This window comes from Rhinolophus sinicus, chromosome 2 (assembly GCF_057876585.1).
Source record: "Rhinolophus sinicus isolate RSI-liver-muscle chromosome 2, RSI-T2T, whole genome shotgun sequence".
Classification (NCBI taxonomy): domain Eukaryota; kingdom Metazoa; phylum Chordata; class Mammalia; order Chiroptera; family Rhinolophidae; genus Rhinolophus; species Rhinolophus sinicus.
Genome location: NC_142502.1, coordinates 181427443 through 181499531, shown reverse-complemented (window position 1 = coordinate 181499531; position 72089 = coordinate 181427443). Strand labels below are relative to the sequence as shown.

The 72089-nt window shown below is 42.3% G+C and overlaps 1 protein-coding gene across 1 annotated transcript; it reads left to right on the top strand.

Annotated features, from left to right (window-relative positions):
• Positions 1 to 16413: 16413 nt before the first annotated feature.
• Positions 16414 to 48356, top strand: DDX1 (DEAD-box helicase 1). The gene is made up of 26 exons (XM_019752071.3): positions 16414 to 16549; positions 19219 to 19270; positions 19564 to 19627; positions 20619 to 20648; positions 21253 to 21349; positions 23173 to 23220; positions 25587 to 25670; positions 25907 to 25990; positions 26577 to 26653; positions 27156 to 27228; positions 29143 to 29219; positions 29345 to 29459; positions 30185 to 30323; positions 32724 to 32784; positions 35789 to 35887; positions 36723 to 36812; positions 37593 to 37781; positions 38426 to 38477; positions 39684 to 39830; positions 43005 to 43096; positions 45057 to 45129; positions 45284 to 45356; positions 45437 to 45479; positions 46337 to 46432; positions 47240 to 47360; positions 48023 to 48356. Exons 1-26 carry the CDS (start codon positions 16534 to 16536, stop codon positions 48151 to 48153), a joined length of 2223 nt encoding a protein of 740 aa, XP_019607630.1. The 5' UTR covers positions 16414 to 16533; the 3' UTR covers positions 48154 to 48356.
• The last annotated feature ends 23733 nt before the right edge of the window (positions 48357 to 72089 follow it).

The following is a 72089-nucleotide window of genomic DNA, read 5'->3' as shown; positions in this document are numbered from 1 at the left end:
GTTCTGTCCCGCTGCGCTCCTTGCTTCTGAACCTGCGTGAGCTCAGCCAATGCTGCACCGCTCGGCTTGTATAAAACGAGAATGGTCCAAAGCATCGCCCTGAGATGCCAGCATCCGTTCATGTATTCGTTGCCTAACACGTAGGAAGAGTGCAAACAGCGTGTTTTAAATAAACACCACAAAGTTATGCCACAAAACAGATTAAGCCAATGAAAGGTACCAGAGGAATTATGTTACAGGAGCTCAGAAAAAAGGCTGAAAGCCAAGGGGTCTAGGGGCTTCCCAGGACAGATGGAACTTGTCCTGGGTCTTTAACAATCAGAATTTGAATCAAACGGAGATTTGAGGAGGCCGTTTCAATGGGGTTAGCAAAGACAGAGGCAAAAATACATAGTTGAAAGAGCAGCAGCTAAACAGAACCCAAGTGGGAAAAGGGTGTGGGGACAGTAGTTGAAATGATAGACTGAGGACCTACACGGAGGGGGCTAAAATGCCAGCCTCATTTCTTCATTCATTTGTTCACTCACGCGTTCAACAAGGGCCTCCCTGTGGAAAGCAGAGCCTATTGTAAACCGAACGGATATACATTATACATAGAATTAGCACTGTGTCACATTCAAAAGAAACCAATACTGAAGATGTTTTGCAGGAATTATATTGCATAATATCATCCATCATGATGCGTTAGGCAGTGATGCAAGTAAAAGCCTACTTAGGGAGCCCAGGGCTCCCTTTTCTCTCAAAGTTAAATGACCTCTGAGCAAGCCTTACTGCCTGCCCCCCCTGACCCTCTCTCCTTATCTGGACCCTCGGGGGTGCCTGCGCCACAGCACCCCCGAGGGTCCAGGCAGAGGCCCCTGGCGTCCAATGCCCCACTACCTTCAGCCACCCTCACCTTGCTGTTTCTGAACACACCAGACACACATCCACTTCAGGGACTTTGCATGGATTGTTTTCCCTGATTGGAAGGCTTTCTACCAGATATATCTGCTTCTTCCCTTCATTTCCAAGTTTTTGCTCAAATGTTATCTTCTCTCTGAAGTCTACCCTGACTGCTTGTTTTTTAAATTTGCAACCACCTTCCCTGAACTCAAGCTTTCCAGATCCCCCTGACCTTTATAGCACCCAAAATGCTCTATAATTTATGTTTTACTGTATTTGCTTATTGTCCCCATTCACTAAAATGTGGGCTCTGCCAGAACACAGTGCTCTACTGTATACATACAGATGATACAATGGAAAAAGCTCAGCTTTCCACCCGTGTAGGGAAAAAGCACATTCTTCCCTACTGTGTGTGTCTTCCCTGTGAGTCTCCTTTACTACTCACACAAAACACTTCACTGCTGACACTAACAGTCACCAAATATGTGGAGGTTTCCCACACACACACCAACAAGCAAATCTCTGACAATAGAAGGAAGTCCAAGAATTCAACTCAATTCTGACAGAATCAGGAGATAACCGCAGATCCCATGGGTTAAGAGCTCAGTTCCACAAGATTGCCTCCTGCACCCCCACCCCATACACATTTTGATGCAAGCCCAGGTTATCACCTGTGCTTCTGACCAACCGGCTACAGACCGTTTCAAAGGCCACATACTTGGGTCCGATTAATTGGCTACAGCAGCTCACAAACTCAGGGAAACATTTACCAGTTTATTGAAGGATATGACAAAGGATACAGCTAGATGAACAGCTAGATGAAGAAATACACAGGGCCCCATGATAATATCCCCAAAGTTTATAACAGTGCCTGGCACAGAGCACAGGAAAAACTATATATTATTTGTTGCATAGAAATCTTCCCAAAAAACTATTATACACATTCTGTCCCCAAAGTACTTCTCTTGGCAGCAGCTGTGTCTTTTTATCAACTCCTCAGTTGCAAACACCAGACATCTCTCCCCATCCCACCAGGCTGACAAGTTGCACAGCTCCAGGGAGCACTTCCCACATTGCGTGCTACAGGATGTGAACAGGTAGGAATGTTATTCACTTGAGAAGTATGAGGGGTGGCCCCTGAAGTGCCATCGAGCCTCAGCACTGCCCACTCCCATCTCTGTACACAAAGTTTCCTTGGCTTTTTACTCTCCTATCTCATCCTTTCTCTCCACCTGATCAACACAACCGCAGCCAGGAGGTGGCCAGCCAAGCCTACAAAGAATGCTTTGTGACGGGGACAATTGTAACTGCATCGCCAAGAGTTTTTTCTTTACCATCATCACACTATGGTAATTGCTTGATTCATCCTCACCCTCACCCTATTTACTATAGTTCGTACAACAGCAAAGGAGCCACAAGGCTATACCTGGCTGACCTCTGGGAGCTTATATTCTGCAGGAACCAAAAGCACAGGCTGAAACTACACCCTTTGGGAAGTGACTGTACAAATTGGTTGCTGTCTGCCTCTGTTTTATGAGATTTGATTTTAATTGTGTAGCTCTTCTTGGGTCCTGCCTGATGTAGAGTGCTCAGTGATCCAACTCTCCTCTCTTCGCATGCCTGCCGGAGGCTTTGACCCCAGGCTCCCCATCCCACCCCACTCCTAGAGTCAGCCCTAAAATCAAAGCTTGGTCCCTAACGCAGCTGGTGACTTCACTGCTTTGCCTCTTCCATGGCTTCTCCTGCCTGTTTTCAGGACTCAGGGTTTCCTTTATTTTCTGGCGAACTCATCCATTTGTTTCACAAGTTGTGGTTTTGTTTTCACATTTTAGCAAGTCCTTTTGGTGTTTGTGGGAGTCTTTCAGGATGTCTTTCTTGTCTGACAAATCGCCTGAAATGAAACACTCTGAATGTCAGAGAGGGCAACACAAAGGGGGAGGGCATTCTCCGAGCTTTGTCACAAACAGCCTTGCAGCTCACAGGTGCACAAACCGCAGATCGCAGATCAAGAATGGCTCCAAAGGGAGATGCCTGGCAGCGTCCAAAAGGAGTGGACTTGTTTGCCAACATGTATAAGACGTCTCTGGGGCTCCCCAGAAATGTCTTGTAGGGGATTTTACAGATGACTGAGGGTCCCATGTGACGAACTGGCAGCAAGACCAGTGAAATCAGTGTTTCATGTTACAGTGGTGACTGCCCCTCTTTGTCTACAGACTGGGGACACCTAGGAAGTCTCAGATAACACCAATAATTCAAACATTCAAAGGGCAGCTACAGCATCAAAATACTGTGATCCTTTGCAGACAGGGACAATGGCTTTTTAATCTCTATAAACCCAACTTGAAGGTAAGGCCCTGAATGCATACATTTTTATTGACTGCATGAATTATTCATGGTTATGTTGATGGCTGCTATCGATTAACCAACCCTTTTTGCTTAAAAGGGAGACTGCACCTTTTTAAAATCATTTATTTTCTCCAGCAAAATAATATAAGCTCAAGAAAAATTTCTCTCAATAAGCAGACCATTCATGAGCTCTGGTAGTTTCTTCTACTGTTGTAATGAAATTCTAGTCAAGTCCTTCAGTGTATCCTTGAGCGTCCTCTAATAAAAAATGACAATGGAAATATTAACCAAAAGAACAAGGAGTCAATGGAGCTGATGAAGAATTAATAATGTGTTTTGATAGGGCAAAGCACTAATTGAAAATGTAGAAGCTATTAAAATATCAGGATCAGACACTCTGGAAAAGCTAAATTAAACACCAAGGATTAAGAACCATTTGAGGTGGAATTACTAAATGTCTCTCAATTTTAATGATGTTAGCTCCTCAGTGGAATTTCTTGCAATAAACTATTTCCTGTTCAAGTCCTTATCATTTTCCGTTTCTCTTTAGATAAAGATGTATCCCCAATATTATACTCTTAACGTTTTTAAAGTCTAAATTGCTATTTAAATACAATTTTAATCTGATACAGACATGAACTTTATGATTAAAAAAGAAGCTTTGCAACCTAATGAAGTCCTGAAGGAATTAACTAGAAGAAAAATTAAAGGGCAAATGAAATTGAAGGGGCAGACAAAAATCTTCACCAAACTTAAGTAACCAAGTAAGAAAGTAGTGTGTTCAAGTCACATGTACCCCTATGCTCGAAATTGCTCTAGAGTTTACAGTGAACCTCAGAGATAGAACTCAATAGTTTTGCAATGAGTACACATTTGTAGAATGTCATTTCTTTTGCTTTTTTTTTTTTTTTATAGAACGTCATTTCTTCTTCCCCTGAGAATCTTGTACAATCTTCCAGATCCTTCTCCTGCATCTGGCTTAGACTTGAGAGAGTCCTGAACAAAGACCTTTTTTTGAATTGTAGCTCTCTTACTGACTCCATCTATTGCCTTGCATAAATTATTTAATCTATCAGTGCCTCGGTTTCATCATGTAAATATGGAGTTTGGAGGACCTAAAGTAAGGCATAATTCTGACAAATTCTCTCCTTGACCAAATTCTAGCCAGGCTCCCCTGAGCCCTCTTCTGGACTAGGCCTCAATCTTGGCCTATTAGAAACTATAGGTTCTCAGCGCAAACGATTCTGTCCACTCCCTACCCCCTCCATGAAAAGAGTTAAACACGGACATAGTTTCCATTATAACAGCTCAAGGATGGCCGGAAGCCATCCCTCAAGTGCCTGCCTGAGAAAGCTCAAGGCTCCCAAAAGAGTTTACTGTTAGTTCTACCCAACACCTGACATAGGCCTGGAAATCCCTTTCTTAGAGCATTTACAAAAATATGTTTAAAATTGTGACTCCTTCCTCTGTCCCTTTGAGATGTGTATGTATCTCCTACACCTCAGTCTTTCTCAAGGACCTGAAAGCTGTTCCTTTGAAATGGAATCAGGAAGAACAGGGCCTCTGGCCCCCGTTTCTGTGGGGGGACAGAATCCTAACCTGGATAGCTGGCAGCTAACTGACCCAGTGGCCTGTACACTGACCAACCAACCAACCCCTTGTAACTTTTCACTTCCCTTACTGCTCAAGCCCCCTGCAGGTCTCCCTTCCTATTCCGCCATTTTCCTTTTAAAATGCCCGGTCACCTCTGTACAAATCAAAGTTTACTTCAGTTCACGCTGGACCCTCTCCCTTACTGCAGTAGTACCTTACTGATTAAAATCTTTCGTCACCACTAGTGTCCTCTGACAGTTCAGGAAGTGGGAAATCAAATTGACATCTAAGAATACAGCCATGAAATCAACATGACAAAATCGGTAAGTCCTAAAAGAATACTCTATTTAATCTTTCTTCAAGGTCTGAGAATTAAGTTGGTGAACTTGTTGCAACTATGTTGCTAACCTTTTTTGATATCAGAGAGATTATTCATTATGAATTTGTACCAACTGGGCAGTTTGCTATCTGAAAGTGCTGAAAAGGCTGCGTGGACAAGTTAGACGATGAACTTTTCGCCAACAATTCATGGCTCTTGCATCACAACAATGCACCAGCTCACACAGCACTGTCTGTGAGGGAGTTGTTAGCCAGTAAACAAATAACTGTATTGGAACACCCTTCCTACTCACCTGATCTGGCCCCCAATGACTTCTTTCTTTACCAGAAGATAAGGGAAATATAGAAAGGAAGACATTTTGATGACATTCAGGACATCAAGTGTCTACGACAGCTCTGATGGCCATTCCAGAAAAGAGTTCCAAAATTGTTTTGAAGGGTGGACTAGGCACTGGCATCGGTGCATAGCTTCCCAAGGGGAGTACTTCCCAAAGTGACCATAGTGATATTCAGCAGTGAGGTATGTAGCTCTTTTTCTGGGATGAGTTTGTGAACTTAATAGACCGACCTCATACATATGTGGTCCAGGGAAGGTCCCCTGCATCAGAATGTATTTAAATGCACAGTCCAGAGCTCCATTGCAGACGTGAGCAATCCAGATACCTGAGGGTTAGATCTAGGAATCTGCATTTGAAAGAGCTCCATTCTCTCCAAAGTAATTCTGATCGGCTTGACTTTCAAGATCAGTAGCCTAATCAATTAGGTAGCCGAGTAAATATGTAGCTGAAAATTTTCTTCCAAGCAAGTGGTTAGAGCATAGCACATATTCTGTGGGTTTTAGCACTTAACCCACAGGCAAGCCGTCTCATATAACAATTAGGGGTGGAGGGTAGGGCAGGAAGTACAGAACTCTGTCAGTTTTCAATCAAATCCAGAGAGGCCCCAGAGAGGAGACAGCCGTGGAGAGGGCACGGAGGCTCCACACATCCCCCTCCAACGGCAGCTTCAGCCTCCTGAAAGCCCTCCAAGAATGGAGGCCAGGAATCAGCATTCAATGTCATCTACCCCATCATTCTTTTCCTTCGGATGCTAACACCACTGTTGATGCCTCAGCATGAACGTGCTGTAACAGAGAGCACATGTGCTGTGCCCAGACCACCACTATTCTGGAGTAAACTTTCCATCACCATATTTATAATGTATTATTTAAACCAGGGATGCTCACACTTTACCGTAGATAAGAATTAAGTAAAGCCAGTCTGGAGGGTCTGATCGTCCTCCAACACTGACTGACCTGAGGGCCAACCTCTGCCCGTCTAGGACTGGATTTTGGATGTTAATGGAGGTGCGTATCTGAACCCCACTGTCGCTGTAGACTCCCAGATCTGGGAGGCTAATACCCATGGTGAAGGGAGGAGGTTTCTCTTTGTCCTGATCAGAACCATTCTCTTCACCCATTGCCACTCCTTCTTCGTCTCCAGAGCTGAGCTTAGTCTTCGGGCGTCCCCCACCCCCTTCTGTGTTCCTCTCTCTACTGGCTACTTCTCAGCTGTTACCACGCTCAGGTTTCTTTCGTGATTAAGAAGCACAGACATCCCTTCGCTCCACATCCCTGCATAATTTTCACCAACTTCACCTCATGCTCACAATAGCAGTCTGTGCTCACTACAAGTAATCACTTCCCATGTCCCTTTATCCTACTCCACCTTGGCTCCCAAGTCCACCCCTCCATGAAACTGTCCAAGCATTTAAAGGGCCCAGGGCATGCCACCCCAAAAAAATATGCCACTTTGGCATAAGGATGATTTTCAGCTAAAGGCAATTGAGAAGAAGCAGATACAAGACAAACTCTCTGCTCTCCCCTATTTGCCTAAAAGCAGGACATAAGTGTGTAAAGATGTCCCCCTTCTCTTGTCACCTTGGACCCCTCTAGAGCCTTTATCAGCCCAGAAATGGAAGCAGAGGTATCTACATAACAGATTTTACTAACTTACCCTTATCTTCATTAGTTCCCTCATATATTCACCTTCCCACAATTCCCCCTCTATAAAATTAAAGTCATTTTCCTTTGTCTTGTCAATATTCCAAAAATGTATCGTTGTTTTGTCCATATGCTCTATAAGCCCACGTTCTAACCATCCCTTTGAGTTTACTCATGTCTGAGTGCTCTGATGCATGTGTACACGTTCGTAACCTTGGGCTTGTTCGTCTGTCTTTTGTCAGTCTTATTTACAGGGCCCCAGCCAATGAACCTCACGTGGGTAGAGGGAACGGATTTTTTCCTCCCCCACACATTTAACACGAATAATCGTGTAAACTTCTGGAACGTCTGTTCTCTTGATTTCTGATACCACACTCTTAGAGTTGTCCTTATACTGCTCTGACTTCCCCTCGCTCCTTGAGGGCTTTATTCTCCCTATTCTCTACACTGCTGTGCCCCGTCGGATGCCGGGGTTCTCCCGTACCTTGTCGCTACAGAAGCGGTGCTCACTGGGAGCACTGGCATCACTGGGAGCTTGGTAGAGATGCAGAGGCTCAGGCCCAGACTTGCTGGGTGGGAATCTACATTGTAACAGAGTCCCCAGGTGATGCACGGGAGGGGCTGGGAAGCGCGGCTCTGGGACTCGGTCCTCACTCCCTGCTCTTTTCCATGACACCTCTCGGTGAGTTCCCCAATTCCCAGGTTCACTACCTCTCTGTTGATAATTCTCAAATCTGTGTCTCTCCCCCAAGTACCTCTTTCAGGCTTCAGACTCATACAGCCAACCACAGGCTGCCCATCTCCATCTGTAAGGTCTGAATTCGCACTCGATTCCGCATGTCCAGGACCTGCCAAGCTGTTGCCCCTCCTTTAATCTCGTTCTCAATTGATGTTAACACCATCCACCCAGCTAGTTATCCATAGTACACACGTCTTTCTTCCTCTCTCATTTACTCTACTTCCACTCTACCCACTCTCCTGCCCCAATCAAATCCAACGAGGCATCAAATCTGGCTAGTTTAATGCCATTTTTCTTCCTTGTACTTTCCTGTCTGACGTCTTTTCTTTATCCGAGTTTTCAAGTTTGTTACATTTTACATGCACAGCTGCACTAGTGTGTTAATGGCGCCTACACAGAGCCATTCTTCACAAAATCACCTGAGTTATACAAAATTGAAATTTGATCCTGTCACTGTCTCGCTTACAATCTGCTTCACTCACCACAGTGGTTCTCAAACTATAGTCCCCAGACCAGCAGCATCAGCATTGCCTGGGAACTTGTGAGAAATGCAAATTACAGGTTTCACCCCAGACCTACCTATTGAATCAGAAACTCTGGGGAGGAGGGCGCACACCCGCCTTTGAATAGGCCCCTGGGTGATTCTGGTGAACACTAACGGGTGAGAACCACTAATGTACCAGGTCAGAACTATCCTAATCTCACAGCCAGAGTCCTCCCTGACCTAGTCCCGGTCCAAACTCATTTGTTTTTTCCTTAAGATTTATTTTATTTATTTATTGGGGAAGGGGAACAGGACTTTACTGGGGAACAGTGTATAATTCCAGGGCTTTTTCCAAGTCAAGTTGCTGTCCTTTCAATCTTACTTGTGGAGGGCGCAGCTCAGCTTCAGGTCCAGTTGCTGTTGTTAGTTTCAGGGGGCAGAGCCCACCATCCCTTGCGGGACTCGAGGAGTCCAACCTGCAACCTTGTGGTTGAGAGCCCACTGGCCCATGTGGGAATCGAACCAGCAGCCTTCGGAGTTAGGAGCACAGAGTTCCAGTGGACTGAGCCACCGGGCCGGGCCCAAACTCTTTATTTCGGTCCATTTTATGATTTGAATTTATCATCTGAGAAATGGAGAAATCTTTGTTATTTCCAGCTGTGGTAGCACATCTCCAAAATGGTCCTCCAATGATTTTGTCTCCTTGTATCCATGTCGTTGTGTAGTTCCTCTACATGGAACAGGGCTCATCTGTGTAGGCAGCAGCATATGCATGAGGCACAAGGGCAGGGGAGTGTGGAATGGACAGTGGGAGAAGTAGTCATAAAGTCCAGCTGTGATCACATGACCAGTTTCAGAAATGTGGGCTATAATTGTCATGAGTATTTCTTCCTTATTTTGTTATGAATATGAGATATACATATATATGTAGCAGACATCGTTATTTCTTTTCCCCTCTCTTCTCCCTTTACCATGCAACATAAGGTGCATTCATTTAATGTCATAGTATTTAAATATTAAATTTACATCATTGTATTCAAGTTACAAGATATGAAGCAGAGGAGTAAATGTCACGCAAGGACTCCGCATCCTTGTTTAGGGAAAGATTAGTGAGTTTTCAGTTGTACACAGGTTAGTTGTATCACGCACGTTAGGTGGAAGAATGAACTTGCTACTGTCTTTATTTGGAGATTAAGCACAGTGTAAGGAGATGCATATGGGTGCCCAGGTGACAAGGGGTGGACTTGTGATGGTTAATTTTATGTGTTAACTTGTCTCGGTAAAGTTGGGCCTCATCGAGTCAGTTGAAGACCTTGATAGAACAAAGGGCTAACCTCCCCCAAATAAGAGGAAATTCCGCCATTAGGCAGCCTTCAGACTTAGAATACATTACTGTCAATTCCTGGTTTTCCAGTCTCACACCCCACCCTATAGATTTTGAACCTGCCAGCCTCTATAATCCCATGAGCCAATTTCTTCAAAACAAATCTTTCTCTCTCTATACACATCCTATTGACCCTCTTTCTCTGGAGCACTCTGACTAATACATGGCCACACCAAATTATACCCTGTCCCACATGCTTTTCTTACAATGAAATGTTGACACTCCCCCTTCCAGTGGTGGGAATCTATGACCCCCTTGAACCTGGCAAACCTCTGTAATTGCCTCAATTAACAGAATGGGGTGGACGTGACACTGCTTGACTTCTGGAGCTTTGTCAGATAAGACCATGTGGCCCTTGGGATGCTGGCTTTGAAATATAACTGCCACATTGTGAGGAATCCCAGGCCACATGGAAAGGCCACAGCTGGCCAACAGCCCCAACCAGGGTCTCAGCAACACAAGTATCATCTGTGTCATGTGAGTAGAGGAACCGTCAAATGATTCCAACCCCCAGCTTTCAAGTCTTTCAGTCAAGGCACTAGGTAGTGAGGAATAGATATGTCATTCCTGCTGTGCCATGTACAGGTTCTTCACCCACAGAATCTATGAGATGAGAAATGGATGTTTTATGCCACTATGTGTTGGGGTAATTTGGTATGCAGCCATAGTAACTGGAACGTCACTATTCAGAGCTATACCTGAAGCAGCCTTCACACATTCCCAGGCTTGCTATTGTAACATCATAGGAACCCATGGCCAGGCAGTATAAATTTCCATATTCAGAATTATTTTCGCCAGGTATTTTGAAGAATTCTTGACCATTCTTTTTGTCCCCCCACCCTTTTTAAAATATAGCAAGGTGTCTTGTTTCAGTCTGCTTTAAATAACAATCAAAGACTTTGCTACCAAGAAAACCTGTGATCAGTTTCAAGAGACAAAAAGGATCTACAGTAAAGCAAGGACACCGGGAAGGAGGCTGAGGACGCAAGCCTGAACCACGTGTACTGATGCAAAATGGTTCTCTTCTGCAGGTAATGAAAGTGAGGGGTCCCGGCAGAGCTTGGGCGGCTAGATTCCGAACATTTGTCTGGTGCACAGTCTGTTCTTAAACACCCACAACCTCCAGGCCATGTTCTTTTACTCAGACTTCAAGTGCAGCACCATTTCCATAAGAGCCCTGAGCATCGTTCAGAGGGGTTGATGGGCACACAAGATGGTGGTTGTGGGAGACAGAGTGACATTGATGCCTGCCGCCAGTCAGCACCCAACCATAAATCGTGTCCCTGCCTGGCTGGCTTATAATGAGACCGACACAGTTAGTGAGATCTCTTTTTCTGTTTTACAGTCCTTTTGAAACTCGTTGGGTTGTCCTTTGTCTCCCTCTCCTCATATATCTGGAGTGATGGACTTTATGGCCGCTTCTTCAGGGGATAGAGAATTATAGAGCTCTGGATTTATGTCTACTTGCAGGGCCCCCTCTGGTCCAAGCACCATAAGGTGAATGCTGGGGCAGTGAAAATGATGTTGCATTCTAATAGATCTGGGCCAGTTTCTGACAGCTTATTTTGACAAAAGCATAAAATTCAATGATTGTTGCTCAGCTCAGAAGCTGTAGAAAATTCAGGGGGGAAAAAAGAGGACATTTAAAAGTGAGCTATCTCCAAACTGCTCTCTGAATCAGGTAAATTGTGGAAAACAGGGTAAGCTAAGCCAAAAATTTAATGACAACAATGGCTGGTCTAGGTGGAATATGATTTATTCCAGAGTGTGCTGTATGAAAATACTTTTTCCTGATAGTGGGGAATTATCACCTGCTACTTGAACAAATACGGAGTCTGAGATGCAGGGCGGTGTGGAAGCCAGCCTCAAGATGGCCTCCAAATGAAACACACCTTTGTGTGTTTCCACAATGAATAGGCTTCTGTGACCAATGAGATGTTGCAGAAGTGCCAGTGTATGACATTGATGGCTAGGATATAAAAGATATCCCTCACTCTGCTTTGTTTTCCAGGATGCCTTGTTTTAGTAGCAAGGGGGTGGGGTGGGAGCGCCCACAGCCACATCAGGAGAACATTCCAGCAACCCAGCCAGAGGGCAGTGTGGAAATGAATACAGGCCTCCTGCTAACTGCCGCACAGTCATAGTCGAGAGAGCACGTTACCTTTAGAAGCTGAGCCTCCCTCACTAACTTTCAGATGACTGCAGTCCTGGCCAGGGGCGCGACTGCAACAGCAAGAATGACTCCGAGTCGGAGCGCCCAGCCAAGCTGATCCTGAATTCCTGTTCCACAGAAGCTGCGAGTGATAATACATGTTTATAGTTTTAAGTTGCTAGATTTGGGGGACAACTTGTTTTGCAGCAATAGATAACTAAGGGGGATATATAAATTAGAATTAGATTTAGCTGTGTGGGGCAGAAAACCCCAAACAAAGAGATAGATGTTTATTTCCCTCTCAAGTTAGCAATCTAAAGTCGCAGTTTTGGCTAGAGTGGCACTCCTTGATGTCAGGGACTCAAGCTACTTCTCTTTTATCGTCCTACTCTCCTCGGTATAAGGCTCTCTTCTCATAGTCCGATATGGCTGCTCAACCCCCAGCCATCACATCTCTATTCCAGTCGACAGAATGGTGGAAGAGCAAGAAGGATGCACCACCTCCCTTCAGGACACTTCTGTTTATATTCCAATGGCTAGAACACGTGCATATGGCTACATCAAGTTATGGGGGTGGGGTGCGCGGCTGGGAAATGAATTTTTTATTCTAGGCAGCAATATGTCCAGCTAAAAGTCAGAAATTTAAGGAAAAAGAGAAATAATTACTAGGACAAACTACCAGTATTGACTACCTAGAAATTAGCATTAACCAAGATTTGCTGCAAGGTACTATCTGAGCTAAATATAATTAGGAATCTATCAAGAAGATAGGTGTGGTATGTTATAGATGCCTGCAAATTGCCACTCATCAAACCAAGAGGTAGAGCCTATTTACCCTCCTCATAAATCTGGGCTGGTCATGTGACTTGTGTTGACCAATAGAATTTGGCAGAAGTGACACTGTGCTACTTTCTAGGCTGGCTTAAAAGATATGCAGCTCTGCTTCCTATGTTTGGAACACATCCTCTTGAAACCCAGCTACCATGTAGGAAGTCTGTCACCTCTGTCCCTAATCCTGCTGTGAGAAGATCCAAGTTGGCCATGTGAAGAGAGTGAGACCATCTATGGGAGCTCTGTGGCACCACACGTGGGACTAAAGTCTTCTCAGATCTTCCAGCTCAGCCCAGTCACCAGCTGAGTGCAGCCAAGTGAATGATCCCCCATAATGTCACATGAAGGAGAAGAACCAGCCAGCTAAACCCTGCCCCAAGGCCTGACTCACAGAATCATGAGCAAATAAGTTGGTTGCTGTATTGAGCTGCTAGGTTTTGGGGTAGTTGTTACACAGCAATAGATAACTGAAACTGAAAAAGGAAGGCTATTTTAGGGAGAGGGAACAGCATAAGAAAATACACAGGGGTGAGAGGCCATCTGATGCAGGCAAGGAATTCTATGTAGTTTGATATGCTGGAGGGTCCAATGACCCCAGGGAATAAGCTGGAAGTAAGCAGTAGGCTGGGCGTGGAGGTCCAGTGAGTCCATCCTAAGGTGGGTCAGGAACCTTACCAGCTAAGAGCTGTATCAAAGAGGAGACGGTTGGCTGATGGAAAGTTGGCCACATTAGGTTGACTCAGCAGGGTGCAGGAGCCAGAGCAAGTACTCCTGAGTCATCTCTTCTCATAACATGTAGATCTGAGGACAAACTTCCTGGGCAGCAGTCGAGAAAGGAGAAGTTGTGGTTACTTGTGTGGAATGATGGATGGGTTTGTGTCAGGTACTGTGAGGAAGTGCTTGGAGGTATAATGAAGATATTGCATTTTCTAATCAACTTTCTAATGTTCCAGGAGGAAGAAGAGTACATGACATTCAGCACTTTCCCTGTTAAACAGTCCCTACCCGGGTCTCATGGCTGTGTCTCTCTGCATGGAAGTCTGGAAAGGTGACCCCCCTCCTCCCACCCCAGCCTGTATAATAGAGAAAGACAAGGGGAAAGCGGACTGTGTGTGGCTTTTAGATGGACAGTCCACAGAGTCCTTCACAGGGCCCATCCTCTCTACACTGTCCTAGGTCTCTGAAGGGCATATTTCTTAGGCCCGTCTTAGCAGTTGCTAAGCCATGTGCTCTGCTGTGAGCTATGCAGAGCACAGTTTTCCTGGGTGCATGAATAACAGAGTAAATTCCACCATAATATGATTATTGGGATCCAAAAGATCCAATTGCATAAAATGTGGTGTTATTGTGAGATTATAGAAATAAATGTGGGTGGGTACCGGGGAATTCCCAGCGGGGAGTTTTAAGTCCAGTTTAAGCTTTACCTGGCTCAGGTGAGGTTTGCTGCCACCTAGTGGTGGTTGTTCCTCACACCAAACTACCGTGTTTCTGGGAAAATAAGACCTAACTGGAAAATAAGCCCTAGCATGATTTTTCAGGATGACATCCCCTGAACATAAGCCCTAATGAGTCTTTTGGAGCAAAAATTAATATAAAACCTAGTCTTATTTTCAGGGAAACATGGTATATACCTGGGTTTGTGGGACCAGGCAGGGATTCCTGGACTGTCTCCCTACAATTGAGGGGGGCTGTGTGGCCAGTCTCCTCTGTCTCCCATTAACTGTTGTTTCTGACCCTGGGGGAGACATAAAGTCCTGTGAGTGGGGGGAAGAGATACCCACCTTTATCTGGCTGGTGCCATGGCCATCTGATTCCGGTGCTCTCTGGCTCAATCACACTCAAGGTTGATTCTTTCACTCAGGGTACTTTCTGTGTATATCTCGGGGATTCTTTTGCTGGTATCCTCCAAGTGTAACTCACATGAGGCAGATGATGTCTCTCCTCTGTTTAGGAGCTATGAACACAACAGGGTTTTTTAGGGGTCTGTCTACTGCATCATTTATCTTCTCCAGGCAGCTCTTTTGGGCACATTCTCTTTGAAGATAGCCTCAAGCCCACCCTGCACAGGTTGTTAGCCCTTGGAGGAAAAAGTCACACGTTTTCCCACATAGTTGTTAGAAATGTGGTCTGCCCCCACAGCAGCCTTCTTCTTCCCTCTGTCTCCTCCTGCCCTTGCCGCTTTGGGGCTTTCTGGCCACAGTTTCTCATACCATGTCTATGCTCCCCAAACTGCAGAGATCAAAAGTTCTCTTGAGTAGTCCCCCTGGAAAACTCTCCTCTGAGGGAGGAAAAATGCCATAGTCCTTCAACTCTCTCTTTAGAGAAATATTTTCTCTTACCTTGCACCTTCCATCCTTTCATATGCGTATGTTTAAGGTGGGGATTTATTAAGGGCACAAAAATCAGGTTTCAGATTTCCCCTTTGCAAGTCCTGCATAATATGTGATCTTGTGCCTGTCTTTAGAATGTGGGGTACATGGCACCTATTCAGAACTGCTTACCTTGCATAACTCTCAGGGATATTATTTTTATAGATCTATGTAAATTAAATGAGAATATAAAATATACATTGTGAATGGTGCTCCCTGGAGGTGTGAAGCTGCAGGCCTGAATGTATCGTCTTGGCTGTTGGAGCCTCAGGTAAATCGTGTTACGTGTAATAATAATAGAGCTAATGCATATTGTCACCATGTGCCAGGCACTGTTTAAGTGCTTTACCTGTTTTATTTAATCCATATAAGAATCCTACAAGATTCATGACTATTTTACAGATGAATACATCGAAGCCCAAACTTATTAAGGTTACACAGCTAGGAAGTGGCAGAGCGAGAATTCAGATCCAGGGAGCACGGCTCCTGAAATCTAAATCCCGATACATCTTGCCTGAGGATTTCACTTCTCTCCATGTCGTTTGTTCTGTGGCTACAGATAATACAGCAGGGACCCTGGAGTTAGGCAGGAGTAACTCAGCTCCCACACCGCCACTTCATAGCTGGCTGTGTGGCTTTGGGTTAGTTACTTAACTCTCCTGAATCTCAGTGTCCTCATCTAAAGATAGTAATACTACCTGGCAGAGTTGGGAGGATTAAGCATTCATTTACTTTTCCTTTCTCTCTGCAAAGAGAAAGGAGTCAAAGCTTCATGAAATTAATTGAAAGTATCAATACTACATCAAACACTGTGGAAAAGAGATTGGGAGACCCAAATCGTTACTCATTTCAGGGTGCCAGGCGCTCACTAGTATTGGTTTTCTAGGCAATGAGTTCAGTACATTCTCTCCAGGTTATTCACACAATACAAAGCCCTGCTTATCTCTGAGAGGAGGAGGAGGTGGTGGTGGTGGTGGTGGTGGTGGTGGTGGTGGTGGTGCTGGTGGTGGTGGTGGTGCTGGTGGTGCTGGTGGTGCTGGTGGTGGTGGTGGTGGTGGTGAAGGAGGTAGGAGAGGGCACATTCTGCTGTGAGATCATCCTGGGCCATTGCGTGACCCTCCACAGAACATCTGCTTCCATTTGAAAAAGTGGCCCTGATGACACATAGCTCTAAACAAGTGGCAACTATTAGTTACGTCTAATGATGACCGGTTGTGGCAAAGACCCCAGGAACTGAGCCCGCGTTCCGGCGGCCGGGAGGGGGGCGGGGGGGGGGGGCGGTCATTTCTTCCACCGGAACCATTGTCCCGGGGCTGGGTCGCTGCCCGGACTTGGAAAGCCGCAGGCCGAGCGCCGGAAGCTCGCGCTGCCACGGCGCCGCGTGTCAAAGCCGAGGGAGGGAGTGCGGGCCCCGCCGCGGAGGACGGACGAAGATGGCGGCCTTTTCCGGTGCGTTTGCAGAGTTGGGGCTGGTGCGGGCGGTTCGCTCCACGTCTCGGCTCACGGGCAGCTTGGGGGAGCCTTCGGGATGGGGGCGGACCGGTGCCAGGCGGTGCAGGAGGGCGCTGTCCACGGCGGTCCGCCTGCGTCCCCGCGCTGCGAGGCACCAGGGGCGGCTCCGAGAGGCCCGGTCCGCGCGCTCAGCGTCGGGGTCAGCGCCTTCCCTGCAGCGGCGGCCGGGCCGCCTCCCCGCTTGTCTTTCTCGTCTGCCACTCGGCACTTGGCTGTCCTGCCCGGGGCCCCGCGGCTGCTAAGTCGGTGCGATGGCATCGCTCTGGCTGTTCTCCGATCCAGGCCTCCTGCGTGTCGCACGGCGCCCGGGTGCTCGGGAGCCTTGTTCTGCCCGCGTCGGAAGGGACTCGTCCCGGCGGGCGCGCCGCAGGGCGCGGGGAGGGCGCAGTTGGGAATGACCGTCCTGCCGCCGTCCAGTGTTTTTCAGGCCCTTCCAAAAACAATAGCCCCAGGCATAGACCTGGTATTTCTTGTTCATCAGCAACAAACGATGTCCACATTAACGTTAAATGCTGACGCTACTGGGAAAGCGTTTCCATTCTCATACACGCGACCCCAGCATAAATTTTTTAAAATACCATTTACCTGCTGTGTGACAGCCTCCATTATTCCAAACAGGAATGTAAACCAACAGTTGTTTTTCCCTTCTTCCGTTACCACCCTTCCTTTATACATCCACCTTTTTCGGAAGCGGCAGTAAGTTTTATGTACACTAAATATGATACATTTATGTAGCAGTTAATGTATCAGTTCAGGCCTACTATCTTTTAATGCTCTCCACCTGTTAAGATGACTTAAGATGTTGTAACATAGTAGTATGCTTTTCCATTTTTCTCCCATAAGAACATTAGGAATTCCAAAATTTTCGTCATGAGAGAGGATTTCTGATTGTTGTTGCATCTCATAACAGGAGGCCAGGGCCAGTTACTCAGAGTAATAGCTAATTTTCTTTTCCCAGCTGTCTCCTAAAACAAGATTTTAGAGTCAAAGTGTGTAGGGCAGTTCCGGGTTGTCATTTTGTAGGTTCACGTCCTTGGGAGTCATGCAAATATTTCAGGAATGTTAGCGTAAAGAACCAGAAGAGTCTGTGATATGAAATAAAGACAAGAGTAGAATTAAAGGACATGAATATTCCAATGTTTTTCCGTAAGTGTTAAAAATGTTAAAGAACGCATACCGTAGTTTCAAGACAAACATGCAGAGAACATGACCAGAGTGGAATAAGAAGTTGGAATTTGCTTAAAGCAGTCTGTGGTTTCTGCTTGCAATTTAACAGTTTCTCAGGCAGCTTCAAATTGCAGTACAGTATCCTGTAAGCAGCGTATTTAACACCATCACTCCCTTTGTACAAGCAGTTTGCATTTTAGGAGCGAGAATCAGCTTCTGCATTTTAGGAGAGAATCAGCTAGACACTAATAGGGACAGTATTTAGAAAGGTGTGCTTGGATATACATTAGATCTTGATTAGTTTTTCCATCTGTGGATTTTCCTGTGGAGATTTAGAGGTAGAAGAGCTTTCCTTTTTGAAAAAGATTTTTATACTTTCACATGCCATCAATGTTTACATTAACTCGTTTACTATATAAAATTTTAGTGTATTGCTAGTATGATTCTCACCTGATGCCAAGAAAAAACTACTTTGCAATGGATATATCCAATTTGTAGTTTTATTTTATGCCTTTTCTCAATTAACCAGAAATACAAAATTCCCAAGTTGGTTATTTCTGGGCTTGTGAATATTAGAGTATTGTAATTTTTTAAAATAGGAATACATACTTTTGTTGTAATAATGAAAGCTGCTTTTTTTAATAAATGCAGACTTAAAAAATCACTTCTTTGGAAAGGAGATTTATGTAATCCAATTAACTACATACTTAACAACCCTCTATAGTTCATTTGTGAAATGATAAAAATGTGAAAATCCAATCAGAAATATCCAATCTATTCCTTTACGACTGGTTTTGAAGTAGAATTATTTAAATATGTGAACTAAGAACAGAGTAGTTCTTCAGCTTACATTTCCAAGTACTCAAGTTTTCACCACTGGCTCTCTTTTCAGTTAAGCGGAGTTTGCGTTACGGCTGCCCATAAATGTGGCTGTCTCCACTTGCCTGCTCACTTTTCTCAGATCCCTGAGGGTGTTCACAGAGTTCTTGAATAGCCAAGGCACATGAATTCCACATTATCTCTAGATAAAACAACCAAGATGCTGGTCTAGAACCTTCTCTCTAACTCTGGCAGATTTTTCATTAGTCAGAGGAAGGAAACACTGGTGGCTACTATGTATTAAGTGACAACTACATGCCAAATGTATTACGTATTATCTGTAACCTTCCTATATCCCTGTAAGGTAGGTAATATTAGCCTCATTTTGTGTAGAGAAAAATGGTTTATAGCTTGCCCAAGGTAACACTGCTAGTAAGTGAGAGCTTGGATCTGAACTCAAGTCTTTCTCTAAAACTTAACTTTCAACAGTGCCGCACAAGAGGTGCTATATAACAACTATTCTTCAAAGCCTGTTCTCTGTTACATGAACAGTAATTTTAAGAGCAATATGATTTAAGTTTAATGTGTGTATTTTTTTTTTAATTAATTTTTATTTTCAGAGATGGGTGTTATGCCTGAGATTGCACAAGCTGTGGAAGAGATGGATTGGCTGTAAGTACACAAAGCTGAAAAGTACCTGTGACAATGATGCTTTATAATTTAAACAATTAGTTATTTTATCAAGTATTTTTTGGTCTAGTTGGGTAAGTGAAGTTCAGTTTTTCTAGTGATTCTCTATAGAGAGTTTCCTTTTTAAACTTTGGTATATTTCTAGCTAAAAAATATTGGTAGTATTTACCAAATAAAATTCGCTTTTGGGTTTATAGTTTAACATGCCTTAGTTAGCTTAGGTGATTTTTTTTTTTTTTAACCAACTGAAATTCTTCAAAATATGATTCTTTTAGTCTGCCAACTGATATCCAGGCTGAATCTATCCCATTGATCCTAGGAGGAGGTGATGTACTTATGGTATGTTTAAATTTGGTGAGGTGGTTGGGAGCTGGGGGTTCACAATTCTGGGGCTGTTTATAAACTCCTTTAAGAAGTCCATAGGCTTAAAAATGACATTTTTGCCAAATTAATTTTATTCACAGACATTTATCATACATGTACTGTACTCAAAGTATTAGGTAGAAGTTATGGGGAACACACAGGTGAGTAAGGTGCAGTTTTTGTCCTTGAGGAGCTTAAACCCAGTAGCACGGTGAGATGTACACAGATTAATGTCATAGAAGAGAGAGTGTGGCACCCCTGTAAGGGATGCAGAGTAGAACAGGATTCAAGTGTGGGTCTAGTTATCCTCCTGGATGAGGGACCATAGGGGGTCTGCTTGGAGGAAGTAGATTTTGGATAAGGGAAGATGAAAGAGGAATGATCTCTAGGTAGAGAGCGCCTCAACAAAAACTGGGGAGGAGAATGTAGAATGTGATCCCGGAGTCATTCAATCTGATGGAAGCATAAAATATATGTGTCTGATGGGGTGTAACTTGGGGTCAATGGTGAATATGTAGTGGGTCAGGTTATTTGAGCTCTTTCTCAAGTGGTGTGTTAAAGAATTGGTATGTGTTGCAGTGGGGCTCATTGGAAACTTTTAAGTAGGGATATATTACATGGTTAGAATTGTGTTTTTATGAAGACCAATTTAGTATCAGCTTATAGTATAGTTCTGAGAGACTAGATACTGTTGGGATACTTTTGTAATACTCTAGATTAGAATATGTAATGAGGCTTTAGATTTGAATAGTAGCAATGGGAAAAAGAAGGGGAAAACAGATTTTTGAGGAAATGGGAGAGAAGTGACAAGACTGTCAGTAGGTGGCATTGACTAAGGAAACCTGAGTAATCCAGAAACGCTGTGAAAATAGAGCCAGTCAAGTGTTAAAGATTTCTACACAGTATCACGTTAATTTGACCTAATTGACAAACTAAACTCAGAAATTAACTTTTTTTTTCCGTTTAGGCTGCAGAAACAGGAAGTGGAAAAACTGGTGTAAGTAATAAACTTAAATTGACTTTGTAATAGTTGATTTTTAAAACAACTTTGAACAGTAGTTTTTACTTTGAAATATTTTCATAAAACAGCCTCCTCCAAAATGTAAAGAATTAATTGCTTACCACTGAGAATGAAATTTTTGTTGCCAGCTAATTCTGAAATAACATCTATAGGAGTATGACTTTTAAGAATACAGTTTTAAATTGGTGTTGGAGAAATAGCTGCAGTGTCTAGTATTTATAGTCACTTCTGAATTTTAATGCAGTGGCTCTAGTAATAAAGAGGTTGCAAAGAGAGGTTGCCCTAAATTGGGGAATCAGTTTGTCAGGCTGAATGGTATTTTTCCTCTTTAGTTCAGGTTCATGCTGCAGAACCCCATTCTTTATGGTTTTGGCCTGTTAGCTGGCTCCTGTTTCCTTTGTTCAGTCACTCTCTTGTTACCTTACTGGTATTTTGTGTTTGGGCAAATGAAATTGGAGCAGCAATCTGGAATATATGTAATTATTTAAAGTGCATAAATAACTTTTGTAATTTGTATTTGATTATTAAATTGTCATTAATATCTGAATGCAAATATAGAGACCTGTTGTTTCTTTTGTAGGCTTTCAGTATTCCAGTTATCCAAATCGTTTATGAAACTCTGAAAGACCAGCAGGAAGGCAAAAAAGGAAAAACAACAATTAAAACTGGTGCTTCAGGTATTAATACTTTTCTTTTGCATAAATTAGTAATTCTCATCCTTTGAATTTACAGATGTAAGATTTGAATGTGCATTTTTATTGTGAATATCTCGGGGTGGTATTGGCATTTGGTGCACTGGAAACAGGGATGCTAAATGTCATGAAGGGCATGAACAGTGAAAGATTATCCCTCCTAAAATACTAATAGTGCACATTTGAGAAACACTAGGATTTGGGAACTTATATTTAGTTATTTAATATTTTTATTAACTTGATAACTTTTTGTGCCTAATACTAAAGTAAATTAGTACAGTGTTTTACACTATTTTATAAATAATTGATGGGGTAAAAACTCATGATGGTGGGAAAGATGCCTTTCCCAGGGCAGAGAGGCGTACATTTTCCTTTAACATAAGAAAGGAGGAGCCCAAGAAGTTAAAATGTAAAGTATAAATTTTCAAATCAGTTTTTTATTTTTAGTCCTATCTACATGGAGATTGGTCCTTTACTAGGGTTTTTGGTCCTGTCTGTGCCATGAACAATCTTACATCAGTTTCCTCATCTTTAAATTATATTGCTTGGATTAAATAATTTGAATTCCATTCTGTCTTGAGTAGTGTATGGTTTTGTTTTAACAAAATGTATTCCATATTTTAAGTCTTTTGTTTCATAATACAAAGCAGGATTGTGACAAAATTGCAAGCTTAAGTGGAGTGAACTTGGCATATCAACATTTTCTTCTCAGTACTTTGAAAGTAACAATGTTACATACTTCAAAGAATGAACTCATTTGTAATTGAATTGTCAGTTACATAGTAGATATTAACTACTTAGACTGTTGGCCTATTCAAAAATAGTTTCAGAACTTGTAACAACTATAAAGCGTTATTTATGAATGGTTTATAAAAGAGACTGCTTCCAGAGGAGAGTAACCAGAATGGCAGTGGTTCCAAAAGTCATATCCTATGAGGAATAAAGAAACTGGATATTTAAACATGGAGACACAAGTAAGAGAGAAAGTTGTTAAATCATTGAAGGGAACTTGAGAGAAAATAATTGTTCTAGAAAGTAGGACCAGGACTAATTAGAAATAACCCAGATGAAAGTTTCTCTTTAACTTATGTACTTCCAAGTAGCTAGATTGAGCCAACAGTGGGAGAGAGAACCTCAAGAGAAAGTTACTTCTCCATCATTCAAAGTGTTTAAGCAGATGATAGATATCGTTTGACCAGAAATAATCTAGAAAAGATTTCTACCTTGAGTGGGAAGTCCGACTTGAAAACATGGAGAGTTCTCTATAGCTATTAGGATTCTTTGGTTATCCATATACCATTAAGAGGTTTTAGAAAAGGAAAATGCTGATCCCATAAAGGTAAGGAGAAAAAATATGACTTTTGAATGTGCTATTGAATTGTTTAAGATAAAGGAGATGCTTTTCTTTAAATTATGATAAAATGATCATTAGATCTTGATATGTTGGTCAGTTATTTTCATTATGATTGAAGTTAGCGTGTTTAGTTTCCAGCACTCAATTTATCAGTGCCCACAGAGTTAAGACAAAGATCAGTGCCACCTAATGCGAAGTGCACTGAAGCCATTGAGGAGAAAGGTTGTAGCCCCAGGCGGGCCAGTGTTTGTCATCTTCCACATGTTTCAGTTTCCAAATTCAGTGTTGCCTCTAATAAAACCACTTTTACTTGGACGTTCCAAACAATGTGTGAAACCATATTGAATTTGAAGGAATTAAGTTATCATATAAAATACGAACTGTTTGCTCTATTTTTGATAGTGTTTTTAATTTCATATGTTTGGGGTAACTTTTCTTATTTTAATTTGTTTAGTGCTCAACAAATGGCAGATGAACCCATATGACAGAGGATCTGCTTTTGGTAAGTGGATAGATTTTAGCAGCTCATTTGTAATTCAGAAACTTGTTTTTAATAATATTTGGGGATATTAAGAAAATTATGAAAGAGAACAGTAAGTGAAGATTTAGAATATAGTATTAGAGTATAGTCACTCTAATTTAACCATTTAGTACTGACATAGGAATAGACAAATAAGTTAATGGAATATGATGGAAATCGATCCCAGTATATATGTAAAGGTGATATGTAGAAAAAAATTTTATTTCATTTTAGTGGGATAAAGAATAATTTATTCAGTAAGGGTACTGGCACGATTAATGATCTATCTGGAGCAATACTAAACTGACTTATCTCATAATTAGAAACAATTTCTCTACGTAGCTAAGATATAAGATATATATACATATACATATATATATATATATCACATTAAATGTAGAAAACTATATTTATAGTTTAGGGATGGGGAAATTTTCCTAACTCAAATAGGTAACTCAGAAATTGTAGAAGAAAATAATTAGGTATATTTGTATAAAATTTAAAAAAATAGAAAAGAACACAGGAAAAAGTCAATAGACGAAAAATAAATACAGAAAGAATACTTGCAACATTGATGAAAGATAAAGAATTCTTATCAAGTGAAAAGTGGTCCTTATGTAGATAGCAGATAAAGTGTTACCTGTTTTCATAAGAAAAATAAACAGCCAATAAGCAAAATGGGCAAAGAACATGAAAGGAATTTCACGAAAGAGCCACTCCAAATGGCTGTAATAAACATGCAGAAGTCATGGTTACAGGAAGCAGAGAAATGGAAATTAAAGTTATAGTGAGATGTTGCTTTATACCCATCTGATGGGCAAGAATCCAAAAGAGTGATAACCAGCTTACGAATTATTATCTTTCTAGAAAGCCTTTTGTCATTACCTGTTAAAATCTCTGTCTCTCTGTCTCTCTGTCTCTCTGTCTCTCTCTCTCTCTCTATATATATATATATGTACACATATATGTACATGTATATATATATGTGTGTGTGTGTGTGTATGTATATGTACATGTATATGTATATATTCCTGGAAGGCCTAGCCCACTGGAATGAAAGTGCCAGTGTGCAAGGATATACATACAAACCTTCTTGATGCAGCATTGTTTGTAATTATAAAAACTGCCAGCAAAGTGAATACTATTGCTAAGAGAATGATTAACAAAGACTAGGTGTAGCCAAGGACTGTTAGGCCATTACAAGAATGAGTCAGTACTTTCTAGATTTGTCGTGAGTGATCACGTGTCAGGAACAGAGTTGACTTGCAGGAATTTTCAACAGGTACTGAAGGAGAAAAGCAGGATGCAGGGAAATGTAGAATGGGCATGAGAAATCATGTCCAAAACAAACAAGAAAACCCCAGACTGCCACTCTCCACCATATGATATCTAATTTATAATAAAGTTTATATCTGTGTACATGCATAAAGAATTTTAAATATAAAAATTTTAGGGATTTACCATTGCTAGAGAATGTTTTACAAAGTTCAAAGTTTCACATAATGTAGTACCCTTATGAGTAAGATTTATACTTTGAATAAGTAATTAATTTTAAGTAAGGGAAGTGAAATGTGTGATGAGGTGCTTTTTTAAAGTTTGTTGTACATTCAGGTGCTTTAATCTGAGTTGCAAGTATGAACCAGGACAGAAGTTTTAGTTTCTTTGCAGTACAGACAAAAGCCAAATGCTTTACTTAAAGCTGGCAAGCACCAGTGAGCACCGTGACTGACTGTAATGTATAACATAGGCCTTCATCTTTTAGAGTCCTAAAACTAGCAAGTAACTACAGGTTTATTTATTTGTGCTTTTTCCTGCTTTTCCTTTATGGTTTCTGGATCCATGGATTGAGGAACAAGTGAGAGGCAGTTCCTGCTTTTTTTTTTAAGTATAGTATTTGCTCAAGCTCTAATTTGAGCATGAAATCAGAGCAATAAGTATTGATGAGTGGGTGCTACATCATCCTTGGGTATCCATTTCTTTAAAAGACTACAGAATAGTTGTCTAAACACACTTGTGTTGGTGATTCAGCTACTATTAGTGCAAGTCAGATTAGGTGCTCTTTTGATTGCTTTCTAGACATACTGCAGTAAAATCTTGTCCCATTGAACACATGACAGTACAGAAACAAGTCCCCAGCATAGCTGAGGCCCTCCAGGGGAAGAACAAGGGCAATTCATTACTGATGGGGAAGATATCGCTGTCACTCAGGAATCAGCACGTCTCAGGCTCTGGCACATTGCAACAAGTGAAGGACTTACCTTATTAGTGAGACTGAACAATACTCATTTCAGAATGCATGATTTATGTCTCTGTACTGACGCGGTTTTCTGTGTTTTTCTCAAATGCAGCCATTGGCTCAGATGGTCTTTGCTGTCAAAGCAGAGAAATGAAGGAATGGCATGGCTGTCGGGCTACCAAAGGAGTAACGAAAGGTGCGCAAACAGCATTGGCACTTGTGTAAGCTTCTGCGGTCATGTATTACAGCAGGAACGTTCTTCAAATAGCTTTAAATCAGCGACCTGAAAAGATTTTTCATGTTACAAAAAGACCTACAATTCTTCATTTGGATCATACCAATTGTAATTCAGAAACAATGGGAAAGTGACTACGTGGTAAATGAATCAGTGTGTGTGATTTTTATAGATCTTAAAGTATTTTGCCCTTGTAGGGAAACACTACTACGAAGTATCCTGTCACGACCAAGGCTTATGCAGAGTTGGCTGGTCTTCCATGCAGGCTTCCTTAGATCTAGGTAAGCCTTTCTAAAATAAACTGAATTGAGTAATTTATATTTGTGGATTGTTAACATTTTATTACAATAGGGAGCAAAATAATAAACTTAACCATACAAAGTTTGTATTTTAGAGACATAGAAATCAAATATTTACCTACACCCCAGCCCATTCCAAAAAAAATTTGAAGCACCAAAAAAATATATCACCATATAAAATCAGGAGGAATAGGTTAAGGCTACGAGGGCAGTCAGAGTCCAGTTGGCGTGCGCAAGTACGCACCAGACAGCACTGCCTAGATGCTCTAAGTTACTGTAAATTTGTAAACTTCCTTTATGGGCTTGTAGTTTCTTTTTTTTTTGTAACTTTTGTTTATTTAAGTGTGTTTTTCCAGGACCCATCAGCTCCAAGTCAAGTAGTTGTTTCAATCTAGTAGGAGCGGGCGCAGCTCACAGTGGCCCATGTGGGGATCGAACCGGCAACCTTGTTGTTAAGAGCACTGCGCTCTAACCAACTGAGCTAACCGGCTGCCACTTAGTTTCATATTTTTTAATTTGAATTTTATATTTACTCTTACCACATTAACAAAATACTTTTTAAATCTAGGTACGGACAAGTTTGGGTTTGGCTTTGGTGGAACAGGAAAGAAATCCCATAATAAACAGTTTGATAATTATGGAGAGGTAAGTTGTATTATTGACTTAATCGTAGCATTAGTAAGTTTTCTTGCATACTTGATCACTCATGACGTGACTGAGGGTGTAGAAATGATTCTCAAATTCAGATGGATTTTGTGAATGTTTTCCACAGGTCAGATTTGGACTTCAGTGAAGAAATGTTACACAATTTATTTAGCTCCTCCAAATTATATTACTTTCTGTTCTGTTTTTACCCCATTTTGGTTTTGTCTTTGACTTTAATATGTATGTTATTCTCATTTCTTAATCATAATGAATCTAAATATACTTGTTCTGGTGAATCTAAAGTCATGTTGATTCTAAAAAGCCTGTGAGATGATTCTACTATTATATACAAAATGCTATAATAGGCATTTCTAACACGTACAGTAGAACTTTAGGGAATTATATTGAAACACTAACGTATGCTTTTGATGCAGCTGTGTTTGAACTTTTAACTTTATGATATTGCTTTCTATTATCAGCACTTGACTTTCTGGTTTTCTAGGAATTCACTATGCATGATACCATTGGATGTTACCTGGATATAGATAAAGGGCATATCAAATTCTCCAAAAATGGTAAGCTTTCTGTGGATCATCTTATTAGAGAAGATATGTGTAACCCAATGTTTGTGATTTTTAAAAATTCCCTCACCCTCTTCTTCAATGCCGCTCCCTCCCTCCCTTTCTTGTGAACATACTTATTGAGCATCTGCTATGTGCCAGGCACCCTGGTAGGTGCTGGAGAGTCGGCAGAAAATGGAGTAGACAAACATGTTTATTTTTGTGGGGCTTACCTACTGGTGAGGAGAGACAGACAGATACTGTGGTAGGTGGGGACAGGTGTGCTGAAAGAGAGTGTAAATCAGAGTAAGGGAATACGGAGTGATGGCAGTTTGGGGGTGTGCCGTTGTATACAGGATGGTCAGAAAAGGCTTTTCTGATAAGCTGACATTTGAGTAGAAATCGGAATGTGGTGGGTGGTGGGCCATGCAGATATGTTGGAAGAGTATTTCAGGCAGAGGGCCCCAAGATGAAAGCGTGCTTGGGGGGGCTTGAGTAATAGGGAGGAGGCCAGTGGGGCTGGAGCACGCCAAGCATGGAGGAAGGTGGTAGAGTGTTAGATCGGTGAGGTAGAGAGTCCAGGCCATGTAGGGCTTCGTGGCCTGAGATAGAAATTCTTTATTTTGAGTGAGATTGGAAGCTAGTAGGGTTTTGAGAAGAGAATTTGTATCATCTGTCGAGTTTAATAGAAACATTGTGGCTTCTGGGTTGAAAATAAACTGACTGATGGCAGTAGGCAGGGGCCAGTTGGATACTAGGAGTTCTATTAGGGGCATACCAAGTTTGAGACACTTATTAGACTTCCAAGTGGTGAAATCAAGTATGTAGTTAAATGTGCAAGTCAGGAGTTCAGCGGTGGGATCAGGATTGGAGATGTATCGTTGGGAGTCGTTGGCTTGTTGATGATCATTAAAGCCATAGGACTAGATGACACCACCTCGGGAGAGTGGGTCTGGGATAGGAGGGCTCTGAGGCCTGGGGTCTGGGATAGGAGGGCTCTGAGGCCTGGGGTCTGGGATAGGAGGGCTCTGAGGCCTGGGGTCTGGGATAGGAGGGCTCTGAGGCCTGGGGTCTGGGATAGGAGGGCTCTGAGGCCTGGGATCTGGGATAGGAGGGCTCCGAGGCCTGGGGTCTGGGATAGGAGGGCTCCGAGGCCGGGGTCTGGGATAGGAGGGCTCTGAGGCCTGGGGTCTGGGATAGGAGGGCTCTGAGGCCTGGGGTCTGGGATAGGAGGGCTCCGAGGCCTGGGGTATTCTGACAGTTAGAAGGCAGCAAATCGAGGAGAATCCGCAGAAGGAGGAAGAAAGCCAGGAGGAGGAGAAAGAAGAAAGACTGAGGTCCTGCAGTCCAGGTGCAGGAAGTATTTGAAGGAGAAGGGAACAATCAGATTGTGTCCAGTGCTGCTGATGAGTCTGGTCTGGAAAGATGAGTGAGCTGTAAACACTGGGTCTGGCAATGAGCTTGACAGAGGGTTTGAGTGGAGTGAGGGATGAGTACGGGGAGCGTGGTGGGGAATGAGGTCAGTAGAGAAAGGAATGAAATGAAGTGGACTCAGTGAGAATGGAAATCAGGGAGTTTCACTACAGAAGGGAGGAGAAAAACGATAAATGGAACACGTGGGTTCAAGGAAGTTAATCTGTATTTTAGTACGGGAGCTATTACAGTACATTTGTACGCCATGGAGTGTCTAGTTGAAGTGTGTAATGGAAGTGATCCAGTAGGAAGGGAATAATTAAAAATGTAGAGGGGGAGCAGGGACAGTTTCAGGATCGAGTGAAAACGTGAAGAGGTCGGCGTTACGCGGCATGATTTACCCATGGTAACGTGAGGAAAAGCATGAAAGCAGGCCCGTTGGTAGGTCGATGGTGTGAGCATTTGGAAGTTTCGGTTTATTTCTCTCACTTTTTTTTTTTTTTTTTCATTTTTAAGGAAAAGACCTTGGTCTGGCGTTTGAAATACCACCACATATGAAGAACCAAGCCCTCTTTCCTGCCTGTGTTTTAAAGGTAATTAAGAATCTAGTTAGAAAAAATTTTGCTGTGATTATAAGCTACTTTGATCTGCGTTCTTTTGTATTGGCTAGTTTGTTATTAGATTAAGAATTTTCATTTTCTCCTTTATTCCACGCTAGAATGCTGAACTAAAATTTAACTTTGGTGAAGAAGAATTTAAGTTTCCACCAAAAGATGGTTTCGTTGCTCTTTCCAAGGCACCGGATAGTTACATTGTCAAATCGCAGCACACAGGTATTGGATCTGAGGGGAAGGATTTCAGGGCTGGGATGGGGTGGAAACCCCAGGAAGTAAGGCGTCTCTTAATGAGTCAGTTACATACACTCCCCTTGCTGGTTTAGTCACACATCTTTATTTAACACATTAGTCAAAACAGCTTCAAAACTTAATTCACAGTCTCTAGGTATTTGGTTTCTGTGTAGGCATTGTGGGGATCCCAGTGACGATGATGATGATGATGATGATATTTATTATTTATAACACGTGCTTATTAAGTGCCACAGCTCTGTGTTCCGTGCTTTACACGGATTATTTAACCTTCACAACAAGCCTGGAAGGTGGTACTCCTCCCATGTTACAGCCAGCACGTGGGGAGTAGGGACTTGACGTAACCTGCCTAGGGTCACAGAGCAAGTACGTGGCAGAGCTGAGTCCAGAGCTCATGCTTGTATCCGTTGCACTGCCTGATCGATTTCAGTTATTGGAAGTAAGTACATCTCCTAACTTAGTTGACTTCATCACGAAACATAGATATCAACTGCAGTTATTGCAAGTAGTTTTTTAAAAACCTTCGTTCCTTTTAGGAACCTTAGCAGGATTTTGTTTTATTTGACTATCTCCTATACTTTTTGACAATTGTCATTGAAAATTTTGATAGGAATATTTGCGCTCCTGTTTTACAAACAAAGGTACTTTGAAGGGAGATTGGAATTTGTTCTAATCTGTTGTATTCTCTTAAGGTAACGCGCAGGTGGCACAGACCAAGTTTCTCCCCAATGCCCCCAAAGCTCTCATTATCGAGCCCTCCCGAGAGTTAGCTGAACAGACTTTGAATAACGTCAAGCAGTTTAAGAAATATGTCGATAATCCTAAATTAAGGTAAAGCTTCCTTTTGTGCTCAATTGTCTGCCGTCTTTAGGTTTTGAGGTGTTTTAGAGGAAGAGGAAGGTAGAAAAAAATGAGGTGGAAATTCAGTGTGTATATATACACAGACGTGTGTGAATATGTTTAACTTCGATAGATAGCAGCAGTTAGTTTCTATATAAAACTGTTTTAAGTGGTAAGTTTGATTTTAAAAAAAAAGAAATTGAGATCTTGTTTTCTGTGTTCCTCCATGAAGAGTCACGGTTTGCAAAATAGTATCAGTAAAAATTAATGTTTTGTTTTTCTTTTAGTTTTTCATTGGGGAATATTGGGGGACAGTTTTTTTCCAGGACCCGTCAGCTCCAGTCCAGTCGTTGTCCTTCAAGTCTAGCTGCCAGGGCGCCACCCACCATCCATGTGGGAATGGAACTGGCAACCATGTTGTTAAGACCTCGCATTCTAACCAACTGAGCCGTCTGCCACCCCTAAAAATTAATGTTTCAAAGGGAGCATTTCATTCAGTTAGATTCATCACTTCATTTGTGTAGACAATGTATTGTTACTCTATTTCTAGCATGTTGGTAAATTTATTAACATGGCAGGGTTGGTTCCATCCTGTCTCCCAGGGGTGACCTTCTTCATTTGAGTGCTCGGACTGGTCACTGTTTAGAAGGCTCTTCCTATCCTTAGAGGGAGACCACAGTTACGGGAACCTGGGGAACTTCTTAATCAGTAGCAATCCCTTTGAGTAATTTGAGGAAGGCCTTAGCATGGAAGTAAACCTCCTTGTCAGTCGATTTGCCACTTGATTTTTGTTAATTTTACCTTAATGGCTTTTGTTAAAACAAATTCACACGTCATAAAATTCACTATTTAAAGTATAGGATTCAGTGGTTGTTAGTAATGCTACCGTGTTGTGCAGCCATGACCACCATCTAATTTCAGGACCTTTGAATGATTGGCGTCATACAGACCCATCTTTCTAATATTGACCTTTCTTACAAGTAACCCTTATTCAGGGATAAATTATACTTCATAACACTTTTTAATACAATAACTCCTGATTTTTTTGATGCTCGTCACTCATCCGGTAACTATTTGAATACCTACTATGTGTGACATTAGGCTAGGGGTCAGGGATATAACAATGAGAATTAATCTTTGTTTTTGTAGGATTAAGTATGGAGATAGTGTGGAGGGGAGAGAAACAACGAAACGGGGATAAAATGCCTCGAGGATCCGATAGGGATGTTGAGCATGTTTTCATGTGCTTGTTGGCCGTGCGTAAGTTCTGTGCAGACTCAGTGGGGTGATTGGTCTTTTTACTGTTGAGCTACATGGATGTGTAACATTAGATTTATGATTTGCAAATATTTTCTCCCATTCTCTGGGCTGGCTTTTCACTCTCTTGATAATGTCCATTGAAATACAATTTTTTAATGTTAATGAAGCCCAGATTATGTTTGTTTGTGTGTGTGAGGAGACTGCCTAATCCAAGGTCATGAAAATTTACTCCTATGTTTTCTTTTAAGAGTTTCATATTTTTAGGGCTGTGATTCATTTTGATAATTCATAATTTTTGTGTATAGTATAAAGGAGAGGTGTAACTTCAGACTTTCGCATATGTATGTCCTTTTTTCCTAGAACCATTTGCTGAATAGACTATTTTCCCCCCATTGAATTTTTTTTTTAATTGTATTTTATTAAATTTATTGGGGTGACAATTGTTAGTAAAATTACATAGATTTCAGGTGTACAATTCTGTATTACATCATCTATAAATCCCATTGTGTGTTCATCACCCAGAGTCAGTTCTCCTTCCATCACCATATATTCGATCCCCCTTACCCTCATCTCCCACCCCCCACCCCCCACCCCACCCCCATTGAATTTTGAATTGTCTTGACATAAGGGAATCTTTTTTAACCTAAACATTTTTTTGAAGTATTTGGAATGATAAAAATTTAAACAACACAAAAGGATATTCTATGAAAAGTAAGTTTCCATTCAACCCGGCCCCCAGTTTTTAGTTATTCTACCCAGAGACAGACAACTTTTAAAAATTGATGTTTATATATTATTTCAGAGATATTTTATATCCATGTAACCACATATGTCTAAAAAGGTAGATTGAAACAAGATTTTGGAGCACCTGGAATTATCCTAATATGGAAGTATAGCAGATGAGGGCTGATGTTTGCTATGTTCCATGCTTTCACATTCTCGTCAGTTGCTTCCCCCTGCTTTAGCATTTATGTGGCTGCTGAAAATGCTTTGTTTCCATCCTAATCCAGACTTTTCTTACAGATTCTTTCTCAGTTACTTAACTTTAATTACCACCTAAAAGAATGGATGCAAGTCAAACAAGTAAAGCATACTTTAATATTTTTATACATTATTATTCTTGTATTTCAGGGAGCTTCTGATAATTGGAGGTGTTGCAGCACGGGATCAGCTCTCTGTTTTAGATAATGGGGTAAGTTGTACTTTTAATTTTTAAAAATGTAACATTATGGGTGGTCATTTTGGCAATATAGTGTTAATTCTTCAAGAAAAATCAAAGAAGGCTGATATTAAAACAAAGTCAAAAAAGTATATATTTATTCAGACATCTTTCAAGTATGCCTTTTCTTTTCCCAAATGTATACAGAACAGTAGTCTCTTCCAAACCCCTCAAGCAAAATTCCAGCATACACTTTTTTTTTTATTACCTTTGAGCACCTGAGAATTTCCTTTATTCTTGCTTTCATGAATTAAGAGTCATCTCTTTTGAGGATAATTGAAAAAGAACTGGAGTTAAGACTGAAAATGGAGATGAAATGGATTGCAGAGAAGGATAGAAGTCTTGGCAGGAGGTAGGGTGTGCTTCCAGTAAGAGGGAGGTGAGTTCACCTGCGTTTAAGGGCAAGTCTTAAAGGCTGTGCCCAGGCGTGCAGTTATGAAGGACAAAGCTAAGACTGGTCTTCATTATTAGGGGAGAAGTTTGAGAAATTCTTAACTGCTCATCAATTCTGTGAAGCCAAATACAGGTGGGACTTTAAAAATAATTTATTTGTGTGAAATAACCTTTTCCTTACAAATTTCCCTTCATTTCCTTCTCGAAATATTTTACCATTCAGTCTAAACCACCTGGTAGTGAGTCTCGGAGTGTAAACGTGTCCTCCTGCCAGTGCCACTGGTGCCCCATCAAACGAAATTTTATGCTGATGATTTCGATTTGACCTGCTGTGGTGTAATCAGAGCAAGAAATCACGTTTCTGTACTTGTTAATACTTCTTTAAGATAGAGTATCACTTTAATATGTTCTTACCTAGTGTTGTATTTTAACGGTTGTAAGAGAGATTCAATACGTTCATTCCCAGTCTTGGTTCCTTAAACCCAATACATTTTTCCCGTAAGCTAAGTTTCTTAACTCATGTTTTCCAGCTATAGAACTTTTCGGGAATTGGATCTGCTTTCATCAGTCATACCTAAAGTTGGGTACTGGCTGAAGCCAGTGCCAGAGTCCAGACAGTGTTAGTTACTCCATAGCTTTCTTGGCAGGATTCAATTTCATTATCCTTTGGGGACTTCATGTGATCTCTTTCTGCTCATCTTTCCACCTTGCCTTCTCCAGTATGTCTGTTACCTCCCACCATCTCCTGGCTCAGCCTTAGCCTGTGTTACATCTTACACTGGGACAGAAGTCAGATTCAGAGTGAGAGAGTAGAAGTATTGAATTCTTTGAGTCTTTTCAAGTTGCAGCATTGTGCACCTGGTGCGTAGGGCCCTGATGGCGTAGTGGGTGCTGTTAACACAAGTCGTACAGGGTTATCTCTCAGGCTTTTCCAAATGAACTGGTTTTGTTCTCTTTAAACCTGAGAGACCTTGTATCTGTTCATACTCACTTCACCTACTGTGTTTCCCTGAAAATAAGACCTAGCCTCGACCATCAGCTCTAATGCGTCTTTTGGAGCAAAAAGTAATGTAAGACTCGGTATTGTATTATATTGTATTATATTACTTATAGTAAAATAAGACCAGGTCTTATATTTGCTCCAAAAGATGGATTAGAGCTGATTATCCAGCTAGGTCTTATTTTGGGGGAAACACGGTACTGAAATGGAGGAGGGAGGAAACTCACACAGTGGGTTAGAACCCTGTAGTAAAGATATTACACGTAGAATCAGAGTGATATTTTCTCCACTCTGTGCAGCACCTGCCACACTGCTTGGCACATAGTGGGTTCTCAATACATTGAACCGATTTTATCTTCGCGTTGTCAGACAATGTTCTCTAGGTTGAACTGAGACTTGCTTGTAGTTACCAATACAAATGAAACCGTAGCTTCAGAAGTGTCTTATTTTTCATGGGAATAAAAATGTATTGGATCAAATTGAAAGTTCGTTCAGCACACTTTTCCACTTTTTCAAAGGGTAAGATAGTAAGGTAATGAGGCTAGTGGAATGCATTTGTTAGGAGACAGTTACGTTTTAGTCTAGCGTGGAAAAAACAAATAAGAGTGATTTTTCATGCCTACTGATAGAGAGTAGAAGTTTTGAACTGTCTAATTCATTGAATGATTTTATATAAAACCCTTATTTGTGTTCACACACATACATCCACATATGTACTTTAAAAATACATAACCTTTATTGACTGCTTTCTAGAATTGGGCCACATACTGTGCAAAATGCCTTCCATACATTTTCTTACTCAGTTCTCACAATAGCACTCTTGTCCAGTTTTACAGATTAGGAGAAGGGCTCGTGCTGAATATTAAGTAACTTGCCCAAGATGTTACACCTCCTGGGTGGAGCTTACTTCACATACCTATGGGTTTGATTAAAAGTTTTGTGGGGGGAGAATGGAAAATGTTAATTGCACTGGCATGGTGGTTTATCATACTATTGCCTAGTGTATGTTTGAAAATGTTATGATAAAAAGTTAAGTAAAACTTGTTTTTATTTGATTTAGATCTTTTCTCACATTTGAATCCCAGTTTGAACACCTAACACACTAGGTGATACACTAGGCATCACATGATTTACATATCTCATCTCTCAATTATCACAACCATCTTGCAAAGCAGAAGGTATTACTCCTTTCCAAAGAAGAAAACTGAATCTAGAAAAGAGTATAAATAAGTTGAGGTCACACAGCTGGGTAGTGGTAGAACTGGGATTTGAATCCTGGTTTAATTTCAGAGTTTCTATAAATTCATCTGATTTTCACTTGAAAAATACAAATTTTATATATTAGACTGCATGTAACAGTTAAGGATGTCAAACTCAGTTGCCAAATTCTTCATAGTAATCTCAAACCAAATAAAGTTTGATAACATGGCATTATCTGTATCTCCTTTTTTGCAGATTTAGAGTTGACTGTGACTACTTCAGTATGTGTGGTTTTATTATATGTAGACTCTCATTGGTTGGTACTTTAAGGTGATTATAATAGTTCTTTGGTTTTCATCAGGTGCTTCTCTTGGTGTTTTTCAGGTAGATATAGTAGTTGGCACTCCAGGAAGACTAGACGATTTGGTGTCAACTGGAAAGCTGAACTTATCCCAAGTTAGATTCCTGGTCCTGGATGAAGCTGTATGTTGAAATTTACTTACACTTTTTCAAAGAGTTTGCTTATATTTTTCAAGATAAAATAGGTAAAATGATGAATTAGAAATACATTTCAGTCATAATCCGAACCTAGAGATAATCATTGTCCCCAGTTTGGTATATTTTCATCCACTCCTTATATTTATGTAAATATTATTTTATGTAGTTGAAATCAAGCTTTGAAGAATCCAGGAAATCTTTTTTAAATGTATTATAAGTGTTTCATGTCATTGTTTGTAAATAATTTTAAAGGCCGTCTGATGGCCTCTTATATAGATACTTCATGGTTTATTTAACTACTCTTGTTACGAGATATGTAGGTTTGGTTTTCTTTCTAAATAGTTATTTTTGTTTGTACATATTTTTGCACATTAGAAATTACTCCTTTATATCATAATTGCAAAATGTGAGCTGCATGAAAAGACATTATTGTGTGTAATGCGCTTGAGACATACTGCCGAATGATTTTCAAGATGGGTTGAAGTTGTTTTTTAGCACAGGTTTTTGTTTCCGTTTTCTATATTGAAATTATATGCTTAACGACATGATAGGAGCTGTTAACGCTTGTATTCATGCTAGAATACTGGAGCATGGTTTTTGGATTGCTTATTGTCAACTTTTTCATGTTTTAGTCACGTGGGATTTAAAGTTGAATTTATAACTTGTTTCTAAATATCCAATAGAAAATAATCATTTAGGAAATTTTGGGATGTGTATGTGTATGAATTAGTTTCCATAGCTTACATTTTACATTTGTTTTAGAAAAGAAAGATTTGGGTACTGATTTAAAAACGTATGCTGTTCTTTGCTTTTCATGCAGGATGGGCTTCTTTCTCAAGGTTACTCTGATTTTATAAATAGGATTCACAGTCAGATTCCTCAGATTACCTCTGATGGGAAAAGACTTCAGGTATAAAATGACTAATGCATCTTAAAATACATGTAAATAATCATTATGTATTAATGTTTAATTTTTTTTGTCTTACAGTAATTTACATCTTGTTTTAGTGTTTCCTGATTATAAAACATTTTCTTCAACACTTGATTAAATAGTGCACACAAAGGAAACAGGCTTAAAAGCTGTTTTTAGAAATAAAGAAGGGAATTTGAGGAAATTACTTAGGTGTTACAGAAGACTAAGTAAAAAGTCTTAGTTTTTTTTTTTTTTCTACAGGGCATTTAAAGTTTATATTCCAGACTGTGGGTACTGTTTCCTAGTTGAAAGAAAAATATTTTAACCTGTGGAAAAACAGTTGTTTCTTCAGTAATTTCTTAAAATATTACTCTTATTTTTTCTTATCCTTCTTAGAAAGAATTCAATAGGTAGAGGCTTTTAAGAGAAGGGGATAAATATAGTTTAGGTAAGTTTATAAGTTTCCTTATAAACTTATAAGAAAAATATAAGATAAATCTAAAGCTTATAATGTTAGATCTTCAAAACCTTTTCATCTTACTTAGTTTTTGTAGGACCTTGAGGAATAGATGGCATGATTTCTGTGGCAGTGAGGGGACTAAAGCTGAGAGAGATTAACCTGACAAGTCATACCACTAGTTATTGCTGCAGTCAGGCTTGAACTTGTCTTTAGATTCCAGGCTTAGTGTACTTTGTGCCCCACATCAGTATTCATAGGTAGGATTATTGTTACTATAAAATAAAAGTTTATCTCAATTTTGATTTTTCTATTCTTAGGTGATTGTTTGCTCAGCTACTTTGCATTCTTTTGATGTAAAGAAACTGTCTGAGAAGATAATGCATTTCCCCACATGGGTTGACTTAAAAGGAGAAGATTCCGTTCCAGACACCGTACACCATGTGGTTGTTCCAGTGAATCCCAAAACTGACAGACTCTGGGAAAGGCTTGGAAAAAACCACATTAGAGTAAGTGCTTTATAATGTTAACAGTTGCGTATAGTAAAGCATTTTTAAACGAGCTTAACCTCGGGCTCCTAGGGATGCTTAAAACAACCAGATACCGTACCTAAGACACCCAGCACATTCACTGGAAAAGGGTGGGCTTTTATGGCACGGGATAAATGATGGACTCGTCTTTTATTCTCTCTCTGTAAAGTTGCTTTTGTGATCATCTTCCTTGATACAATTTTTTATAAATAGGATTACCTGTATATAGAGATCTAATTTCAGATGCAATGATTTCCATTTTTAGTAGTGTTTTAGTGTCTTCTTGATGTGCCTTATTTTCCTGAAATCAATTTCATGTGTCCATCTTGTCATTTTCCCCACTGTTATTAGATTTACCTTTGTATATTATAATAAGGGTATGTTTATTGTGAAGACACAATATTCTGAAAACCGTCTTTGCATTTTTATTATTTATAATGAATTAGCCTTAGGCCTGCAGTTAATAAAGAGTTTTTCTGAATCTGAAGAACAGTTTTGCCTATACATTATGAATCCTGCCTGAAGGTAAATACAATTCTTTCTCAAAAAAAAAAAAAATGGCACCTGTTCTGAATCATTACTTAACCATTCCCCACGCCTTTTTTATCCTTTCCTTTTGGTAGACGGATGAAGTACATGCAAAAGATAACACAAGACCTGGTGCCAACAGTCCAGGTAGGTTAAAAGTATCAACAAAATGTGTTGAAATTGGTTTGTTTTATTGACTATGTCCTGTTTACTCTCATGAAGGATTTGAGGTGACCTACAAAATTAGAACAGAAATCTGAAAATAAAAGCAACAAAAATAATAAAGAAATGGGGGGATAGCTGATACCAGTCAACTTAGAGGAATATTAATCACTGAATTTAAGATGTTAGTCTCCTGGCACCTAAATCACAGATATTTGAGGTTATAAAATTCTCATTGAGCATCGGAAACCAGCTGATTTCTCTGGTGAGAGGTTTTTCATTGGCCTTGAATTCCAGGAGAAATGTCATGTTCTTCTTATCAGGGAATTGGAGAACAAAGGAAAAAGGTCTTTAGCTGAAGCTTTGTGAAAGATACAGAAATGGTCTAGAAATATAATAGTTTGATTTTTTTGGATCAATATCCATAACATAAAATTTACCATTTTAACCTTTTGTTTTTTTCCATGGAAAGCAGTAAAGCAAGGGATTACAAAGTTCAAAGAAGTGAGCATGCTAGAGTGTCTATAGAAAGTGAACCTGGAAGACCCACCAGGCAATTATATTCCATGGAATGGCCTAGGGGATGCACCATTTACCATACTGGTAATAAGGCTCTGGTGAAAGGGGGTACCAGAATTAGTGTGGCTCTCCTCTGGAGGCCAGATTGACAGTAGGAGATGCTGTTTCAGAACTGGGCTCACTGATTGCAATGGGGATGTTAGGATGGCCCACCTCCCCTACACACACAGGTGTTTAGATTGATTTAGAAAGTACATTACTTATATTTTAACGGGGTTAATATAACTGAATAAACATTTATTGTGCATTTAGGGAAGTTAATGCAAGGCAGAATAGGGTTAGTTTTCCATGAGAGGTCAGAACAAAGTTCTGTGTGGGTATATTTCTTTGTGTGTATCTATGTGTGTTTTTCCCTCCTAAGAGATACGGTTATCACTCTTTGGTGCCCCATAAGCTGGCATCAAAAATATTAACAAAAAACAAAATAAATGAATGAATGGATTATCTCACCATTTCACCCTATCTTTATTTCTTGTTTTTGTCAGTAAGATTTGTATTAAAGCAGTATTTTAGGTGAGTTAAGCAGTAAGTCTGTTGTGTGTATTCGTGACAATTTGAGATCGAAATTCTTTTTGTTTGTGTGTTTTGTTTTTTGTTCTTGTGGTATTTAAGAGATGTGGTCTGAAGCTATTAAAATCCTGAAGGGAGAGTATGCTGTGCGAGCAATCAAGGAACACAAGATGGATCAAGCAATTATTTTCTGCAGAACCAAAATCGACTGCGATAACTTGGAGCAGTATTTTATGCAACAAGGAGGAGGTAATGTTTCCTCACTTGAAATAAATTGTGTTCATTTCCTCATTTAATAGGTTATTAATCTCATGTTGATGTGCTCTAGCATGCATGCACAGAATTGAAAGCAACAGCGGTGCGTCGGAAGTGTTTGTGCTTATCCAGGACTTTTCTGTGTGATAAGCCCTAGGAAGAACAATGAGCTCGTTGTCCACACAGGTTCAGTTTCTTTACAGGGAACATGAGTCACAGCATTTTTAAGGCCCTTACGTCATTTGGAAGAAGGGTAAAGTTATCGATTAACTTTACTGTTAAAATTTCAAGTATAGTCATTACATAATAGAATGTGCTCATATAGCTTCTAAGTTGGTATATGAGGGAAAAACCTTAATCTATCAAAGGCTAAGAATGAAAGAGGAAAAAAATGAGAAAAAACAGAATGGTTAGAAATTACAGAGTAAGATGGCTGGTGGAAAAACCTGAATATATGAGTGAACACTGTAATATATACCAGTGGACTGAAGTCTGTTAAAAGGTATAAATTGTAGTACTGGATAATATCGAGCTATATAGGTTTACAAGAAACATACCTAAAACCTAAGCACGTGCCAAGATTGAAAGAAAAAGGAATGAAACAATATTGATATATATCAGCTAAAATATTGGCCAAAATTATTAGCTTTAGTTAAGTCTAGCAGTATTAATGTGAGACAAGAATACTGTTAGAAATAAAGAGGGTCATGATATAATAAAATATTCAATCTGAAACAAAGATAATGATTCTAATTTTATGCTTCCTATAAAATACATCAAATGTATAAGCCAACATGAAAAAATGCCCAACATAATCACCTGTGACAGAAATGCAAATAAAATCCCAATGTGATATCACTGTACACTCATTGAAATGGCTAGATTAAAAATGGAACACTGAATTTCAGTGAGGATATGGAGCGGCCGGAGCATGTATAGTGCTGGTGAGAATATAAAATGGTACAGCCACTTTGGTAAAAGGTCTTACAGGTTTTTATAAAATTAAGCATTGCTATCTTATGGCCTAGCAATTCAACTCCTAAGTATTTATCCAAGATAAGGAAAACAAAAGATGTGTGCGGGAGTGGTCATAGCAGCTTCATTTATAGTGACTCCAAACTGAAAACACTAAGTGATGACCAATAGGAAAATGGCCAAGCAATATGTGAAATAGCTACCTGTTGGCGGACTACTCAGCCGTGGAAAGGAACACACTACTGATAGACATAGTGGATCTCAAACATTACGATGAAGGAAAGAATTCTTGTGCAGGAGTGTGTCCTGTATGATTCCATTTGTATGAAATTCGGAACGAGTCAAACTAATCGATGATGGGGAAAGAAAACAACAGTGTTTGTCCCCAGGAGAGAAGTGGGGATTGACTGGGAAAGGGCGTGGAGCTACTTTGTGGGGTGCTGGTCTGTATCTTGATAGGGCTTTGAGCTGCAGAGGTGTGTGCATTTGTCAAAAGTCAGCAAATGTACACTTAAGGTTTATACATTTCCTTGTATGTAACTTTTACCTCAAAAGGAAAATAAAACCAAGACAAATCCTATACTCTAGTTGCTGATACACATGCTGAAGTGTGTACTGATATCTGCAATTTACACTGAAATGCATTAAAAATATAAAAATGAGTTAATAAGATAGAGGACTAGATAGGTATGTGACAAAGCAGGAACCGTAAATAGCGTTTAGGTGGTGACAATATAGTAATTCACTGTTAGAATGCTTTCAGTTTTGCTATATGTTTGAAATATAAGTTGGAAAAATATATAAAGTAAAGATTGACAGGTGTACAAGGTAACAGACAACTTCCTCTTTCGTAGTGGGGAAGGCTAGCACATATCTTTTTATAATTGATGTACATCGAGGAGATAGAGAACGCAAAAAAGATACGGAAAATTTGAACAATTTAAAAGTTTGAACTAATGGTCATGTAAAGCACATGTTCTATCATCGTTCATTACAGTGAACAGTTAGGAACACTTTTTTCCCCCACGTCCTGGCAAACAGATTTGCTTGGTTGTTTTAGTCATAGCGACTGTTTTGTAATAAATATTTCTTCCTGTCCAGGTTTGTTTTGAGTGGAGGATTTAATTGTGTGGCTAGGAACGTTGTTGATCCAGCAGTAATATGCCTTAGTTCTCTTACCTTCCTTCTCTCAATATTCTGGTTACCTCTGTTATGAAAACAAGTTTCCCAAACCATCACTAAAACTAGCATAACACAGTATGTAACCAATGCCAGGATTTAAGAGAGGGGAAGGGAGAAAGGGTCCCTCCCCTCTGCACAGGCACCGCAACGGGAGTGTGGGAGTGTGTGTGATACGTCCCTGAGCTACTTGAAACCAGCATGCAGTGATACCTCAGCTTCACGCCTGCCTGCGCAAGTGCAGATTAGCTGGCCTTTTCCTCTGCGTAGTTTTTGTGGTAGTCATTTTGGGGGGATATCTTTCAAAGTGAACTGTTTCCTTGAATTCTGTAGTTATTCTGGGCTCTCTCATAGTGGTGCTGACAGAGTTTGTTGAGTTCTAGAAGGCTATTTGCCCTTACTCTGGTCTGCACTGCGCTGCTTTTTGTTACTGTGTTTGGAGACCTTCTTTTTTAGGATTGGCTGCCTCTACCTCTGAAGTAGTACCTCTCCATCCTTCCTGTTTGCTGCTTCTCATTTCCTTTGGCCAGGAAACCAGATAACTAAGTCGCTTAGCATCCCTGGAGGAGGGCAGGCTTGTGGGCGTGGCCTTTAGTAAGGATCTGAACTTCGTGATGCCTGTTTTGGTTCTTCAAGAATAACCTCTTTTGCCTGTTTTTTTCTGTTTGTCTTTTTCCTTTGTATGGGATAGGTGAAGTTCCTGGTAGACACATACATTTTCCTCTTACTAATGCGTGTTGCTTGGCTTACTGCTTTATTAATCCTCTAGATTGAGATGGGTGATTTAACATGTGTTTTGAAGCAAAATCAATTTTAATGCCCACGGAGTTCATTTTAATGGCATTTCGCCTGTGACAGACTGTGGTAACCATGGTTTATGGCAAGTTGGGGTATAGATTTCCATGGAATCATATGATACCATTGCAAGCTGAATTTTACTTTATTTACTTGTTTATTATTTTTACATAGTCTTAATGTTGTTTAAGATTAACTGTTTAATCTGCTTTTCACTAGGACCTGATAAAAAAGGACACCAGTTCTCATGTGTTTGTCTTCATGGTGACAGAAAGCCTCACGAGAGAAAGCAAAACTTGGAAAGATTTAAGGTATTGATATTTAGTTGACTACCTTTCCTTACTACTTAAGAGGGGAGTTGTATCTGGTTTTAATCAGTTCCAGTTAATATTGTTGAAGCAATTCTTGTCCTAGAAATTTCAGACTACTTCTACCCTAACTGATGTATCCTCAACATGGCTGGGCTTAGTCATCTGATACAGTCAGATGGTAAACATGTTCTCTGTCATGTTTACTAGCACAGCACCGCTGTAATAGGCATTCTCAATTTAAGAAGGTTTTAGTTCAATTCTTTCGGGTAGATATTTTTAGAAGCATCATTGTGTGGTTAAACCATGTCTGTGAGCCTTTTTAAAAAATAGTTTGCAGTACTACCCATAGAGAACTTAATTTGTAGATTAATTTAAGACAGGAATCAGAATATGGTTTTGTATCGGCTATAAAAAAGAATGAAATTTTACCATTTGCAACAACATGGGTGGACCTAGAAGGTACTACTGTTAAGAGAAGTAAGACAAGTACCATATGATCTCATTTATGTGTGGAATCTAAAGAACAAAATAAACAAACAAAACAAACTCATAGATACAGAGAACAAACTGATGGTTGCCACATGGGAGAGGGGTTGAGGGATGAGTGAAAAAGCTGAAGGGATTAAGAAGTACAAATTGGTAATTAAAAAATAGTCACAGGACATGGAGTACAGCAAAGGGAATAGGGTCAATGGAATTGTAACAGCTATATACGATGCCAGAGGGGTAGTAGATTGAGGGCGCGGGGATTATCACTTTGTGAAGGGTATAAAAGTCTTAACTATTGCATTGTTTTGTACACCTGAAACTAATTAAAAAAAAAGTCATGGGGATATAAAGTGCCGCATAGGAAATACAGTCCATAATATTATAAAAACTATGAAGTATAGAGTCAGATAGGTACTAGACTAATTGGGGGGATCACGTTGTAAGTTATATAAATGTCTAGCCACTATGCTGTGCACCTAAAATTAAAATAATACTGAATGTCAAGTATAATTGAAAAATAAAAAATAAACAATAAAAACTTTTTAAAAAGAATATGATTTTGTAGAATTAAATATAGTTTGAATTGTTGGGAGCAGACCATCCCAGTTGTGTGCTTGTAGCACATGAGCAGGTTACAGACAGAGCTCTTGGTGTAGCTGCGTAGGTCTTGAGCCTTTTAGAGCTGACGGTCAGTAGCCGCCACCCACAAGCATTGTCATCCAATTACCACAGTGTGTTTGCCCCACTGTATAGTACAGATATTTTCTCTCAGACCCATCATATGAAAAAAGGTGACAAGTACTGGCCGTAGGAATTTTAGGTGGTGTTTCCATGCTGTGGTTTGATGTGGATGTTAAACATAATCCGATGGCATCATTTCAGCACGGGTGCCACCCTTTGTGCCCTGGGCATTGTACTGGACCAAAAGTCAGGGTGCCCTTCCCTCTCCTCCAGATCCCTAACTTTTGCTGTGCCCCGGGGCACAGGTATCCAAAAGCTAATTTGTGTTTGTTCGGTGAGCACCAGGGGGCACTCTCTGTTTCTTCTCTTGAGGATTTTGTTGTCACAAAAGCTGAAACCTCATAGTAGAATGTTGAGTATTCTGAATTTATTTTAATACAAGGGTAAAAGTAATGTTCGTGATTTTGTATTTTGTTCTAGTTGATCTTTCTCATATCAGTCAGAATTTCTAAAGATTAAGCCAAATTTTAGCAGTAGTTTAATATCTTTGATGTAAGAGAAAGAAAAGCAAAAATGAGTCCAATCATTGATTTATTCACGTTGAATGTCATATTTCAGTAGATCATAACTTAAAAATTCAAGACTTGGTCCAGTGAACTATGAATATGTGGACCTGTAATCTGATAGTAACAAATTAGTTATTAGAGTTCTTGTTTAGTGGATAGTATTTGGGTTTATTTTTTAGTATACCTACTGTTAAATTCATTTCTCTCCTCTCTGTTCTCTTTAGAAAGGAGAAGTAAGATTCTTGGTTTGCACAGATGTAGCTGCCAGAGGAATTGATATCCATGGTGTCCCTTATGGTAAAAAGAAACTTTTTATGTCGGCAGATTGAATTTTATGTAATTTAAAGTAAAACTTCTAATATGTTTGAAATATTTAGAACATCAAACTAGCTAATACGTTGGAAAGTTTTAGAAACTAATGGCAATTGGTAATAGTTGTTTTTATTTACAGTTATAAATGTCACCCTACCTGATGAAAAGCAAAACTATGTGCATCGAATTGGCAGAGTGGGAAGAGCTGAAAGGTAGGGCCGTGATTTATGTTTTCCTTTTTGAGCTTCTGTGCTTCAGGAATGAAATCTAATAAAGACTTAAAATCTTTCAGGATGGGTCTGGCTATTTCCCTGGTGGCAACAGAGAAAGAGAAGGTAATGTTTTCTGTGTTTTATTACAGTCGTTGTTTATGTTGTCATTTTAGGCGTTAGAAATAAAAGCAGTTTGATTTTTCCATTTACATTTAATTCGGTTGCATATGCAATATAAATGAATATTTTTATGGCAGCCTTTTCTTGCTGTTTATTAAAGGGACAAATGGGACGAAGTTTAAAAAGGATGATTTGACTTTGGGTGGTGAACACACACTGCAATATACAGATGATGTAGCTGTACACTTGAAACCTATATAATTTTATTAATCAATGTCACCACAATAAATTTAATTTAAAAAAAGAAAAAGAAAAAAAATGCAACATGATATTTTTCCCAATAGTTTTAATATAGTTGTTTTCACCAAAAAGTGTTTAAACCCTCTCTGGCATAATGCCATGGAAGACTTTTTATTGCGGGCGTGGCAGGGGAAACTTGTAATTTTGATATAATTACAAATTTGCAGCAAAGTTGCAAGAATAAGGATCTCCCATGTACTCATTGCCCAAACTAGTTGTTCATTTTGCTTTTTGCTATTTGCTTTATTCTTACAGAAAACATTTGAACTATTTTTGATGCACATGTTGATACAGCATTCTCCAATATTCAACTTTTCATCCTTGTTTTTATCTGAGAATTCCTTTCTATAACTGATACCGATTTTAGAAAAACGTTCGGATTTTTCTGAAAAAGAAGTCTTTCAGAAGACCTAATGAACTACTGAGTGGTGGTAGTAGTTGGGTGACACACCAACCTGCAGTCAATTTTTCTTGTGCCTTGAGGACAGGAGCTACGGAAGAACTAATTGAAAATAAAGATCTCTCCAAACATGTTAATATCTTTTCCCTCTTTAATTTAGGTTTGGTACCATGTGTGTAGCAACCGTGGAAAAGGGTGTTATAACACAAGACTCAAGGAAGATGGCGGTTGTACCATATGGTACAATGAGATGCAGGTAAGATAAAGTTTACTAAATTGGTAAAATAGTCTGCATTTGTCTATAAAAGTTGTTCCTCGGCGTTTATCTCTTGTCAATTTTGAGGGAAAGTATTAATTGATTATAATGTTAGCTGTGATTTGTCAGTTGTAACTTGTGAATTCACCTCTTCAGAAATATACCGTATTTTGCTGTGTATAATGCGCTCCCGTGTATAATGCACACCCATGTTTTTGGCCCAAACTTTCAGGGAAAAAATCTTTTGTTTTAATTTGTTAATTCAAATTTTTATTTGTTTACATTTAGGTACTCGGTTTTTGTATTATAAAGGAATTTCAGCTTTATTTTTTTAACATATTGTGGTACAATAAATTTTATGTAACAAATAATTACAAGACACAAGAACAGACACAAGGTACAAGACATGTACCGGTAACAAATTTACAATATTTATGCATCATACTGTAGAAGGCCAAGAACTCTTCTTCATCGTTGCAAGTTTGTTGTAAGTTCAACAAAACTGATTATTGTATTCTAGGGTATTACTGATTTCTAAAGTTACACTTCTAATTCATAAGCATAAATAAAGGAATTAAAAACATTTATATAGATACGGAATTAGTACTACCCATGTGTAATGCACACCCTTATTTTTCCCTCACAAATTTGGGCAAAAAAGTGACTATTATACATGGCAAAATATGGTAGCTTCCATTTATATTAAGTATTATAGCCTTCCTGGTTTTATTTAATGCTGTTAAAATGCAACTCTGTCAAAATGAAATTTTTATTTGCAAATGCTTTAATTTCCTCTTCCTTTCTTAGTTGCTGTCTGAGATGGAAGAACACCTGAACTGTACCATTTCTCAGATTGAGCCAGATATAAAAGTACCAGTGGATGAATTTGATGGAAAAGTTACCTATGGTCAAAAAAGGGCTACTGGTGGTAAGTTTCGAGTTACTTTTAATTCAATTTTAAATGTGACTGTTTCCTTTTTGAGTGTCAGTTTAAGAAAAGAGTCATTTCTTTTCATCATGTTAAGTGTTTGTTCTTAGGGTATGAACGATTCCCTCCTGATTACTCTCAGCACTTGGCCCGTATCTGTCCTGCAGCATTCCCTGTGTGATCTGTATGTGAATGGAGAAGCAGTATAGCTGTTTCTCTTGAGGTGTTAATGTCATAAGAATAGTTGAACATTTATAGAATTATTAGCAAACCACAGTATAACGGTGATTTTGAACAGAGAATCAGGAGCCTTTGACTTAATTCAAGTGATAACCCGACATACTATTTCCTTTGCCTGGAATGCGTTTAGCTCATTCTGAAGATTTTTTCAGATTCCGGCTAAACCAGTGGTTTTCCAAATCAAGGAAGACGATAGGGGAAAGGTGGGTAAGGGTATTGGGACAGCTGTTAGTGAGGCCTAACCATTGATTTATATTGGTGTAACATTTTTAGAACTCTGAGTTTTGGATATAACTTGCACAGTAGTACATTTTTATTGCGAGAAGCAATGTGTAAACTGATATAATAGAGCCAAAGTATCGCTGACAAGTTATTTCAAGCATGTCATTTACATTGCGTTGTAATTTGTGTGTGTGATGCAGGTGGAAGCTATAAAGGCCATGTGGACATTTTGGCACCTACAGTTCAGGAGTTGGCTGCCCTTGAAAAGGAGGCGCAGACATCTTTTCTACATCTTGGCTACCTTCCTAACCAGCTGTTCAGAACCTTCTGATTTTAACATTCGCTGAATCCGATATGAGTAATAAGTCTGTAGTCTTACAACTCTAAAACAGTTCTACTGCTTCCAAGCAGCAGTATTTATAGTAACTTAAGCTGTTAATGCTAACTCTTGCATGTCAAGAAACACGAAACAGTAGTCCTAGGAATTCTCCTTAAAATGGCAACCTAATGAAAATAATAAATTTGATGACTGTATTTTCATGAAAGTCTGTGTCTTATTTTAATGTTATTTGATAGTTTTTCAAGAATGCTGTGTGTTTACGAAGTCAGGTTGGTGGGTGTGTGAATTTGGCAGAGAACCTGTGGGCGCACAGGTGAAGACGCTAAGGGCAGAACTTTCACAGGAACTGGTCCTAATTGGAGACCATCTTGAGACAATTACAGTTACCTGCGTGTATACTGAAGCTAGATGAGGGTGCAAGATGAGAGGAAATTGGATGATTCCAAGGTAGAAGGACATCTTGGTTCGGTTGGAAGCCTGGAGTCTTTTAGGCCGTTAGAAAAGGTTCTGTGCCTGAGAATTGATGATGGATTTGGTGATGGTGATAGTGAAGCGGTATCTCCGAAGGTTTACTTTCTTTTTAAGAGCCTTTCTTTCCAGAAGATACGTACCCACAAAGATAAAACTATTCTGCCGTTCCTCCAGTCTTAAACACATTTCTCTGCAATATATTTCCTCAGACTCTTGCCTAAAACACTGGAAAGAAAAGGGAAAATTTAAATACATACCATTGAATCATTCTTTTGTGCACTTTGACTCTTAGTTTATAAAGTTGTTTTTTAGGGAAAATTCTTTTTGCCCTAGAGATTTCCTAAGTGCACCCCAGCTATTATAATTTTTTGTGTGATAGTTTCAAACCCTTTAGCAGTGAAATATTTTCTTCAAACAAAAGCTTGAGTGAAACCATATAAACAGTTAAAATCATTTCGTAGCATAGAGTCACAGTTTGTGTGAAGTGGTTGTGAGGGCTTCATTCTTTCTCTTATCTCTAGACCACTTTCTTTGGAGATGTCCTAGAATTCCGTCACCAATCTCAAAGCTATGTGGTGACAGCCCTTTGCGATGTTCGCACACATGAATCACTGCTTTAGAAAGGAGTTTTTGATTGACGTAACGGCAAAGAAAAGGCTGATATTCAGACTATTTCGATCTTGGAGCTGGAAGAGGTCTCCCTGCCTGGGCTCGTGTCCGTGTTATAGATACATAGCTGGCTTTAGAGGGATACATGCTCACGTGGCCTGGTCGAGAGAACTGGAACTAGAACTTGGGATTCCTGGTTTCAGCTTTGACTCTGGTCTCCCTTTGGAAGATGATTCCCAGGTTCCAGTGGGTAAGCCGGTAGGGAATGCTGGATAGAGCTGGGAGATGGTGGCAGCAGTTTTTTCACATTACCATCCAACTGGAATTTTCCAGGGAACAGTTTTTGAAAGAGGAAAACTCTGTAACCAAGACCAGCAGAGGGGTTGCCTGGAGACCTGACTCACCCTTTCTACTGACAATACCATTATTTTCCCCTTTGTCTTAATCTCTGCTTCCGGATGCTAATTACTTCAGGCCTCTGAATTAATGCTAAGGATGTGAATAATTGCTAAGTCCTGGTTAAGATGTGGTCACTGAAATGGAACGTCCTGGGTTTTAGTTGGTACTAGAGCGCCTAGCTAGAGACTGTCTTTCCCAGGTTCTGGTCAGTGCTGTGTGACTGGAGGTCATGTGTGCCGCTTCTGGGTCCCATCCTTCCACCTGCCCTTTCCCCGCTCCCTCAGGCTGGAACGTGGATGTGGCCTCAGTGAGCTAGTTTCCCCACTAGGAAAGTGTCAGACTTAGGGCATGGCAGAGCACCAAGGTGAAAGAACCTGGTTGACCTAGTAAAAGAGCTGCCCACTCTCTGGGCTGCCTGGCACAGCCACTTGATCTTATCTGAGCCACTGTATGTTTAGGTCACTACCCCACCTAATTACAGAGCAGTAGAGGCACTGGAAAGTCCAGAAACTTAAATATTAACCGTCAAATGTTAGTGTTTCTGACTCAGCTTCAGCTTTGTGCACTCTGTAGTGTAAGAATTTCTACGTGTACTCACAGATCTCGTCTATAGCTCTTCTGTCTGTCCTCTTGTACACAGAATGCCAAGTTTTGGCCCACTTTCAGCACATAGTAGGCATGGCCTGAGGTCTTATGAGTCTTGCCACTTGCCTCCTTTTTCCTCTCCAGTCTCTCGTTCACTACTCCCTTCTCTTGGAAGGAAGCTACCTTCAGGCGTTGATTGCTAGATATACTCTCATAGTGACTGAAGTAGTTTTGTGTTTGGGGATTTTTTTTGTTTCTTTGTTTGTTTTTCAAATTTTAAGAAACTTAAGGGAGCTTCTCTGACTTAGGTGTATGTGTCCACGGTATTGCTAATCTGGAAGATACTTTCAGCCTCTTATTAGGACAGACCCGCTGAGAGAGCATAGAAAAGCACGAATGTCTTCATTGCCTGGCCATGTTTGCCTTAAAAGAACTGACTCTACAGGACTCTAACCTTTCTATACCCAAACCTTTCTATACCTCATTCCTAATAGCTCTTTTCCTACTATAGACAGAAATGTGGAAACTTCAGATTAGAGTAAGCCCCGCCCCTCCCTACTTTCTGTTTATAGTCCCACTCCCACAGAAAGTCACTGCCAACATTTGGGTTCGTTTCTTTTTCCTGTAAATTTGTTGCTGTACAGTTTAGATCTTACTGTATATACAGTTTTGTATCTTCATTTAGCACCAGCATTTTTCTTGTTATAAACACTTCAATGGCCCATTGAATGTGCTGTGGTTGATGTAACCGTTGCCCTCTTCCTGCTCTTGAGCTCTGAAGGAAAGTGAAGACGTGACCCTTAGAAGGCCTGGCCTGGGTGCAAACCCAGAAGTACTAGCGGAGTGACAGATGGCGGCGTCCTTTGCCTCTTAAGTTTCTTTGTTAGAGCCTCTCTTTAGTTTCTGAAAATGGTGACAATAAGTCACATCATTCAGGCTTATGTTCAGCGTTCAGCAAAATCGTCCAGCAGATAAGAGGCACTCATGCCGAATTTTATGGTATGGTCTCTGTTTACATTTTTCCTGCGTTCATATCATGTTTCCCTGTGAACATCTCTGTTCTGTCTTTTGGATTCTTTGTACTGGATTCCTACTACTTTAACTCCTGGATTGAATTAAAACAAAAGAACCTCATGTACATGTTTCAGGATCATTACCAGGTTGGGTTCGGAAAGGGTTGTACTAGTTGACATTTTTACTAACAACAGAGGAAGAATTCTGTACAATTGGTTGTACAAACTGAAATAATACTTGTTGCATTTAAAGTTTGTTTTCATGTTGTCTCTTCATACGGTGTGTGAATGGTGCTGGTACCATCCTTACATCTTAATGGATCTTCTTCTCACTCTCCTTACCCTCATCCCTCACCCCACTCCTGCCCCACCACCATCGTCATACTACAAACAGGGACCCAGACGTGTTGTAAATAAGGTGCAAGGCTTCTTTATTTTTTCATTTCCTTTTTTTTAAGTGCATGTGGCAGTGACTGAGAACAGCCCAGATTAAAGAAAAAATGAAGTTACTTCCCAGCCAATTCTAAATGGGCAAATCCATTTAGTCACATTCTCACCTTACTCTTCTGACTTAAAAGAGAACTGCACTTTGTTGCAGTTTCAATGATATATGTAAAATAGGAAAAATGTGTAGGTAAACATAAAATGAGATCGGGGTAGATTCCCCTGTTTAGTTTTCATTCCCCTATAAATGCTGACAATTTCTAAAGTACTACCAGGGATTTTTTCCAAGTGACCTTATTTGGTGGAAAAAGGAGTATTCGTTAGAAGGGAAAAAATGTAATGGAACAGGAAGGAAAGGGACGGGTATTATTTTCTGCTCCCAAGTAATTGATCGAGGATTCCTTTGGAGGGAGGAGTGCAAAGGGAATTTTTGCTGTTGTTTTCCGTTCTGCTGCTTTAAATAACTACCTTTTGTTTAAAGTCGTCGAAAGCTCTGGTTTTTCTGACAAGAGATTTCGATCTTCCCAGTCAAAAGTGTTGAGGGAAATTTGAAAGGACCTGGAGTCAGACAGGCTTGGGGTCTGATCCTGGCCGCAGTTCCCGACTTCCGGCAGCTAAATCGTATGCCGAGATCATTAGTTCTAAGGTAGGACCTGGGAATCTGCATTTTAACAAATTCCTCAGAAGATTGCAGTGCAGATGGACCTTGAAACACAAAATCAAGGCCCACGGTTATAGAGAAATGGCTCTTAGAACTTGAGTTCTCACTGCAAGCTTTTACCCTGAGTCTCAGGCAAGATGATGCAAAAGGACACATGAGAGACGGGCACAGTGGTAGCATCACCTGTCTTCCAGCGCTGGGCCACTGCCTTTGTACCAAAAATGAGCTCCTCGGCCCCTTCCCTGAGGTGCGTGGTTCTCAGCCCTGGCTGCACTTCAAGAGCAAATAACACTATCTGCACTTCACCTCCAGAAATTCTGATGTTACTATCCAGAGTGAGGCCTGGCTGCCCCGAATGATGCTAATGGCTGCCAAGTTCACAGCTGTTGCTTTAAACAGCCTGACTCTAGAAGGTTCTTGATCCGGTTGCCAATCATTGTGGGCTGTCTGCACATACCTAGGCTAATAACGTGTCTTAAGGTTATAGTTGAGGTTCAAGCTGGAATCCTTGCTATTATACTAGGTGGTGCAGTTTATGGTGGAGAAAAACTTTGATAAAAGTGTTAGTAGTACCATATATCATCTTTGAAAAACTAATAAGATTATTTTAAAAATAAATTTTGAGCCCAAATGAATTTAGTTAGTTCCCTTCAAAATAGGCACTTTGGGGATTCAGACAAATCTTTTAAGGATGCTTCAATGTTTCAAAACCGAGGTGCCCTTTTTATTTTAGACACTGCCCCTTTGTGTTTATTTAAAACATTTCCACTGCTTTGACAGTCATTTTAGAGGCCTCTGGAAAATTATTGATTCAATCCATTATTTTACCTCCAATCTTGATCCCCAGTTTGGTAACTCATCCTGTTCACCAGAAAAGGCGCTGGTTGGCTGTTAGCTGTGTGTTTCCTTAAATTTAATCCCAATCAAAGGGTAAATATTTCCTACTGCCAAAGTCGGACTTCAAAAAGGTGGTTATGTCTCTTCAGGGCAATAATTCCATGTTATGAGCTTTCCAGTTTGTTTTTTTGTTTGTTTGTTTGTTTTTTGTGCTGGGTCACGGTTTCAGGGAAGATACTCTAGCATGGGGAACCCTGATCAGAATAGGAATTGCCAGGATGGAGGCTGGAGTTGGAGAGAGATGGCCAGTAGGAACGGGGTCCACTGAGTGTGGGAGCAATGCTGTCTGACGATGAGTTTTGGTTTTCCTTTTCTACATCGTGATTCTCTTGAAATGCTCAAATGTTTGCTGCCTAATGTTAGCAACTAGTTGTGTTAGCACGGCCTGGGTGTTAAAGGGAGGGCTCTGGATGTGGACAGAACGACGTTAGTGGGTGTGGGAATCCGGGAGGACCCTGTCCTGTGGGAAGTTGTTCCATAATGGCAGGAGGAGGCAAGGAAAGTCCCTGGAGCAATCGACGAAACCAAAGCTCAGGAAGGTGACCGTCAGGCTCAGTGGCAATGAGCTTTAGCAGGTACTTCCAAGAATTCTTAGACATTTTAGGAGGAAACTGGCTAACCTGCAGTCACAGGGGCTGGAAGCTTGAGGTATTTTGTTTGGCTCTTAAAGGCTAGCAATTTGATGACATTGGATTATACCCATATCATTAAATACCGTTCACTTAAAATACTGGTGTTAGTTCTATTGCTTATAATAACGAACTCTAGCCTATGCTTCTGTCCATAAATTGTTATTCATTTTCCCACTGTTGGCTCACAACCCAGCACCAAGAGAATAATTTCCTCTGAAATAACACAGATGCAGTTGGGCCCACCTAGGCCAGCTTTTGTGGGTCTGTGGTTTATTATTTCCCAGTCAAGTGCAGCAGGTGGCGCTGATGTCACACTGAATACCCACAGAGCTCAGCACTTAATGCTGGTATATTTTTATACCACTTGGGGTCACTTAAGGATTACCTGACTTCCTTTTTTTCTGCAAAGCAAATCACCGATTCAAAGGAATTATTTCCCATTACAACTGTCAGAGTCTGTGGTCTTTTTATCGGGCTCCTGAAGGCCAAGAAATGTGCACTAGGATTTTTTTCCCCATGAGTTGGCCCCACACAGTTTGTGCTCCAGTGGTTTCTGCTGCTACAGCACTTACGGGACCACTGCACCCGCTTTCTCCTGGGCCCAGCGTTTGGGAGTTCTTTGTACAAAGAACTTCCACACCTGTCAAAATGGGCCTTTATGCTTAATTGCCACTCTCATTAGCATCTGCAGAACGTGGAATGCTTTTTCTCAGTCATTTCCTTTGATTCTGCCTGTCTCTGAAAGCCCAGATCTGAGTGAAGTGAGGTGGGGTGTCGTGTTAATGTGCACTCACCTCCCCCACTCATCCTCGCATGGCAGGAATTATGCCCTCTGAGAGAACGGTGCAGATTTGTGCACCGATCCCACACGGCTTTTGCCTGCCTGTAGGTGGGTCTGGGTGAGGGTGAGAGCAGGATGTATGGGCTTAGACATGTCAGACAGTGGGCCTGGTCACTTCCGAAAGTAGCTCGTGGCTGCTGATTTGGAAAGCCAAAATGATCAGACACCCCAAGTGCCAGTCTCCCTACTGACCGAGTGACTTCATGGGGTTGTCAACGGAGAGGTACTTGGATCTGACTGGAAAAATGACCAGATTATGACCTGTCCTTTGCTGTCTCCTTTTCTCCAAAGAATGCCATCTTGGGGGTGGAAGCAGGAGGAGACTTGGGTCACTCACTATTCAAGAGCAGCTTCTTCTGCTACAATGTAAATCTACGACAGGAACTCATTTGCTTCCACCATTTTCAGTTGATGATGAATCCATGCCAGTCCCCATTCAAGAGCCTGCAGCGGGTCTTTGCCATCTTGACTGAGTCCAGACTAACATGGGCACTTAAGGCGCTCTAATTCTGGTCCCAGCCCTCCTGTTGTTTCTGTTATTGCTCAGTTCATATTGAACCCCGTGTCCTCACTCCCCTCCACGTGTGACAACGACTAATATAAATTGACCCTTCACTATGTACCAGGTGTTGTTTTAACTGCTTATTTATCTTCATTAATCCTCATAATAACCCCAGAAGATAGGTTCTATTTGTGTTTCCATTTTACAGATGAGAACACTGAGTCCCCAAGATATTAGTGAATTTGCTTATGATTCCCTGGCTAGTAAGCAGTGGAGCCAGAATTTGGATGCAAGTGCTTATCCACTACACACATGCTGTGCGTTCTTGCTGCAGGAAGACCTTCCCACCTTCCCTTTGCCTGTCAGGATTCCACCCATCCTTAGGGACCTGAGTCACTTCTACCTCCTCCGTGGGGCAAGAGAAAACCACGTTTTTGAATACCAGCCATAAACCAGGTAGTTTGATTCAGCCTCATGTAAGAACCAATATCCTCTATATTTGCAGATAGGAATCCAAGGCCTGGAGAGGTTAAGTCCAAGTCCAGCAGGTTAAGTCTGTCAGGTTCCAGAGCTTAATTTTTAAAACTGTTTCAAAGCTTAATTTTTAAAACTATTCCCCTCCCACACGCCTCTGTTTTCAGGTAGATCAAAAGTTCTTCCAGTGAAGAGTTTCTGGGCTACAATTCCTCTCTCTCCCTATAGTATACATAGCGGGTGAACAACAAACAGTATTGATTAGCTTATTTCTCACGCTATGGGGAAAGTCTATCAACTTACCTGATGGCAACAACAATTCTTATGTGGAGACTGAGACCCAAAACAGAAAGGTACCCAGTGACTTTATCCCCGAGCAGGATCAGTATTCTGTGTCTCATCCAGGACGACGTGGAAGACCAGCCCCGCTTTCAATGGGAAAATATGGCTTTTAGCTTCTTCAAGAAAGTCTTGACCAAAATATGAGCATAATTTTGAACATATGGGGCTCAAAGCTCCAATTTCCTATGGCTGAGATTTCAGTGTTATGATGGGCCTACAGTATTTGCACAGAAATCTGTGAATTCATCATGGCTATTTCTGCAGCATTGGAGTTGGCACACTTCCAGAACAAGAACTTTCCGCCTTTGCAGTTATTTGAGGCTGGATGACTCACTTTGTGTAACATCCTCTTGTTTTCCTCATTTTCCTCCCAGGGGCCCCCTCCTACCTGCGAGGATTGGCAGGGGCAGGGCGGGTTATGAAACTTGAGCTGCTGTTGACGACTTCTTTTCAGTTTTGTTAACATTGTTGGGAAAGCCATCTAGGTCTCCTCTTTTCCCCACCAGGCAGGTCACCTCCCTGTTCTGTGCTCTCCAAACCTTTCGGACCCTCCTTTATTACAGCATTTATATTCATACATTTTATTTACCTGCTTACATGGCAGTGTCTTCCTCGGTAGGATAGGTCCTTTTACAGCAGGTCTGATTTCATTATTCTAAGTACCTGGGGCAGGGTCTCAGCTTCCTTCCAACTCCAACATGCATTGAGTTGGAAGGAAGCAAGGAAGGAAGGAAAGAAGAAATGGTAGGAGGATGGAGGGATGGATGGATGGATGACCACAAGAAACTTCTATGAAGGAATTCGAGACATCAGCTAGCAAAATAAGGATGACAAGTTAGCATTCGTTGACTACTTAGTTTTTATTTTTTGCACAGGAGATCTACATATCCTGAGTATAAGGCCACAGAAATAGACTCTGCTTTCTCTTTAAGAAGGGTTTATATTTTTCAGACTGAAGCTGTGCCAGCTTAACCCAGAACCACCTGGTTACTTTAGGAAGAAATCTTCACCACCACCGTCCTGTATTCTGTCAGGTCGTTCAGAGACACAGTGTGGCAGGCTGTCCCACCGTACGTTGTGTTTGTTATCTGTACGTCTCTGCAAGACAGGAATAATTATTTTCCTCTGAGGAAATAGGGGTTCAAAGAGGTGAGGCAACAATTCAACAATAATAGTTAAAAACTTGATTACCCCACTTTTAACCATGGGTAGAACAAATAGAAGCTGAACACGGGAGTAGAAGACTGTACACTGGCTAGACCTAACAGGCTTCTAGAACACTCCACCACCAACAGCAGAGCATGAGTGACTGTATTAAAAAGGAAGAGAGGGTCTCAATAACCTACCCTTCCACTTTCAAGCACTGGAGGGAAGGAAAGTAAACTAAACCCAAAGCAAGCAGAAGGAAGAAAAAAGATTAGAGTAGACATTAGTGAAATTGAAAATAGAAAAACAATAGAGAACATCAACAGAACCAAAAGTTGGTGTTTTTTGAAAAGATGAGCAAAGTGACAAACCTTAGCTACAAAGAGGTGAGGCAATTTTCCCAGTGTGACTCCAGTGGTAAATGGCAGAGCTAGGACTGCGGCCTGTCTGAAGCCAAAGCTGGCGTTGGGGGCCTGTCTCCCACCTAGACTGTGAGTGTCTCCATGACCAGGAGCTGGCCGAAAGTGTCTGTGCATTCCCAGGGCTCTGCTCTGTGCCTGGCACACGCAGGGGCCCAGGAAATGTTTGCTGAACTGAAATGGAAAGCAAACGTCCTCCCCACCCTCATCCAACCATCTGTGTGAGATGATAAATTATGCTTCCAATGCAGATCGGGCTGAATTGCACTATTTCTGATGAGAAACGCTGAAAACAGCAAACTGCTTGTCCTTAAAAATAAACCCTTCAGCTTCAAGGATTTGGCCCAGAAATGAACCGTGTCACAGCTCAAGTCCCAAGACCGAGTTTATTACCCTGAAGTTAGGGGTGATGGGCTTTCTAACTGGAGTGAGAAACTCGATCACCTTGATCTGGCCCCTGGGTAGGGTGTGTGTGCTTGGCAGCCCCTCTCCCCATCATGGTTACCACTCCGTGAGGGCTGGCCCGGCTCAGAGGGAGCAGCTGATCTCAGAGAGCCGAAGATGCTGAAACTTGTCCCCAGACTGATAGATTAGAAGCAAGGGTTCCGTGATGGCACCCCCCTGAGCCAGACCAGGCTCCATGTGGAGTCTAGCTTTCTGACATTTTATAAGGGGTGAAATGTAAAGAATGTTGACTTTAATTAACCTGAGTTCACATTGCTATGTCCAGAAAGGCTGGGGGGAGCAGGTGATCTTAGATTATATGCTAGAATGCTACCACATGTTCAGGCTCTAGTGACAAGGCCACCTGTCATGGGGGTGAGGGGGGACACGGTGCCTTCAGTAATGGCACATCTTCTCGGCCAGACGACCGCTATGTGAGAAAGCAGGGTGCAGGCTGCTTGCCCATTTTTCAGAAGGACTAGATGAGACCCCTAGAAGTTGCCGAAAGACTCAGAGAGTGCAGGAAAATGAATCCGGCGTCTGGACTCCAGGCCCGGTGGTTTCCGGCTCATCCCCGGCCCTTATCTGAGGAGGCTGCCTGAGAATGTCTGAGCTTCCCAGGCAGGGTATGTGTGTGGTGTGGTGCGGGGCCCGAGGGCGGGCTGCGCACAGTCCTGTGTGTGACTCCCTGGCTTAGAGGCAACAGCCCTCCTTTTTTCTCTTTTCTTAATTTAAAGGTGACTCTTCTGCAAGCCCCAAATGTGGAATTGACCCTAAATTGAAAAGAAGATCTTTTTAGGGCAAGAGCTTTGTTCTTGTGAATTTTCTGCCTCACCAACCATGGGGAATGTGAGCTGGGGGAAAAGTCTGTTAAAGAAGCTGCTCATTCATTTCAAGGGGCTGAGGAGCTATTTTGAAGGAGAAAAGTCTCCTCATTCTCTCGGCCTTTTGATCCACTCAGACTCCGTGGCAGGAGGACGTGGAGGAATTACTCCCATCACCAGAGCCCTCCCACCTGCTGTGAAAGAGGGTTGGGGGGACCAGAATTAAACATAAGGAAACATAAGCTATCATTCTGACTTTAAAATTAACAACCTCTAATTCCCATACCATAAAATCAGTAAAATAATAACGCCTGCCTTTTTTTCTCAGAGAAAGTGATAAACTGGTACTTGCATTTTGACCGACTGTAAAAGGTCTCTCTCCTTTCCTGTACCTGTGTCTCCTCCTGTTATGCCACCAGAATATCTGGCACGCATGCACTATTCAAAATGTTGGACATAGATTCAAAAGTGTCATTTTATAATTAGAATAAAAGAAATACCTATTGTCAAGGAAGGGATGATGAAAAACTCTGGAGCTGGATGGTGGGGATGGTTGCACAACACCGAATCTACTTAATGTCACTGAATTGTGCACTTGAAAATGTTTAAAATAGTTAAAGAAAAAAGTTCTAAGAATGAAATGAAAGTTTAAAAAAGCAAAAATTTTAAAAGTTAACATTTGTGGTAAAAATGTTTTAAAATTGACAGTGGTGATGGTTGCACGTATCTGAATGTACTGAAAAACCTTTGAACTGTGTACTGCAACTGGGTGAACTGTACGGTATGTGAATTATATCTCAATAAAGCTATAATTTTAAGAAAACTGTGTGCCAGACACTGTGCCAGGTGCTGGAAATATGGATAAAACCGAACCCGGTTTAGAAAGAAGAGAGGCAATTAAATAAGTAACAACCAGGCCTTCCACACAAAATGACAATTTGTCCTTTTCAGAGGAGTCTGAAAAATTAAGAAGGTATTCAGGCCAGAGGAGGTGGGACAGCACATCTTAAGCTCAGGGGTGTGAGGGGACATTTGAGGAGATGAGGAAGGTTCTGGTGGCAGTTTGGTAGGTGGTGGGAGGACAGAGGCTGACAGAGAGGGCCCGGGTCCTGGACGGCCTCATTATTAGAGTCTCAGATGTGCTCATCTGTGTTTACTGTCCTGCTTTACACCCATTGTCGTGGCCTTTCTACTAACAGTGGCCCTTTCACTCTCTACAGTGTCTAGTTATAAGCAATAGTAATTCATTTGGATGCTGTCCTCAGGGCACTGGGGAGCCACTGAAGGTTTTAGGATGGGCGGTTATCTGCCTCGTGTTTTCCATGGAGATGCTCACGACCAGAGGGAGGACTCCCTGGGGAGTCCTGGGGAAGCTGGATGGCTGTTGCTGCCACACGGAGGTGGGTCACATCAGGGGACCCATGTGGAGGCCGTTTGGACCTGCTGAGTTTGAGGTGCCTGCTAGACTTCCAAGTCGAGCCGAGCAGTCAGCGGTTGGCTGAGCAGACCTGGGACTCAGGAAGGCAATAGGGTGAACTCTGATGGGTGGGCAGGGGCAAAACACTCGCGCAGGGGCTGAGACGGCTTCAGCACCCGTCCCACTTCTCCCCGGGTCTGTGCCATGACGTCTGGCTGCATCCCCCCAGCAGTCCCTCCCCATCTGGGACGCCGCCTGGACTGACCGGCCCTCGGCTTTTTCCTGCATGCTTTCCATAACATCCATCCTAACAGCTCTGCAAAGACCAGCTGGAAGTCCCCGCCCTCCAGGAACCGTCCCTGGCCTGTCCGTGTGGAGCTGACTTCTTGTGTGCCTATCCTCCTTGCTTGTGTTGCCTCTGTGGCAAGTACTAGCTGTCATCTTGTAATCACAGAGTAAAACTCCCTGAAGACTTAGGTGTGTCTTATTTCCCTATGTATGTCTCACAGTGCCACAGTTTGATTCAGTAGTATTCACTTATCTATGATGTGCCAAGGACCGTGGTCTACTCGTATAATGTTCAGTCATTTACTCATTATTTGAGGAACTTTGGTTGCATTGCACGGTGACACAGAAAGCAACGAGCTTTCAACGGTGTGGGGATGGACAAGCAAACACCAACTACATCCCCGGATCATAAATGCTAAGGCATCACGTGGCACTCTGCAGCCATGTTGGAGAGATTTACCCAGGCCTGGGAACTGGGGAAGACATCAGAAAGTGACGTCCTGCTGTAGCCTTGAGGGACCAGTAGTTGTAGCTCAGGGATGGAGAGTTTTCCGTTTTGTCTTCCAAACGACATGGTAAGGTGGAGTCCACCTGGGCGTGTCCGTCTATGCCTGAACCTTTTAGGTGAAGCCACATCACCCACAGCCCCCGCGGAGAGAAGCAGTGCCAGGTTGTCCTCTGTCCGGTGGGCGCGCATGGGACCTAAGGTGGGCAGTGTTCTGCCGGGCAGGGTCTGCCTCATGCAGAGGTTGGTTAGCGTGGCCCAGCACGCTGGATTCTTCTGGGACTGCAGTTTTCTGTGGGGCAAGGCGGTTCCTCTAACCTGACAATACCCACTACGTGGCAAACGCACCACCAGGAGCAATGGGGACCCATCCCAGGCTCTCGTACGGAGGACACTCAAGAAGGACAGGCCCTGCTGCCGTCAGGAGCTGGAGGATGCCTCAGGGAAAGTGGCTGCATGTCTTTGTGGGGCGAGAATGACCTTTACGCCATCAAGACTCAGAGCCTGGTGGACTTGCTCAGGGAAGTGGCTGAAATGGGCTTTAGAACCTAGAGGAATACAAAGCTAGCCTGACCAGTGCCTCAGTTTCCCCACCTACAAATTGAACAAAATCATCTGAACAGTCTATCCTACATCCCAGGGCATTCTTTGTGTGTGTGTGTGTGTGTGTGTGTGTGTGTGATTTTGGTCAGTTCAAGACCTGCGGCTCAGACTCCTCCCTGCTCCTCCTGGGGGTCAGACACCGAGCCCCCTCCACTGAGAGCACTCCTCAAGGACAGACCCCAGGGCAGGCCTCGAGTAATTCCGACAGAGCCTTGGTCCCAGCCGGCTCTGGCGTGCTCTTCCCACTAACTGTGCCGCCTGGCACATGGCAGGTGCTACGTAGGTAAAGGTTTTAGGGCGGCATCAGACACACTGGAAAAGGAATTTTGTTAGAGACTAGCTGAGGAGGAATGAGCATGGTGACAGGATGGCAGAGGGGCCCTCTCTGGAATCCCGGGCTTCACTTCCTGCTGCTGTGGGAATGGCAGCTCCCCAGGCAGCTCCTCGGTGGTGTGGGCTCCTGCCCCATCCCCCAGCTGATCCAAGTGCCATGGTGTCTGTGGCCAGCACAGAGGGCTCTGCCAAGCCTGCCCCGTGCAAGGCTCCAGCTGCCCTAGGGGCCACCACAGGATGCTTTGCTGGACCAGAAACAGGATACCGGGGCCGGGGAGCCCTGGGACGAGACCAGGGCCAGGAAATGCTTCTTCCTGCTGCAGGGACAGTTCTGTGACCTGGAAAGGTGTGGGCTGGAATGCTCATGTTTCCACGGTGACATCACCTCTGGTGTGCCCCCGAGGCTCAGCACCTTGGACTTCACGAACATGCACAGTCCATATTTTCGAAAGCGAGACTTGGTTTTTCTACAAGCCCGTGTTTTTCTGCATCCAGACAGGCACATCCTGAGGTGTAACCTGTGGGTTTCCTCATTGGGAGAATTCATACCATTACAGCATCTCATCTCATAACGCAGAAGAGAGAGGGATTCAAGCCTGCACCCCAGGCAGGCACACTCTCTCCAGCCTTCCAAGTGGCGTTTGCTCATCTCAGTTGCATGCTTCCTGGGATGGGACTCTCACTCCATGTGAGGCCATGATTTCATTACTGGACTGATTCTACCTCTGTTCAAATAAGGATTCCTATAATTCCCTCCAATGCCCTTCACTCCCTCACCCCCAGACCAGAGAAGTTTCTCCTACTTCCTGAAGTCCTTCAGAAATACAGCCCACTGAGCTGCTCTTTTCTGGACCAAAGAGCCAGCACCCTTTCAACTCTGTTCCCATAGCATGATTTTAAGACCTTCCTCATTCCAGTCACTTTGCTCTGAATATGCTCAAAATGATAAGAGATGAAACAACATGATTGACACAAGGCTCTAAGTAGGGTCTGGCTGGTGTAGAATGAAGCAGGGTCCTCACCTCCTCCAAAGTGGACATTTGACCTCTATTAACGTAGCCTTAGGTGGCCTTAAGTGTTGGCAGCTGTCAAGTCTTAGGAGTAGCTCAGCTGACTTTGCACCCCATTTAACCCCCCACCCTGTGGTGTCCCAATCCTGTAGGCCCTGATTTGATCGTTGATGGTGATTTCATGGCACCTGCTTTGCCACTGCTGTTATGCCTTCACTTTTCCCCCCTTTCTTAAAAAGACTACCTTGCCCGGCAGCATCCCTGCCAGCTCTCCAGCTGTCCTCTGTGAGGTTCTTCTGCTCCTGTATGTCACTTACTTACGCATTAAACAAGGGCTGATTGTTGGGAACAATCCCTGAGTGACACAGGTGCTTCCCGGCCGTCCCGTCGGCAGTGGCCCCAGGTAAGACCTTGCCCACCTTCTTGTCACCGTGGCCCGGCTCGCGGGGTTCAGGTACACAGCAGGCCTGAGGCGGAGTTCCGGCCACAAGTCAGTTCTCCATCCCCAGCTTGGGCTGCTTCTGTCTCAGCGGGGGTGGGGTGGAGCTCACTAGCTTGTCACCTCAAAAAAAGCCCCCTGAATCTCCATGTCATTTAATTAATGCAACCTAGGAGCTCAGGCTGATGTTAAAGGGTTGGACTGTTGTCACAGGGCCAGTTTTTTCCGACTAAAACAGTGACAGAAATTACAGAGGCTACAAAAATGCCCCAACTCTCACAACTGTAAAGTATGGGCCAGTGAGGACTGCACTGTCCGACTTGAAGTGAACACTCTTTCGGCTGTGCTGCTCTGCTTCCCTGGAAATAATACGGAAGAATGTCCTCCTCCCAGCTCTGCCCCTCTGGTTCCCCGCGGCCCTGCCAGGCCACTAGCCAGGGCTGGTAATGGGAGCCCCGTGGGGTGGGGGCAGGACGGCTGCACTCAGGCCCTCATCCCTCGGAGCGAGATCAAACGGCCCAGCGGTGAGAGCCAAGCACACGTAAATCACCCCTCAAAGAGGAGTTCCAAGTGGCCAGTGAACTCAGAGATTCCCACAGATACCCAACCCCCACTGTCCTTCCTGCTGGCATGTGGGTGTGTGCCTCGCTCACCATGGGAACCCACACTCCGGGTGCTCACAGGCCTCTCAGTTGAGGCTTCTTCTGCACAAGCCTTGGATGGGGGGCCCTGCGTCACCGATACGCACACACGGTCTATGAAAGGGTGTAGAGTACCTGAACCCAGGTTCCAAACCTGCGGCCACTTTCTGGCTGTGCGATGTCAGACAGGTTAGATAACAACCTTGAGCAGCTTGTCCATGTGTAGGAGAGGGACGGAAACAACTAGCCCGGGTGCTTGGAGGGACGTGAACCTGGGATAGTTTGCCCGAAACCCTGATGGGGGTGGACACTTACACGAGCTAGTGCCACTCCCCATGCCAGCCCTCTGCAAGAGGTTTCACAACCATCACCTCATTTGAACTTCACAACCCTCAGCAAAATGGGTGTGATCGACTCTGCCCCTTGAGGAATTACAGGGGTTCCAGGATTAAGCCGAAATCGCTGGCCTGCAAGTGTCAGTGTTAGGACTTCAGCCTGGGTCTCCCCGACCCCCCATTCTCTCTTCTCTTCCTGCTGCATGAGTTACATTGGCTCTGAGAAATTTATGCCTAAAAGTACTAATAAACGAAAAAATAATAATAAAATGACTAATAAACTTCCGAACAGCCCTTCTTGTCCCCACCCCCAAAGTAATAGCACGGGCAGTGATGCCTCGTGTTTTGAATTCCCTCATTGTTCTGAGAGACTGGAGACCCAGCAGTTCTGCAAACACGTTCTGCAGAAGTGAAGAGTGTCCCCGAAAGGGGTTTGTCAGTGCCACCCACAGCCAACAAATGTCGGTGCCTGTTCTTCGTCCCTCAGAAAAGCATGGGTGATGTCGGAAGACCTTCTGGCCTTTTGGTGACACACTGTGGCTGCAAATTTAGCCGTCAGGAGTCACAGCATTGTCTGGGCTCCCGCCTCACAGTGACTGCACAAATAAACCCCCTCCACGGCCTTCACACCTCCTGTCCCCACTCTGGCTGCTCTGAATTCTGTGGGAACCATAGCTGTGGCTCCTGCCCCAGGGAAGCAGGGGGTCCCCAGCAGACCCCTTCTCACCCCCAGGGGCCTGCTTCTCATCTCCCAGCGCCACAGGCAGTAACCCTTCGTCCTGTGAAAGCCGAGGAGGGAAGAATGTCACATGAAAGGTGCCTGAGGAGGCCTGGCCAGTGTCAGGCCACCAAATGGCAGGTGCCAGGTGGTTAGCATTAATGGAGTACGCGGGTGGGGGTTGACTCCGGAGGTGTTCTGGGGAGGGAGGTGCTGACGCTCTCTGCCCCTTGGTCACTAAGGAAGGCCTGTGGAGTTCCTCTCTTCCCTCGTCTCTGAGTAGGCCGTCCCCATCTGCCCCGGCTGCTGCGCTGGCGTGTAAGTGACATCATCTTTCATGTGCTAAGTCCTAACGACTCCCAGCCTCCAGGTGTGTGGCCTCCCCTCTGGCCCTGTGCTCTTTCTAAGACCCAGTCTGAGCTTGTCACAGTCACTCGTGTGAGCCCTGTGTGGCTGCCTGTGGCCTCCGGGAGCCTTGGCCGGGCACCAAGGGCTCGGACTGTTCAGCCTGGCCCCTCCCCTCTCTCCAGCACATGACACCCTCCAACCTCACGTTGGGGACTCCCAGCGCCTTGCTCTTCTAGCACTTATATCACATGATTGGGTGTAAGGAAAGTGTCCCCGGTCGGTCTTGCAGCTTGGCCTGGTCAGACAATGGCTCCTCACTAGCATGAGGTGTGTGGCTCCCCCGCTCCTTGGGCAGCCACTTCCTGAATCAGGCAGAGGCACAGGAATAAGGTGTGAGTGAGAAGCTCTGAGACCTGGAGGGAGGGGTAGAGGTGCCTGGCATCGGTCATTATCATTAGAATATACTTGAGGCTCCCTTTGTCCCCCCTTGAATGAATAGAATGTTTCAGTTGATTCTTGAGTATTTATTTTGTCTTCTTTGAGACATTTTTTACATTTTCCCAAATATGAAGTGAAAAGCAAAGAAAATGTAGCCTCCCCTCTACCCCCCAGGGCTGTCTCTGCTCTCTCCTCAAGATGATGCTTCTCTCACTCAGCTGTCCCCCCTATTCCTACAGAATAGGAGCCAGCTTCTACAGCCTGAGGTCAATGCCCTCCACGACCCAGGCTCCCTTGGTTTCCCCAGTCATGTCCCTCTGACTGGCACCATGCCCCACCTGCCCCACCTGCCCCACGCTCTGGCCACCTTGGACCATTTGCTGCTCCCAATTCACACTTCTCTTTCTCTCTGGCCAGAGGCAGGCGGACAATGATACCAGCTGGCAGGGTCTGGAAAGGCTTCATGGAGATGCGCCGGGAGGTCCTTGAAGGTGAAACAGTAGCAGTCACGCCCAGAACAAGAAACTTGGCAAAGAATGTAGGGAGGAGGGCGGGGCCAGGTCACTGGAGACCAAGGGTGTTGTGGTTCTCAGGCCGTGGGAGCCACAGAGCAGTTTTAGGCAAGAATGAGGGAGAGACACCTTCAACTTCATGTTGTAGAAACACCCTGCTGACAACTCCAGAGAGAATGAATTTAGAGAGGGAATAGCAGACTGGACAGAAAGGGTAGGGGCCGTTGCAAGGGTCTGGGTGTGAGGGGACAAAGGACGATTCAAGACACATATTGAAGGTAGACTCAGCTGGACTTAATGAGGTGGATAAAGGTAGGGAGAGGGCCCAGGACGTCTCCCTGGTCCTTGTTGGGGTCACGGGTCACGAGGGAGAGTTAGAGTTGGAGAGGTGATTCATTCACTACGGTAAGTTCCCCAAACCGTATGAAAATACATATTCTCAGGGCCTACCGCAGACCTGTGTAGTCAGAATATCTGGGGAGAAGGGGTTGGAAGTCTGCATTTCAAAATGCATCTCAGACAATTCTCAGGATCAGAGGAGTTTGGAAAGTAGTTCTCACAGAGGGATGGCAGCTGCTGGGTTTGCACTGAGACCTCTCCTTGCGCTATGAGTCCCCTCGGGCCAGCAAGCTGCCCCTTCTGCATCTTCATTTCCCCAGAACCTTGCTCAGCCTGCACACGGCCCACGGGCAGTGTTAGTTGAATGAATAAGCTGATCTCCAAACCAAGATGGGTTATTTCTTCTTGTAAACTGCAGTGAATATCAGCTATGTCTTTGATGGCTTAGGTGGGTTGGCCAGTCTTATTGTGCAATTTGACCAAATTTTAATCAAACCTTCTCACTGCATCCCAACATCTGCCTGTTAGCTTTGAAGATTTCATTCCAGCATGGCGTCCCACGTGCTCCATGTTTTCAGATGTGAACCACTAGGGGGCTTCTACCTTTTGGGTAAGTTGAACAATAGTGAAAAATAATTGTACTCTTTTTTTTTTTTTCCTTTCTTTCTTTCTTTTTTTTTTTAATAAGAGAGGAAATGTTACCAATGGTAAGGTCTTCAAAAGGCCACTTCGCAAGCTCAAAATTTACTTGAAAGCACAGTCTTTCGCTGGAGGCCAGGCTTGGTATGTTTCTGATTACTCCAGTGACCTTCACCCTGAAAACCCTTTGTAGATGGGCCTTTTTTCTAGACAACCTACTGATGAGCAAATGATCTAACAGATTTCACACCACATAAATTTAAGCCTAATAAATGGCTTCAAATTCAGAGCTCCTAATTCTGGGTTCAGAGAAGTAGTCCCTTTACAAAAGTAATCATGTAGACAATTAATAAACCCACACACAGCCCTGGGAAAGAGTGCATTCTGTCCCTGTCCTCCGGTCCCCTGTCCCAAAGCAAGTCCCAAATGGTTAGCTTCGGGAAATGCAGATTTATGCTGGACCTCTAGTTGGGGCAGAAGACGTGTTCATAGAAAGGTCCACTTGGTTGCAAATGTCTTCTGCCCTGACCGATACAGTAGTTACCGGCCACTTGTGGCTATTTAAATTTATGTTCATAAAATGAAAAATTCTGTTCTTTAGTTGTACTGCCCACATTTCAAGTGCTCAGTAGCCATATGTGGCTAGTAGCTACTAAATTATAGCACAGGATAGAATATTTCTATCATCGCAGAAAGTTCTGTTGGACAGTTGTTGATCTATTATGTAGGCAAAACCTCTTGGGGTTTAGATTGCTTCTGTTTCGTCTCAGTTATCAGTAATTGTTCCTCCCCTGGGACTGTTTTATTACATTAGTCTAGGTAAGCAAAATGAAATGAAGTTCATACTGGGGAAAAATATAGACTAAAAAAAGTCCTATTGTTAATGAGAAAAAAGGGGACTTTGTTTTAAATCTGCTCATGAGCTTGTTTTTGTTTGTTTGTTTGTTTGTTTGTGTTTCCAACTTTTTGTTATTTGGGGTTGCATATTTTACAGCTTTAGGGATGACCAATTCTCAGTTATTCAGGACTAGAAGTAAAATTTGCTTTCTCATCCCAGTAAGATAATTCCTCTGTCTGATTTAATCAAATAACTGTTCTGACTGGTTGCCCTTAATCTGCTAAGGACACGTCAGAGACTATTAGGGGCAGTAAAGGCCTTGGAGATCCCTGAGGTCCATGACTTCCTGGCAGGAGCAGGAGTATGAGGGCTAATCCAAAGCCACGTGGCCAGCTTGGGGCAGAGCCAGTCCACCTGACTCCTCCCCCTGGGCCATTCTCCTCAGTAAACAACATACAAGGAGTCCCTTGTGCCTTGGTTTAATTAGCTATAAAATGGGGAAAGACTTGCCCTTGTGTGACAGAGGTGCTAATTCAATGTCAAGCCAAAGGAGATGTCCTGGGAGATATGGCCCTAGATCTAAATTGTTATAGGTCATTGTGGGGACAGAGTCCCAGAGAGCAGTTTCCAGGCTCTTGGTTTCATGTGGAAAGATGCTGGCTCGGGTAGTAGATGGCCATCAGCTGTGACTAGTTGGCCGTCAGCTGTTACCGGTTAGCCATTAGCCACTGATATAACTGCCGTGGCTACGCTGGCAAGTTGGTTGGTTAGCAGAGAAGCAGACAGCAAGTTGCGGATCGTGTGGCTCCTGCTTCCTGTGTCTCCAACCCAGCCGCCAGCGAGAATATAGTGGTATGACTCCCCTATCTATGGCTTCATTGGTGGTCCTTTTTGGCCTCACCATGTCCTGCGTTCTGGTGCGGGGAGTGGGGCCAGAGACCCTGCATGACAGTCATCGCCAAACGTGGTCTTTTCAGCTTCTGCAGTGGGAGATGGGCCTTGTCTCATAAGACAAGGGATTTTCCAAACATGAGGAGGGGGGTTAAGATGGGGGAAAACCTAAAAAGAATGACAAATGTCCACTAACCTTCATTCACAGACGATGATACCCACTTATACAATTCCGTTCCAGACAGCTCTTGTAAACTCCCGACCTCTACATCCTGCTTCCCGCTTAACATCTTTTGGGAGGATTTTAAAGGAACCTCAAACTTAACATGTTCAAAAACTAAACTGTGATCACCCCTCTCTAATCTGATCCTCCGTGGTATTCAACAGTGAATAGCACCATCATTCTCCAGGTTAAATAAGCCAGAAGTATTGGCATCACGTTCCACCCCTCTCTCTCTGACTTTCCACAGCCAATCCATCACCAAGCTCTGTAGATTTTTATTCCTAATCCTCTCCTCAGTCTATTCACTTCTTTCTATATCGTTGGTCCCAGCTACTGTCGTTGCCCTCCCAGTCTATTGCTATAGATACTATTGGAACCTTTGGGGACAGAGTCCCAGAGAGCAGTTTCCAGGCTCTCAGCCTCACGTGGAAAGGTGCTGGCTCGGGTAGTAGATGGCCATCAGCTGTGACTAGTTGGCCGTCAGCTGTAACCAGTGAGCCATTAGCCACTGATATAAATGTTGTGTCTAAGCTAGCAAACGCAGATTGTAGCTAGCAAGTGTGGTTGGCAGAGAAGCAGACGGCGGATTGTGGCTAGCAAGTGGGGTTGGCAGAGAAGCGACGGCGGATTGCGGCTAGCAAGTGGGGTTAGCAAGCGCGGATGGAGGATTGTGGATCATGTGGATCCCACTTCCTGTGTCTCTCCCGGCCACCAGTGAGACTGGGGTGCGGGAAGACCCCTCGTTGGGGTACTGGCAGATGTTTGCTTTTGTGTCTCGGCCAGCCACCGTCGAGAATATAGTGGTATGGCTCCCCTGTCTGTGGCTCTGTTGTTCCTTTTTGGCCTCACCATGTCCTGCGTTCTGGTGTGGGAAGTGGGAGCTGAGTCCCTGCATGAGAAACCAGTACCCACTTTTGCTCCCACCTCACCCCAATGAATTCTCCCCCATTGAAACCAGAATGATCTCTTTGAAATGAAATCTAACCGTATTACCTCCCTCTTTCCAGTCTTTAATGATGCCATTGCCCTTAGGAGAAAGTCAACTCTCCTTAATTGACTTGAAACTGTTACATGACCTGCCCTTTTATCTCTCTAGTCTCCTTCTCACCACTCTTCCCCTCTCTTCCTCCATTTCAGATACACTCTTTGGAACTTCTCAGTCTCTCTCAAGAAGCAGTCTCCCATGATTATTTCTCCAATAGAGACTTGGCACTTTCCTCTTCATGAATCACTCCTCCCCCACCCCCACCCCAGGCCTTGGCCCATTAATTCCACTCACACTTCCCACCTCAGCTCAAGCATTACTTTATCAAGAGAATCTTCCATGACCTCCCTGTCAAGGTCAAATTTCTAGTAAGGTTCTCAGAGCACCACGGACCTGTTCTTCAGAGCCTGTGTGATAACCAGACAAACATCTTTCCACCTCGCTAGGTTGTGAGCTGTGATGACAGGATTATGACTGCGTGCTCACCAAAGAACCCCTGATCTGGCATAGAGTACTCTGTAACACGAAATGAATGAGCGAATGCGTGAGCTACACTGTTGAGTTAGGTCACACCTGGGATAGAAGCTTGGTTTCACTACTTCCTTAGTTGTGTGAACTTGGGCAAGTCATTTATTCCCTCCGAGACTCAGTTTCCTAATATGTAGAAGAAGAAGAGCCTTATATTTACTTCATAGGAACTTATGAGGACAAACAAAATGATGTGATCGTGAGCCTAAAGTGCCCACTGGGTGTACAGTAAGTGCTCATTATCTAAACATCCTTCCCACTGGAAGATTAGGTATCCTACTCAGTATTTTTTAAGTTTGTTTCTTGGTTTAAATTGGCCTGTGTGTCTGTTGTTTACAACTAAAAATCCTATATGGAAAGTAGCTCTATTGAAGACTAACAAAATACAAGCATCAGTTTCCAAGTTTCTGCTTCTAGCTAATAATTTTTTGTTTCTTAGTACAAACGTTAACTCATTCAGGAGAGTGTCAGCCCTCTGAGGTGTATACTATTATACCCAGAGACAACTGAGACACAGCCACGTGACTTCTCTAAGGTCACACAGCTCGTAAGTGCCAGAACCAGGACTCAAACCCAAGCTGTACTTGCTTTTAAGCCGTACATTCTGCTATTTTATCTATATTTTGAAGAATTAACTTCAAAGCAATTAAAAGGTAAACAAACAAAATGATTAGATGACATAAACCACTCTACTACCATCACCACCAAAATTCAAATTATGTACAGGAAAATAAATGTACATTTACTTATCACATGCATAGAAAAACAGACATGAAAGGAATATACCACAACAATGATTATCTGTCAGGAACCGAATTTTAGTATAGAGTTAAAATTTTGTTTTTCATGAATTTCCCACATTCTCAACACCATAACATGTATTATTACTATTATAATCTAAAGAAACAAACTTTTCTGAAGAGAAAGTAAGGAAATTTCTTATTAGTAAAAAAAAAGAAGAAAGAAAGAAAGAAAAGGAGAGAAAGAAATTTTAAAAAGCACCATTGCAATAAAAAACCGAACAGGAAATGATGAGAAGAGAGTGTGACATCGCTAGTCTGCCTAAAGCTTTGCTGAGTGGGTGAGACCCGTTTGTGGACCTGTGCGATGGCTGAAATTCTCAATCTCAGGCAAAGCTCTCTGGGAATTTTCAGTAATAATAACCTTGGACTACAATTAGACCACTCAGCATCA

Coding starts and splice junctions, on each gene's coding strand:
- DDX1 (XM_019752071.3), top strand. Junction 36,813..37,592: donor CTGATGGGAAAAGACTTCAG/GTATAAAATGAC, acceptor TTCTATTCTTAG/GTGATTGTTTGCTCAGCTAC. Junction 38,478..39,683: donor ACCTGGTGCCAACAGTCCAG/GTAGGTTAAAAG, acceptor GTGGTATTTAAG/AGATGTGGTCTGAAGCTATT.